This window comes from Salvelinus namaycush, chromosome 39 (genome assembly GCF_016432855.1).
Source record: "Salvelinus namaycush isolate Seneca chromosome 39, SaNama_1.0, whole genome shotgun sequence".
Lineage (NCBI taxonomy): Eukaryota > Metazoa > Chordata > Actinopteri > Salmoniformes > Salmonidae > Salvelinus > Salvelinus namaycush.
The window spans coordinates 19,806,485-19,878,573 of record NC_052345.1 but is presented as its reverse complement, the minus strand read 5'-3'; the positions used below and the strand labels follow the sequence as shown (position 1 = coordinate 19,878,573).

At 40.2% G+C, this 72,089-nt stretch overlaps 1 protein-coding gene across 1 annotated transcript; it reads right to left on the bottom strand.

Moving 5' to 3' along the window:
* Positions 1–57,600: 57,600 nt before the first annotated feature.
* On the bottom strand, positions 57,601–58,722 carry LOC120032550 (gastrula zinc finger protein XlCGF17.1-like; the record flags this gene model as incomplete). The annotated part of the gene is made up of 1 exon (XM_038978693.1): positions 57,601–58,722. A coding segment is annotated over one exon (1,122 nt), but the record flags the coding sequence as incomplete, so codon positions are not given.
* Between the last annotated feature and the right edge of the window lie 13,367 nt (positions 58,723–72,089).

Sequence of the window (72,089 nt, the reverse complement as noted above, 5' to 3'; positions counted from 1 at the left end):
GATTAGATTCTAGATTCTAGAACTAGATTCTGTTCTCTCCATTTAATTGATAGATTAGATTCTAGAATTAGATTCTGTTCTCTATTTAATTGATAGATTAGATTCTAGAACTAGATTCTGTTCTCTCCATTTAATTGATAGATTACATTCTAGAAGTAGATTCTGTTCTCTCCATTTAGTTGATAGATTAGATTCTAGATTCTAGAACTAGATTCTGTTCTCTCCATTTAATTGATAGATTAGATTCTAGAATTAGATTCTGTTCTCTATTTAATTGATAGATTAGATTCTAGAACTAGATTCTGTTCTCTCCATTTAATTGATAGATTAGATTCTAGAACTAGATTCTGTTCTCTCCATTTAGTTGATAGATTAGATTCTAGATTCTAGAACTAGATTCTGTTCTCTCCATTTAGTTGATAGATTAGATTCTAGAACTAGATTCTGTTCTCTCCATGTAATTGATAGATTACATTCTAGAAGTAGATTCTGTTCTCTCCATGTATTCCATAGACTCTGTTGACAACATTCTAATTAAAAGGTATTTAACCGTATTTAAAAGGCTTAAGATGAAATGTACTCTAAACCCTACTGAATGAAAACTCCATGACAAAATCTGTTGGCCAACAATTGTGAGGGTTTTCAACAAGGTATTAACACATGTAGAGTGTGCGTAAGCAAGGCATACATTCCTAAATCGAGATCGGCCCCGGTCTCCTGGTAAAACACAGACCCCTCCTCTTATAGCATTTATGTTCATTTTGAGAAAGTGGCACTACAGTCTCCGGGTAAAAAACTCCTTGTGGGTAAAAAAACCACATCTGTGTATGAATTTGAGAGGTTGCATTGCTCCAGATACTCAGCTAGTCTAAAGAAGACCAGTTTTATTGCTTCTTTAATCAGAAAAACAGTTAACAGCTGTGCTAACATAATTGCAAAAGGGTTTTCTAATGATCAATTAGCCTTTTTAAAATGATAAACTTGGATTAGCTAACACAACGTGTCATTGGAACACAGGAGTGATGGTTGCTGATAATGGGCCTCTGTACGCCTATGCAGATATTCCATAAAAAAGCTGCCGTTTCCAGCTACAATAGTCATTTACAACATTAACAACGTCTATACTGTATTTCTGATCAATTTTATGTTATTTTAATGGACAAAAAATGGCTTTCTTTTAAAAACAAGGTCATTTCTAAGTGAGCCCAACCTGTTGAACGGTAGTGAACCTCTACATCCTCCCATGTCGCTAAACCATTGGTCAATAATTCCCTATTACAGAAAAAACACTATTTCCATTAATCAATAATTCCCTATTACAGATAAAACACTATTTCCATTGATCAATAATTCCCTATTACAGGAAAACACTATTTCCATTGATCAATAATTCCCTATTACAGGAAAACACTATTTCCATTGATCAATAATTCCCTATTACAGGAAAACACTATTTCCATTAATCAATAATTCCCTATTACAGATAAAACACTATTTCCATTGATCAATAATTCCCTATTACAGGAAAACACTATTTCCATTGATCAATAATTCCCTATTACAGGAAAACACTATTTCCATTGATCAATAATTCACTATTACAGAAAAAACACTATTTTCATTGATCAATAATTCCCTATTACAGGAAAACACTATTTCCATTGATCAATAATTCCCTATTACAGAAAAAACACTATTTCCATTAATCAATAATTCCCTCTTACAGAAAAAACACTATTTCCATTGATCAATAATTCCCTATTACAGAAAAAACACTATTTCCATTGATTACTGTATTGACCTCTCGTCCTCTGTCTCTCTCGTACTCTGCCTTGTGTATTTATCTTCTAAATATTATTATAGTCCCAACTTAGAATCAAATAGACTTCCCAAAGATAATATGGCATTTACTTTATTTCACCTTTATTTAATCAGATATGTCAACTGAGAACCAATTCACATTTACAATGACAATCTGAATGAAGAAATACTAATATTAATCTATTTAATAATTACATTTTTTGAAATATCCCAATTATATAGTGAACAACATGTAGAGGTTTACACTTGCATTCAATCAATCTGAAATTCATAATCAAAACATAATATTTTTAAAACTATTTTAATCTTATTTTCGACATGTCTTGAGCTGAACCCAAAAAAATGTAGACCTATTTTTTCAGTATGATTTCATTCATACAATATGATTTAATGTAGCATGAACAAAAACACAATTTCTCAATCAAAAACATAAGTCAGAACACAGCCTCTCTATTCTCTCGTGTGATTTCAGGTCCTCTGACTGGGAAAATGTCTTTTCACAATGAGAGCAGTGGTATGTCTTCTCCTCCTGTGTTTTAGTATGTTGGAAAGGCTATTCTCCTGTGTGTGTTCTTTCATGCCTTTTCAAGCTCCCTAACCGAGAAACTCTTTTCACAATGGGAACATTGGTAAGGTTTTTTCTCCTGAGTGTATTCTCTCATGCGTTTTCAGGCTCCCTTGATGGGTAAACCTCTTTTCACAATTGGAACAGTGGTAAGGCTTTTCTCCTGTGTGTATTCTCTCATGCTCCTTCAGGCTCGCATACCACCTAAAATTCCTTCCACAGTGGGGACAGTGGTAAGGCTTCTCTCCGGAGTGTATTCTCATATGTATTTTCAGGTTCCCTGACCCAGTAAATATCTTTCCACCCTGAGAGCAGTGGTAGGTCTTCCTATCTTCTGTGTGTATTTCTTCATGTTGTTTCAGGTACCGTAACTGGGTAAACATCTTTCCACACTGGGAACATTGGAAATGCTTTTTTCTTGTGTGTGTCCTCTCATGCTCTTTTAGGTTCCCTAACTTGGTAAAACTCTTTCCACAGCGGGAGCAATTGTAAGGGTTTTCTCCTGTGTGCGTTCTCTCATGTACTTTCAGGTTCCTTAAAACTCTTTCCACACTGGGAACAGAGGTGTTGTCTTGCTGGTTTGGGCGTCTCAGGGTCTGGTTCCCCTGAAGGAGTCTCCCCGCTGTCAGAGTGAGAGTCTGGTCCCTCTCCTACCAAAGACAGAGTATTTAGTTAAATACTAAACAGAGAACTGAATTAATCCTCCATAAAATAAAACTGTCTTCCTGTGAGGCTAGATTCCTCAAAAACCTGAAGTCAGTTTTCAGAACATTCCATCATTAAAAATAATAATAATAATGTAGAACATAAAATCGAATCTTTCTCTCATGTTTATAGCAGAGCTCTATAATAGGGAATGGGAAAGGTCAGTTGTACAACTGAATGGATTCAACTGATATGTGTGTCCCGTATTTTACCCAACCCCTCTGAATCAGAGAGGTGAGGGGAGCTGCCTTAATCGACATCCATGTCATCGGCGCCCAGGGAACAGTGGGTTAACTGCCTTGCTCAGGGGCAGAATGACAGCTTTTTACCTTGTCAGCTCGGGGATTTGATCCAGCATCCCTTTGGTTACTGGCCCAACACTCCTACCTGCCAGGCTACATGTCGTATTTTAGACTGAGCAGAGTTCTATAATAGATAATGTCATGTTTCTAGGCTGAACAGAGCTCTATAATAAGATAATGTCATGTTTATAGGCTGAGCAGAGCTCTATAATAATAGATAATGTCATGTTTATGGGCTGAGCAGAGCTCAATAATAATAGATAGTCATGTTTTAGGCTGAGCTCTATCTATAGCTTGACAACATTCATCTGTTTTCGTGATATGTATTATCTAACACTCACAATTTCTTTCCTTTTTGGTTACTAAGCAGTTATATCAACATTTAGCAACTACGTTAAACTAGCAACATTAGCAAACCCGTTAGCTATATTTCAGAGGATAAAAGTTGGATATTAAATTAAATGTGGTCTGTCACGCAGTCGAATTTTATAATAAAACTCTCATAACCTAATTTAACTTACATGAATTGCAATGAAAATCGGTGGTCAGAAGGATGTATGTAGTCTAGGTTTATTTTATTTTTTGTTGACTATTTTAATTGAAATCATTCACGGTAAGGTAGTTATGTTGGATAAATAAAACACATAAGAAGCCGTATGTATCTTACATTAAAGGGCCAATGCAGCCGTTTTTAATCTCAACATCAAATCCTTTCTGGGTAACGATGAAGTAGCTTCCTGGTTTTGTTTTCAAAAATGTTCGCTGTCTGGGTGTTCACTTCCCCAACGGGTTACTATAGCAGCACACATCACCCCCCACGGGTTACTATAGCAACACACATCCCGTGTCATTTATATCTTGTTTGTCAATTCTGAGTGACATTAAAGTTGTGAATTTGATAATCCATTGTTAAGGTTTTGTTGGTGACCCGCTCTTTGATGGTATACACATCTTACAGTGTAGTTATCAATTCCTACATTAAATAATAACATATTCAAGCATAAACATTCAGTAGAACGCTGCTTTAAAACCACGCATCAGCTTCTGTTTTTAAGACAGTACTTACTGGTCTTAATCAGATCGCCTGTCTCCTCCTCCTGTTCTTGTTCTTTCTTCTCCTCCTTTACTCCAAAAACTGCATCCTCCTCTTTCTCTTCCTCCTCTTCTTTCACTCTGAACTCATCTTCCTCTTCTTTCACTGTAACAGCCTCACCCTCTACTTCATCGTTTACTGTGACATCCTCCTCTTCCTCCTCTTGAACGCGTCTTTCTCTTCTTCTTTCACTGTAACAGCCTCACCCTCTACTTGTTTTACTGTAATATCCTCCTCTTCCTTCTCCTCTTTCACGACAATGTTCAGCCACAGGCCCTCTTTCTCCGTCCAGCAGACCTCTTTATTAGCAGAAGGAGAGTAGCTTAGTGAATTCATGGTCAGGGATGTTAGCCAGCTAACCTAGCTAGTTAGCGACTAGCCTAGTGATAGGCTAATTTATCAAGCCAGCTACCGTTACCTGACTAAACGGAAATATGACATTAAATGGGAAACTAGTTACATGACAGAATTATGTTTCAAATACAGAGGCAAATATACACCGAAGCGGTCTGAACAGCTTGGATGTTTCGGCTAGGAAGCTACGGAGGTGGCTGACTAGATGTTGTCGAAGAAGTGTTCCGTCCACTAGATTATACGTCACTCTGATAGCGTCGACTGAAAGATATACAGGTTTGGTCATTATCAGGTACTGGAGCGTTGAAAGATGATGCACAACAACGGTTTCTTCCAGGAAACCACGACTCCAATAACCACCGCGGTCTAAATAACTGTAAAGTACGTCACCATCGAAACGACTACCGCTACAGTCGATCTGTTCGCAATATATGGGTATGGGGATAAGACCTCATTGATCTGCCAGTAAGCTATGTTTACATGGGGTCTAACCTCATTGATCTGTCAGTAAGCTATGTTTGCATGGGTATTGGGATCTGACCTCATTGATCTGTCAGTAAGCTATGTTTGCATGGGTATTGGGATCTGACCTCATTGATCTGTCAGTAAGCTATGTTTGCATGGGTATTGGGATCTCACCTCATTGATCTGTCAGTAAGCTATATTTACATGGGTATTTGAATCTGACCTCATTGATCTGTCAGTAAGCTATGTTTACATGGGATCTGAGCTTATAGATCTGTCAGTAAGCTATGTTTGCATGGGTATTGGGATCTAACCTCATTGATCTGTCAGTAAGCTATGTTTACATGGGTATTTGGATCTGACCTCATTGGTCTGTCAGTAAGCTATGTTTACATGGGATCTGACCTTATAGATCTGTCAGTAAGCTATGTTTGCATGGGTATTGGGATCTAACCTCATTGATCTGTCAGTAAGCTATGTTTACATGGGTATTTGGATCTGACCTCATTGGTCTGTCAGTAAGCTATGTTTACATGGGATCTGACCTTATAGATCTGTCAGTAAGCTATGTTTGCATGGGTATTGGGATCTAACCTCATTGATCTGTCAGTAAGCTATGTTTACATGGGTATTGGGATCTGACCTCATTGATCTGTCAGTAAGCTATGTCTACATGGGTATTCTACACCTGCATTGCTTGCTGTTTGGGGTTTTAGGCAGGGTTTCTGTACAGCACTTCGAGATATTAGCTGATGTACTAAGGGCTATATAAAATGAACTTGATTGATTGATTGATATTGGGATTTCAGCTATAGTATAATCCAGCAAAGCAGTCCTACCAGCTAGAAGTGTAATGAACCTTGTCTGATAGCCAATCAACCGTGTCCTGAGCCTGTCGCTTGCAATCTGCGGAGAAAAGATGGTCTTTTTTTTCTCGTAAAGTTACACTGGATACATGAGCCACATAAATAATTACCATCCAGCACATTGTCTAGGAAGGTAGTGTTCCTAGTGGTGCTAGAATGGATGGTTAGGGCTGACAATCACATTGTTCCTAGGCTGTCATTGAAAATAAGAATTTGTTCTGAACTGACAATTTAACTGACTTGTCAAATTAAATAAAGGAAGAAAAAAAGGGAATATGTTCCATCATCCACTGCGTGTCTACTTGTCTTGTCTGTTTACTTTACACCTGCTATGTAAAAGAGACAGAAGAATGCACAATGGTCAATGCTATCTGGAATCCTTGGGACATTCCTACCCTAAACCCTACCTTAACCATTTTAAATGTCAACTTCAACGGGCTAAGGACATCCCAAGGATGTATCTCTACCTGAAAATACATGATCTAAGTGATTGATAGTTGGTATTCAGCAGTCATAAAGCCTAATTTACTTTAACGAACTACTAAAATAGTGATTTTGTCAGACAGCAAAAACAGGACCTCTACACTTTATTGACTGACTGATCCATTCATCCTACCATCCCTCCTCAGCCTTCCTCTCCTCTGAAGACCCAGTGAGGGTGGAGCTCAGTCAGAGAGCTATTGAGGAACTGGTTAGGAAGAACACTTCTACAGCCAGAGAGGTCACATGCTTAAGATGGTAAATATTTATGTCCCTTTAGCGGTTCATCACGTCAGCAAAAGGGAATATGTTCCATAATCCATGTTTATTTACATTACTGCAAATTGTCAACTGATATTGGTGCAATTTCTCACCCCTTTTGGCTGTATGAAAGTTAATTTCCTCTCAGACACACATTTGTTCTTTGTTATTATGAAGGTCATTTATGTCAAAATGTACTTTTTCCCCACTCATTCACCCCATCTCTTTACATTGCTGATGCATATTTGGTGGCCTGACTGCGTCCAGACTATGTCAAAGGTCCATCCTGGTAGATCTGAACCTAATGCAGCTTGGAGTGATCAGATGACAGATGTCACATTCAGGTGCCAGGTGTAACTGAGGCCATAGATGCTCCATATCCATTACTTTGAGTGTTTTATATAATATGACTAAATGTGGTTCTTTCTGTGTTGCAGGTGTAACAGTTTAACTTTACGTCCGTCCCCTCGCGCGAACCAGGGACCCTCTGCACACAACAACAGCCACCCACGAAGCATCGTTACCCATCGCTCCACAAAGGCCGCGGCCCTTACAGAGCAAGGGGAACCACTACTTCAAGGTCTCAAAGCGAGTGACGTCACTGATTGAAAGGCTATTAGCGCGCACCACCGCTAACTAGCTAGCCGTTTCACATCGGTTACACAGGGGCAGTCATGAAATGGAACGGCAAGGCCACAGAACATGACATAAGCAGAGCTGTTTGATAATTGTTTGTTTTTAATAGTTTAATCCTTTGACTTTGATTTAATAAAAGTGAGAGAGGGGGGGGGGGGGGGGGGGTGGGGGGGGATTATACACTGCTCAAAAAAATAAAGGGAACACTTAAACAACACAATGTAACTCCAAGTCAATCACACTTCTGTGAAATCAAACTGTCCACTTAGGAAGCAACACTGATTGACAATAAAGAAGTGGTCTGTGGTCACCACCTGCAGAATCACTCCTGTTTTGGGGGGTGTCTTGCTAATTGCCTATAATTTCCACCTTTTGTCTATTCCATTTGCACAACAGCATGTGAAATTTATTGTCAATCAGTGTTGCTTCCTAAGTGGACAGTTTGATTTCACAGAAGTGTGATTGACTTGGAGTTACATTGTGTTGTTTAAGTGTTCCCTTTATTTTTTTGAGCAGTGTATTTACCACAACAAACATAAGAGGGAAAAAAAGATTAACAACTGAAAGACTAATGAGTATTGTCACACGCCGGCTCATAGCCTGTGACAAAAATGAGGGGACACGAACAACAAGTATAGGCCAATTTAAAAGTGTTCTTTATTATAAACAAACTATTAACTTAAACTAAGAAAAAGGAATGAGGTGTGGAAGTATCATGATGTAAGGTGTATGTAAAGTGCATGGATGCGTGAATATGTGTTTGTGAACATGACTGAGTGAAAACTATGCAAAACTACAAAGGAACAAACAAAATCATGAGCATACCTGGAGGAGCAGAGAGAGAGAGACAGAGCAAGAGAGAGAGAGAGAGGTGATTAGTAAGCAGTTTTATACCCTGAGCCCAGGTGGCTCCAATCACTAACGACCCTCTGCCTGCAGGAGGAACCGCCCCCTGCACTGCCGAGGAGGAGCCGTGACACCCCCCCTCCTTAAAATGAGGGTCCCACCCTCAACCCAACATATTCAAAATAATTCAAATTTCCCCAAAACCCAAATAAACAAAAAAAAAAAAATACCAATCCCGGCTCCTAGCAGTAGCCCCGTGTCCCCCAGCTGACTGTCCGCCCCTCAAACTCAGCAGCCTTGGTACCTGAGGAGCAATTTAAGAGGAAAGAGGCGCAGACAGCCCGTAGGGGTCAGCAGAGAAAAGATACAAGCTAGGTTAAAGGAGCACGGGACAGAGCATCAGCAATGATATTATCCTTACCACTAATGTGCCTAATATCAAGGTTGAATGGTTGCAAGTACAAAGCCCAACGCATTAGGCGCTGGTTGGGATTTTGCAGGGACCTCAGAAAAACAAGTGGGTTGTGGTCAGTGAACACAGTTAAAGGGGTCAAACCAGAACCAACATAGACCTCGAAGTGCTGTAAAGCCCAAATGAGACCTAAAGCCTCCTTTTCAATTACAGAATAGTTTCTGATACTTATTAAATTTTCGGGAGAAGAAACTGACTGGACACTCAACCTTGTCGTCATTCTCCTGGAGAAGCACAGCCCCAGCACCGATTTGACTGGCGTCTACCTGCAATTTGAAAGGTTTCCCAAAATTTGGTGCTGCCAACACAGGTGCCAAACACAAAAGAGTCTTAACTGCATCAAATGCCTCTTGACACTGGGTGGACCAGATAAACTCAGCCTTGGCCTTCAACAGATTGGTCAGGGGGGACACTACTCCCGAAAAGTAGTTAAAAAAAGCACGGTAGTACCCCGCCATTCCCAGGAAGCGCATCAGTTCTTTCTTTGTGGAGGGCTGTGGGAACTGCTTCACAGCCTGAACCTTGGCTTCCACAGGACAGACACATCCCTGACCAACAACCTTGCCTAGGTATGCGACTGTAGCTTTGGCAAACTCACATTTTGCCAAATCAATACCATTGTCCAACATATACTGCATCTCTGTTTCCAATTGCAGTCTCTTCTCCTCAGATGCACGATGAAATCTCTGTTTGATAGGCTTAGCATCTCCGATGTCTATGTCATGCTCAATTAAGTGGGTTTGTGATGGAGTGTCTTGTAAGACCTGGTTTGGCTTACTTGTGCGCTGACACGTATGACAAGTTTTAATAAACTGAGCTACATCCCGCTTTAAACGTGGCCAGAAAAAATAATGAAGTATGCGATCATAAGTTTTACGAACACCCATATGACCTGCCACATCACCATGTGAAGTTTGCAACACTTTATTTCGCAAAGTAGTAGGTACAACTATTTGAAAGACTGGTTCTCCTAGACCCTGATCATAGTGTGGAACCCATTTCCTGACCAACAGCCCATCAAGAAGAAAATAACACTGAGCACTATTCCTCACCACTGAATCAGGAACCACTTTATCAAACAGATCAGCCAAAGTAGTATCAGCCTTTTGCTCAGCCATCAATGAATCTCTAGAACTAGTCAACTGTTCTGTCTGGAGTTTGACTGGCAACTCAAGACTTTCTGGCTTACTCTCAATCTCCTTACGAGAGGCTGCGCGGGTAACCGCACAGACTGGAAATATCTCAGGAGACACACAATTTTGATCCGGAGATTCCCTTGCAGGTGACACTGAAGGTTGCTTCTTACAGATGTTTAGTTTGCCATCTGCCCACACCTTACTACCTGCCAAGTCATTCCCCAAAATCATGTGGACTCCCTCTACTGGCAACTGGGGTCTAACCAAAACATCTACATCACCCTCTACTAGACCACAATTTAGGGTAACTTCATGTAAAGGACAAGAGAATGGAACTAAACCCATACCACATACCATTACACAACGGCCAGTATCAGACTCTTTAGAGAACGGCAAAACAGATTCCAGAATAAAAGAATCTAAAGCTCCAGTGTCTCTTAGGATCTTGATTTTAACATTCTGGTTGCCATCTATCAGGGACACTACACCATCTGAAATAAAGGCTGAAAAATCACAGTGGGAAGACTGAGAATCAAACTCAACTAGTGGCTGAAACAGCTCACCCTGGTGGTCAGAGGCTGTAACAGGAGCTGCCATCATAGCAGGTTTAGCTTGACCTGACTGTTTTGAATGAAGCCGAGGACAATCTTTCTTCCAATGTCCTTCAACTAAACAGTAGCGACAGGTATTAGCATTAACCGGTCCTTTAAGTCCTCCAGACTTAAACTTCTGCCGAGGCCTTTGGAAAGAAGCCCCCAAAAAAGGTGACCTACTATTCCTAGGAGTAAAGTTATTTTCATGGTACATGTCACTGTTTGACTCAAAATGGCTTTTATGTGTTAGCCTATACTCATCTGCAAGGATTGCTGCATCACTTGGAGACTTAACTTTATGTTCATTCATGTATGTAGCAACCTGGTCAGACACAGAATTTTTGAACTGTTCTAACACAATCAAATTAGACAGACCCTCAAAAGTACTAACTTCAGAAGCTGTACACCAACGATTAAATGCAGAAGTCAAATCACAAACAAACTCAGAATAGGTTTGTGAATCTAACTTTTTCCTGTAACGAAAACGTTGACGATATGACTCTGGCACAAGCTCGTAGACCTTCAGAACTGCTGATTTAACTTTAGCATAAACTTTACTGTCAGCTACACTCAGTGCTGCAAAAGCCTCACGTGCTTTACCTGTAAGTACACATTGCAACAACATAGTCATGTCCAAATCTGACCAAGCTCTAGCTTCCGCAATACGCTCAAATAAAGTAAAGTATGTGTCTGGATCTGACTCATCAAATTTAGGCAACAAATGAAGATTCTGTGAAACATCAAACTGTGATAGTCTTTCCGGTCTATTAGCATTTCTCAATCGCTCTATCTCTAATTGCATTTGCAACAGTTCCCTCTGCTGCTCAAAAGTTAATGAAGGGCTAGACTGACCGCCAAAAACACCCATTTCCCTAAGACCCTGCTTTAAACTAGTTTTAACAGTCTCTTTAATTTTTTTATCAACAATCTCAATCTGATAATGTTCAGCAATTTCAATTAACTGCTCCTTAGTACACAACTCTTAGGCTACCTCTGAAGGAGCTTGAACAAAACTACTCAAAATGGAAGACATTTTCCCCAACCAATACAACTATTACAAATGCTCAAAAAAAACACAACTCACCTGCTGTCAGTCTGGGTTCAAGGACAGGAGCCACACCCCACTATCCTCCAAAAACTACTAACTAACTGGCCCTGGTCTTCGTGCAGTCACATGTGGTGGGGTTTTATGCACACAAAACCAGTGGAGTGGAAAAGACAACCAGAAACTGGCGGCCCTCCCATAACCACGGAGGTGCTCCCGAGCCGATGTAGGGGAAAAGGGAAAGGGATGCTCTACCCACGTTCACTGCCACCTAAAACAAAAACACCACAAGCCTCCTATGGACACTTGCTGATATGCCTGAACAGGAGAGGACTCCCACCTGAACAAAACCCAGAAAAACACAAAGTGAATTGCTTAGCTACCAAGCTAACTGAACCAAAAGAACACATGGCTCTCAACGCTCTCTTCAACAAAATTGGCCCAACCAAAACATCCCCTCAAACAAAAAACATTTGGCAAACTAACCCAAGTTAACTACTATCCCGGACGAGTCCCCACTTGTCACAAGCCGGCTCATAGCCTGTGACAAAAATGAGGGGACACGAAACAACAAGTATAGGCCAATTTAAGTGTACTTTATTATAAACAAACTATTAACTTAAACTAAGAAAAAGGAATGAGGTGTGGAAGTATCATGATGTAAGGTGTATGTAAAGTGCATGGATGCGTGAATATGTGTGTGTGAACATGACTGAGTGAAAACTATGCAAAACTACAAAGGAACAAACAAAATCATGAGCATACCTGGAGGAGCAGAGAGAGAGAGACAGAGCAAGAGAGAGAGAGAGAGAGGTGATTAGTAAGCAGTTTTATACCCTGAGCCCAGGTGGCTCCAATCACTAACGACCCTCCTCTGCCTGCAGGAGGAACCGCCCCCTGCACTGCAGAGGAGGAGCCGTGACAGTATTAAGAAAAGGCCATTTTTTAAAATACTAAGAATTGGATGCAACATCCAACCCAAAATATCAGCTTGTTTTACTACATTGTTTGTTATTACGTTCCCCAGCAAGAAAAGTCCCTTAAATATAAGAGGGAACTAACAAATAGTCACTGACAACAACCACAACTAAACAGGTGGGGTTTTAGGAGGGGTTCTGAAAGACACTATGGGGGTGTCCACTGAAAGTTGACTAGTAACAACAACTGGGACCTAAAAGACACCCATCTTGACACCCACTAAATATGCCCAAGAAGAGGCAAACAAAAGAAAAACCCACACCAAACTTAAAGACAGGAAGCAAACCAAAAAGGTGTTGACTCTCCACATCTATCAAGACAACTTACTTTGAGTGTTTTATATAATATTACAATGTGTTTCTTTCTGTGTTGCAGGGGCAGTCAAGAAATGGAACGGCAAGGCCACAGAACATGACATAAGCAGAGCTGTGGGAGACCACCTCAAGCCCCTGGTAGAGCCGGGGGTGGTGTTTACCACTCCACCACGCCTTCAGCAGGCTGGAAAAGTGGGATTGATACTGTTTTTCATACTAAGATGGCCCAAGAGTCTGTTGATTGGTCAGTCATTGGGTTAATTTGTTTTGCAATATTTTCAAATCAAATCAAGCTTTATTTATACAGCACATTTCAGACATGGATGCAACACAAAGGCTTCACAGGAAAAAACAATGAAAATTAAACAGATATTTAGTACACAAACACAAGAGGATAAATAAACAATAAAAACAACTTAAAGACTAATGAGCATCCTAAGGAAATGCCATTGATTAATATGTTAAAATATCCAACCCAAAATATAAGCTTGTTTTTTAGGATGGACTCTGAAAGACAAATCAAATCAAATGTATTATTTTTTTCAAATCAAATTTATTTATATAGACCTTCGTACATCAGCTAATATCTCGAAGTGTTGTACAGAAACCCAGCCTAAACCCACAAACAGCAAACAATGCAGGTGTAAAAGCACGGTGGCTATGGACACTATGGGGGTGTCCAATGAAAGTTGACTAGTAACAACAACTGGGACCTAAAAGACACCCACCATGAGACCCACTAAATCTGACCAAGAAGAAGAAAACAAAAGAAAAACCCACACCAAACTTACAGACAGGACGCAAACCAAAAAGGTGGAGCAACTAAAGGTGTTGACTCTCCACATCTATCAAGACAACTGGAGCACTGGGCCAGACACTCTTAAATAGAACCTGGACCAGCTCAGGTGAAACACCTTCCCACTAACGAGATGGACAAGCCAGCACAGGTGTAACACATACTGACTAACGAGGTGACACCAATCAGTGCACCCTACGTGCTAACGAGCTAGACGGGCTAACGAGCTAGCCGTGCTAACGTATCTAGGTATCCCCCTTTCCTACGTGCTAAAGTCCAACCTCAAAACATAAATGGAAAAACCAAAGCCTGTAACACCTTCCCCCTTGAGACAACAAATATATCCTATATTTCTGTTTGACAAGTTCTCACCACCAACAGAAAACAATTTCCATTTTACATTATAATCAACTACAATGCTTCACCTTCTACAATATAAACATGGTGCCTACCGGCTGTCAACAATTAAAAACAAGAAAAACTAATTTAAAAAAAATTACATATAAATATCTTTCCTAATTTTTCTTTCTATAGAATCCTAAAACTCACTAGCTTCTAGAACTGTCGTCCCCTTGGAACGAGCCCAAACAAAACTCATCTCCAATACGGAAAAACATGCAGTCAAAATAAATTGTGATCCATGGTAACGCACTGGCTAAACTCAAAACTTTTTGACTGCACACCCTTGAGACAATCAGCAACCAAGTTGTCCTTACCACGGACATGTCTGATTTCAAGAGGAAACTCCTGCAATATCCGTAGTAACTTTCCACCTCACTGCGGAGCTTCTCTCTCTTTTCAGGGTTCACTCGATAGGCATGTTGTTGGATTTGGGCCCAGTCCCCAATGTCATGCTCTAGTACATTTGGGTTGGCACATCTGAGAATGAACCCTGATATTCTAAAAGCAGGGCAACAATGTCAATATAATTGTACCCAAAAATTGTCAGTTGGTTGCATAAATAATTATGATTACTAAATATTACATGAATTGCAAACATGAAATATCAAAACCAAATGTACACCCATTTGTTAATATATATTGGCAATAATTCACTTAATGGTGAGGCATGGAATATTAAAACATGTATCTTTTGTCAGGCTGGATGTTTGAAATATGAGGTGATTTGAGTCATGCTTCTTCAGTAGTGGATTAAAGACAATTAGCATTTGAATGTTGTAAAGAAATACTGGAGTGATGTCAGATTGTTAATAAAATTAATTATAGACCAATTTATTATACTGTGTTCATGTGTATAGGCTGCAAGTACATTGAAATTAAATCACTGATATCAATTAGGGGGGAAATCAGATAGTTTCAACAGCACTTACAAACACAACTAAAAAAAACACATGGAAATGGGAGATATCTTTTACCTCACTGGTTAGAGGACAACCTGGAGAAGACAGTCAGCTACATTTTGAGTTTATGGGTCCCCAACACTAAGAGAAACGCAACACTTATTTGTCATCACTCATATTGCGCGATAGAGGGGGGACATCCTGTTAAAATTAACAGCTCAAAAACCACACAGAATCTGGGAATAATGTGTACATCAGTGGTTAGAGCACAATTTCTAGAAAACAGCTCGCTATATTTAAGTGCTGCATTTTGATTCAAGTGGGTCACCAACGTGGTAAGTATAACCCAACTCTTTTTGTTAGTCACTTTTTCTTAAATCACATAAATAGTACTCATTCAATTCAGGGCCTGGATTTTCCCTCTGAGGCTAATATCCATGTCATGTTGAAATCAATAGAACAGGGGACAAACGTTTAGGTTTCTACATTATGACATCATTAAAATACTCCTTCTACAATGTTTAAACATTCTACATTGTGACATCATTAAAATACTCCTACTACAATGTTAAAACATTCTACATTGTGACATCGTTAAAATACTCCTACTACAATGTTAAAACATTCTACATTGTGACATCATTTCATTGATATCATGAAACAACTCCTTCATGTATGTATTTTCTGATGTTTGATCAGAGATCTTTTATCAGAGTATCTCTTCCCACATTGATCACAGCTATGAGGTTTCTCTCCTGTGTGTGTTCTCAGATGTACTATCAGAATGTTTGGCTGAGTAAAACTCTTCCCACATTGATTACAGCCGTAAGATTTCTCTGTGTGTGTTCTCTGATGTGTCGTCAGATAGTTAGATGCAACAAACCTCTTCCCACATTGATCACAGCCATAAGGTTTCTCTCCGGTGTGTGCTCTCTGGTGCACTATCAGGCTGCCTGACTGAGTAAAACTCTTCCCACATTGATCACAGCCATAAGGTTTCTCTCCAGTGTGTATTCTCTGGTGCACTATCAGGCTGCCTGACTGAGTAAAACTCTTCCCACATTGATCACAGCCATAAGGTTTCTCTCCAGTGTGTGTTCTCTGGTGCACTAGCAGATTGCCTGACTGAGCAAAACTCTTCTCACATTGATCACAGCTATAAGATTTCTCTCCCGTGTGAATTCTCAGGTGTCCTTGTAGTGAATTTAATCTTGAGTAATGTTTCCCACAGTAAGAGCAGCAGAAAGGTTTCTCTCCTGTGTGAATTCTTTGGTGTACTTTTAGTGAATCTGATCTTGAGAAACTTTTCCCACAGTCAAAACAGTGGTTAGATTTTTCTCCTGTGTGTGTTCTCTGGTGCACTATCAGACAGCCTGACTGAGTAAAACTCTTCCCACATTGATCACAGCTATAAGGCTTCTCTCCTGTGTGAATTCTCTGGTGTACTTTTAGTGAATCTGAACATGAGTAACTCTTCCCACAGTAAACACAGTGGTTAGATTTCTCTCCTTTGGATCTTTCCGGGTGTTTCTTGAGGTGTTCTGATGTGGAGAGACTTTTCTCTGCATCATGATGTTGTTGAGGCTCCCCAGAGGACCCACGGTAGTCCCGTCTCTCTCCTGTGTGAACAACAAAGTCAGACAGATGGTTAAAGGCCCACAAATGCAGGAATCCACTGTAAAAGGTGATGCCAACAGCGTAGCCATGACGTTGTACAACAATTGACGTCTGTAATGAAAGTTAAAATTATTTAACAAATGTCTTAAAATGAGAAAGAAAAGTCATATTTTCATCTTGTTTTCACAGTAGTAGTAACATCGATGATTGTAGGCTAGAAGAAAGTTATTAAAGTTGTTGAAATCCTAAGCAGTGTGCCAGATAACTTTTGGTTTCCAATATTGGCCCCTTTCTGTGTTTGCTAAAATTGCGCCACGAGGGCGATGAAAATACAATTTGGTTGCAGAAACCCCTCCATGCTAATGAGGAAACCGCTAATTATGGATGTAGCATATCTGCCTGGAGCAAAAATGGTGAGCGAAGATGTGTTTTTCACAATGTATTCTGAATATTACAGCGCACTATCAGTGCAAGATCAGGAGTGCTACTCAAGGAAACTGACATGAGCTTCTTCAGTCTATTTAAACTCACATTCTTAAGCCTAGGGGTCCCGTTAGCGTGAAACTTCCAGTGAAACTGGAGGGCGCGCAATTCAAATTTATAATCATAAAAATGATGGATATAAAAAATTTAGGTACATATACCGTTTAAGTCGATAGTTTACATACACATTTAAGCTCAGTTTTTTCACAATTCCTGATATTTAACCCTAGTAAAAATTCCCTGTCTTAGGTCAGTTAGGGTCACCACTTTATTTTAAGAATAAGAAATGTCAGAATAATAGCAAAGAGAATGATTTATTTCAGCTTTTATTTATTTCATCACATTCCCAGTGGGTCAGAAGTTTACATACACTCAATTAGTATTTGGTAGCATGGCCTTTAAACTGTTTAACTTCGGTCAAACATTTTGTGTAGCCTTCCACAAGCTTCCCACAATAAGTTGGGTGAATTTTGGCCCATTCCTCCTGACAGAGCTGGTGTAACTGAGTCAGGTTTGTAGGCCTCCTTGCTCGCACACGCTTTTTCAGTTCTGCCCACACATTTTCTATAAGATTAAGGTCAGGGCTTTGTGATGGCCACTCCAATAGCTCGACTTTGTTGTCCTTAAGCCATTTTGCCTCATCTTATGGAAGTATGGTTGCAGTCATTGTCCATTTAGAAAACTCATTTGCGAACAAGCTTTAACTTCCTGACTGATGTCTTGAGGTGTTGCTTCAATATATCCATATACTTTTACTTCCTTCCCCCTTTTCCCTCCAAACATAACGATGGTCATTATGGCCAAGCAGTTCTGTTTTAGTTTCATCAGACCAGAGGACATTTCTCCACAAAGAACAATCTTTGTCCCCATGTGCAGTTCCAAACCGTAATCTGGCTTTTTTATGGCGCTTTTGGAGCAGTGGCTTCTTCCTTGCCGAGCGGCCTTTCAGGTTACGTCGATATAGGACTCGTTTTACTGTGGATATAGATACTTTTGTACTTGTTTCCTCCAGCATCTTCACAAGGTCCTTTGCTGTTGTTCTGGGATTGATTTGCACTTTTCGAAACCAAAGTACGTTCATCTCTAGGAGACAGAACGCGTCTCCATCCTGAGTGGTATGACGGCTGCGTGGTCCCATGGTGTTTATACTTGCGAACTATAGTTTGTACAGATGAACGTGGTACCCTCAGGCATTTGGATATTGCTCCCAAGGATGAACCAGACTTGTGGAGGTCTACAATTGTTTTCTGAGGTCTTGGCTGATTTCTTTAGATTTTCCCATGATGTCAAGCAAAGAGGCACTGAGTTTGAAGGTAGGCCATGAAATACATCCCCAGGTACACCTCCAATTGACTCAAATGATGTCAATTAGCCTATCAGAAGATTCTAAAGCCATGACATCATTTTCTGGAATTTTCCAAGCTGTTTAAAGGCACAGACAACTTAGTGTATGTAAACTTTTGACCCACTGGAATTGTGATACAGTGAATTATAAGTGAAATAATCTGTCTGTAAACAATTGTTGAGTAATCCACTTGTTCAACATGCAGACAAAGGAATCCAAAAAGCTACCCCTAAACTTTGTTTCAACAAGTCAAAATATGTTTCTATTTACTTCTCAGATACTTTAAATGTAATCAAACTATAATATTTCTTACGGAAAGAATTATGTTCAATAGGAAACCAATTTTAGCAGGTGCGTCCTGTCTTCATGTCGCGCGTGCAAACACGAATTTCCAAGACTGTGTCCCTGTACTAAAACTGATATGAACAAAGACTGCTGACACCCTGTGAAGCCATAGGAACTGCATACTGGGAGCTAATATTCAGTATGCCCTTTCTCTTGCAATTCTAAGAGGATGGTCTCTCTCAAAAAGAAATCTGGTTGTTTTTTCTTTAGATTTTATCCTACCATATCTATTGTGTTATTCTCCTACATTATTTTTACATTTCTACAAACTTCAAAGTGTTTTCTTTCCAATGGTACCAATTAAATACATATCCTGGCTTCAGGGCCTGAGCAACAGGCAGTTTACTTTGGGCACGTCATTCAGACAGGAAGTGGAGAAAAAAGGGCCCTAAGAATTAAGCTCTGTCTATTCACTAGTTCACCAACGTGGGGGAAAACTCAGGGGAGTAACCTCCATTTCCAGGTTGCTTATGAGTGCATTTCACATTACTTTGGATTATAATTGTAAAGCTCGCTTGAATCTCCTGCTTAATATGTTTGTGTTATTGTCGCAAATCAACTGCTTTAAACTTAAAAAACACTTCAACAAGTAAAATGTACTTTGGCTAGCTTTGCCATCACCCTGACAATGAGGGTTTGTAAGTGTTTGCCAAATTGGCCCATAACTTCACCTAACAATAATATAGACCTACTGTAAGACCCATAACGTCACCTAACAATAACATAGACCTACTGTAGGACCCATAACGTCACCTAACAATAACATAGACCTACTGTAAGACCCATAACGTCACCTAACAATAACACAGATCTACTGTAGGACCCATAACGTCACCTAACAATAACATAGACCTACTGTAGGACCCATAACGTCACCTAACAATAACATAGATCTACTGTAGGACCCATAACGTCACCTAACAATAACATAGATCTACTGTAGGACCCATAACGTCACCTAACAATAACATAGACCTACTGTAAGACCCATACCGTCACCTAACAATAACATAGATCTACTATAGGACCCATAACGTCACCTAACAATAACATAGACCTACTGTAGGACCCATAAGGTCACCAAACAACAAATATACCTATGTCGTGATATTTGTCATTTGAAACCGATTCAGAAAGTGATTTCTTGAATCAGCTGATGATAGTTGAACATGTGACTAACTAAACAGCTACAGTATTAAGAATGATGTGTAATTATTGAAGAACCACGTTAATGACAGTATCCATTTGGCTGTTGTCAATCAACTTCAGATGACTCTCAGTTAAAACCATTGGATTTAGCAAACTCTGAAATGATGTAGGATTTCTGTGCCCATGAAAACTGTTTTCCCAGCGTAACATAAGGAGACACTAAATGTTAGGTAGTTAGAGAGCATTTCAGAGATCTGAATACAAAACACTGTCTGACAACAAGATCCCGTATCTAAGATGACCTCTTATACTTTGCAAAAATCGCCTAAAGCTGCGTCTGTCCCAAACTCACTGGAAGGGGAAACTGAGGGCCCAGAATATTTTATACAATTTCGCAAGCTTGCTATCGCGAGTTTCGGCTGACCCAGTTGATAGAATGTTTCAAGTTCGTGCAGCCAATGTGATTTATAGGATATTTATTTTTAAATCAGGATATTTTCTACCTGCAGGCTGCAATGTTTTTATTTGTAGGCTATTTTTACATAGTTGGCAATGGCAATAAAAGTTACTTTTAGATTTGTATAATTTTCTTCTTCTGGTTAGGTTATATTGATGACTGGCTCCCTCTAGTCATTTGTGTATCTGTAATTATTTAATCAAACAGCGTGCTTATAGCATCAGACAAGTTATGTACATATAGTTGATTTTATAAAAACACATGGGGCGATTGGTAGAAAGAACAGATGACTCTTGGTTGACCAAGATTTATTTTAGTTGGGGACAGCACAAGAATATGAATTTGGGGTTCCCGAGTGGCGCAGCGGTCTAAGACAATGCATCTCAGTGCTCGAGGCGTCACTACAGACACAGCCTGGATTCGAACCAGGCTATAACAACCGGACCGTGATTGGGAGTCCCATAGGGTGGCGCACAATTGGCCCAGTGTCGTCCGGGTTAGGCAGTCTGTCTATAAGAATTTGTTTTTAACTGACTTGCCTAGTTAAATAAAGGTTATATTTAAATAAAATTTAAAAAAATTGTTTTATGACAAACCGTTTTTTTTTTACAAATCCGTCAAGGCACCAACTTTGAGAAGGGTTTAAAGCAAAGGTTCCAAACCAATTCATGAATGTAATTGAATCTAGGTATGTTTCACCTTTAATGTAATTTAATCTAGGTATGTTTAATGTAATGGAATCTAGGTACGTTTTGCCTTTAATGTAATTGAATCTAGGTATGTTTTGCCTTTAATGTAATGGAATCTAGGTATGTTTTGCCTTTAATGTAATGGAATCTAGGTATGTTTAATGTAATAGAATCTAGGTATGTTTAATGGCATGGAATATAGGTATGTTTAATGTAATGGAATCTAGGTATGTTTAATGGCATGGAATGAGGTATGTTTAATGTAATGGAGTAAAAATAATTGTCTGAATATATATCTAAGACATCTCAGTGCTCAAAGCTTCACATGGAACCACAGTAACCATAGTAACACGTTGGATAACATTCACAACATGGAACAACAGTAAGCATAGTAACACATTGGATAACATTCACAACATGGAACAACAGTAACCATAGTAACGCATTGGATAACATTCACAACATGGAACAACAGTAACCATAGTAACACATTGGATAACATTCAAGGCGTCAGACTTACTTACAAGCCCTTAACCAAAAAGAAGTCAAGAAAAATAAGTGTTTAGTAAAAAAATACAAAATAAAAGTAACAAATAATTAAACAGCAGCAGTAAAATAACAATAGCAAGGCTATATACAGGGAGTTCCGGTATAGAGTCAATGTACGGGGGCACCGGTTAGTCGAGGTAATTGAGGTAATATGTACATGTAGGTAGAGTTATAAATGCCTATAAATGTTAAACTGTCGAACCCCATCAGAACCCAAAATATAAGCTTTTTTTACTCCGTATAAACACCCGAATAAAAGGAGCAAGCAGGTATGATTTTCTCTTTCATTTTGAGCCCACGGGAAGAAGGCACCAGAACCTACCGTGCTAACGCGTTTCCACTAGATAACACAACCACAAAGTGCATGAAAGCATGAGGTGTGGCTAACGTTTGCACACTTTCGCTAGCTACCAAGCTAGCATACAAACTCGGTTGCACAGAGTAGATCCTCCATATGATGTTGAGAAAAAGTGCATTGTGGGTAGTGTAGAAGACACCTCTTTTATGCTGCTGCTACTCTCTGTTTATTATCTATGAGTCACTTTAAGTGATTTCTTCAAGAAACAACTGCTGATTGCCCCGTTAAGACTACATATTGGGCTAATCTAATAGGAGATATTGAGGACTACAGTATTTCAGGAATTGTCATTGGATGCATTTGATCAATTGTTAACGTTTTGTTGATGGTCCACTCTTGATGTTCTACACGTTACAGTGTAGCTTCAGCCATTCCTACAGAACAACATTAAAGTGTAGAACCCCTTTACTGCATATTGGTTCAACGACTGCAGAGACGGTACTTACTGGTGTTAAACAGATCTCCAACCTCCTCTTCTTCCTCCAATGTGACAGTCATCTCTCCCTCCTCCTTCACTCCAAAAACGGCATCCTCCTCTTTCTCTTCCTCTTCTTTTACTGTAACATCTTCCTCTTCTTTCACTGTAACCTCTTTCTCTGCCTCCTCCTCTTTCACTCTGAACGCGTCTTCCTCTTCTTTCACTGAAACGTCTTTCTCTTCTTTTTTCACGGTAACAACCTCACCCTCTACTTGTTTTTGTATTGTAACAGCCTCCTCTTCGTCCTCCTCTTTCACGAAAGCTTCTTTCTCCGTCCAGCAGACCTCCCCTTCTTTAGCAGGAGGAGAGTAACTTAGTGAACTCATGGTCGGAGATGTTAGCTAGCTAGCATTAGCGACTAGCCTAGTTCTAAGCTAACTTAGCTAACCAGCTAGCTGACAAACAACGTACATATATAATTAAATGGGCCAACAAGTACATACGACAGAAGTGTGTTTAATACACAGCGACTAATATACACCAAAACAGTGTAAAGAGCGTGAATGTTGTAGCTATGTTTGCTCGAAAGCTACCGAGGTGTCTGACTAGCTGTTGTTGTTGAAGGAGCGTCCCGTCCACTAGATTATACGTCACACTGGCAGCGTCGCCTGAACCTAAAAGACGCACATCGCCATCTGCTGACTGGAGTGGGCAACGCAGTTGAGGAACCAAACGTTTATTTTTCATCTATTTCATGAAAGATTAATATTATATTAAGTCGTTCAAAGATAAACATGTGTTGATTGATTCGTTTTTAATGAGTGAGAATGTATAACAAACTTTACACCCACTACATATTTGCATTGAACCATACTTCTGACATGGATCATTTTGACCCCAGAGGCATATCTTTTATCATAGCCTAAATGTAGATTTTTCTATACCACGTATCACGTGACTGTGTACAAAACTGCCAATGGTAGAAAACTCTGCCTGCTAGCGGTAGAAACCTCAGCCAGCGGTAGAATACTCTGCCAGCGGTACACAGTGCATTCGGAAAGTATTCAGACCCCTTCACCTTTTCAACATGTTATGTTACAGCCTTATTCTAAAATTGAATTTTTCCCCCCTCATCAATCTACACACAATACCCCGTAATGACATCACAATACCCCATAATGACATCACAATACCCCATTATGACATCACAATACCCCATTATGACATCACAAACCAAAAACAGCTTTTTGAAAAAAAAGGGGCATATCCTTAAGAGGTTTTAATCATTGCTACATAAAGGCCTGATTGGTGGAGTGCTGCAGAGATGGTTGTCCTTCTGGAAGGTTCTCCCATCTCCACAGAGGAACTCTGGAGCCCTGTCAGAGTGACCATTGGGTTCTTGGTCACCTCCATGACGAAGACCCTTCTCCCCCAATTGCTCAGTTTGGCCAGGTGGCCAGCTCTGGGAAGAGTCTTTGTGGTTCCAAACTTCTTACATTAAAGAATGATGGTGGCCACTGTGTTCTTGGGGACCTCCAATGCTACAGACATTTTTTGGTACCCTTTCCCAGATCTGTGCCTCGACACAATCCTGTTTCGGAGCTCTATGGACAATTTCTTCGACCTCATTGCTTGGTATTTGCTCTAACATGCATTGTCAATTGTGGGACCTTAAATAGACAGGTATAATCATAAACAATATGATTTCATGTGACATAAACAAAAACACAAATTCTCAGTCAAAAATAAGTCAGAACACAGCGCCTTTATTGTCTCATGTGATTTCAGGTTATCTGACTGGAAAAATGTCCTTCCACACAGAGAGAGAGCAGTGATAGGGCTTTTTTAGTGTGTTTCTTCTCGTGCTCGTTCGGGCTCCTTAACCAGGTAAAACTCTTTTTACACTGGGAGCAGTGATAAGGCTTTTCCCCTGTGTGTAGTCTCTCATGCTTTTTTAGATGCCCTATCTGAGTAAATGGGAACATTGGAATGGTTGGGAACAATGGGAACATTGGAATGGTTTTTCTCCTGTGTGTGTCCTTTCATGCAGTTTTAGGTTCCTTAACAAGTAAAAACAGTGGGAGCAGTGGTGTTGTCTCACTGGTTTGGGCGTCTCTGGGTCTGGTTCCCCTGAAGGACTCTTCCCGCTGTCAGAGTGAGAGTCTGGTTTCTCTCCTGCCAAAGACAGAATATCTCGTTAAACAGAGACCTAAATGAAACCTCCACATGATAAAACTGTCTTCCTATGAGGTTTAATCTAGACTAGATCCCTCAATAAAAGAGCAGAACTGGTCATCACAGAGTGGCTGTAGTGCTTTGTAGTCTGGGTAAATCCATTTGAATTCAATACATTTTTGACAGCATCCCTTTTGATTAAAAAAATTATTTCCTTAAATGTTTGCCTATGGAAGAAGTGGTAAGAAAGTGACTTCATGTAACTGAATGTAAAAACATTCATGAGATATACAGTACCAGTCAACAGTTTGGACACACCTACTCATTCAAGGGTTATAATTATTTGTTTTACCATTTTCTACATTGTAGAATAATAGTGAAGACATGAAAACTATGAAATAACACATATGGAATCATGAAGTAACCAAAAAAGTGGTAAACAATTCAAAATATATTTGAGATTTTTCAAAGTAGCCACCTTTTGCCTTTGACAGCTTTGCACACTCTTGGCATTCTCTCAACCAGCTTCACCTGGAATGCTTTTCCAACAGTCTTGAAGGAGATCCCACATATGCTGAGCACTTGTTGGCTGCTTTTCCTTCACTCCGTCCAACTCATCCCACACCATCTCAATTAGGTTGAGGTTGAGTGATTGTGGAGGCCAGGTCATCTGATGCAGCACTCCATCACTCTCCTTCTTGGTCAAATAGCCTTTACACAGCCTGGAGGTTTGTTGGGTCATTGACCTGCTGAAAAACAAATGATCGTCCAACTAAGCGCAAACCAGATGGGATGGGGGAACCGCTTCAGAATGCTGTGGTAGCCAGACAGGTGTGTGCCTACCACAGTCTATACTGTGGTACTGTATAGACTAGAGTCCTGTCCAGGGGAAGTACTTGTACATCAAGCTACCTCACTACAGAAACAGCTACAAGCCAAAGCTACTTATTTACTTATATAATAATTTCCATTTAGCAATATCCAAATCATATTATGAACTACATCAGAGGGTTTATACTTGTTTACAACCAATCAAAGTTCATAATGAAAACGAAATACACATGTTAAAATATTTAATGTGATTTTAGATCAAGATGAATAAACAACAGAAACAGGCCTGTTGTTTTGGTCAGATTCTCATGTCTGATTTCATTTAAACAATATGATTTAAATGTGACAAACAAAAACACAAATTCTCAGTCAAAAACACAAGTCAGAACACAGTCTCTCTATTCTCTCATGTCCTTTCAGGTCCTCTGACTGGGAAAATGTCTTTCCACAATGAGAGCAGTGGTATGTCTTCTCCTCCTGTGTATGTATTCTTTCATGCTTATTCAGATGCCTTAACCAGTTAAATCTCTTTCCACACAGGGAGAAGTGGTAGGTCTCATCCCCTCCTGTGTGTGTCCTGTTATGCCTAGTCAGGCCCCCTAACTTGGTAAAACTCTTTCCACACAGGGAGCATTGGTAGAGCTTTTCTTGTGTGTGTCCCCTCTCATGCTTTTTCAGACTCGTTAACCACCTAAAACTATTTTCACACTGGGAACAGTGGAAGGGCTTTTCTCCTGTATGTGTTCTCTCATGTGCTTTTGTAGGAGTAAGTGCTTAAGAGACAGATATCACACTATTGAGCAAAAGATAGGTGTACATTAGACTACAAAAGGAGAAGGCAACTAGTGAGTGCATTTGCCATTCTGGTAAAAACAGGAAACTAAGACATAACAGACATAATGGCCAAAGCCATAAAAAGCATAAAGGCTTAGGGTAAAAAGGAAGAGGCGACACTTAAAGTACATTGTCTATTGTAGAGGTCAGGAAACTAAAGCAAGGCCATAAGTGCATAGAATGGCTGGACATACCGAGGTCAGAGGGACACACAAAGGAGGGGGCCAGCCAAATGACCAACAGATGGACTATAGGCATAATACATATTTATTTTAGGACACGAGAGGGTCCTGGCACCATTGTAATCTAATCAAGAACGGATACAGGCGTTATTGGGCATGAACAAGCAGGAAGTTTGAAATGAAAGATAATGGTGACAGACGGACTAAGGGAAGGAACTTCATTTGCATGTGGGATGGACTCATTTGATGTATGTGTATAAGAACAGAGCCAGTGCTTATGGAAGTTGGTCTTTTCCGCGGACTGACACGGCTTCTGATATTTTGTATTAAAAGCCTATATTGAATTCACAAGTTCTTGTAAGAGTGTTATATTTCTGAGACGATTATCCACGACACTTTCAGGTGTAGTAATCGGGTAAAACTATTTCCACAGTAGGAGCAGTGGTGTTGTCTCGCTGGTTTGGGCGTCTCTGTGTCTGGTTCCTCAGAAGGACTCTTTCTGCTGTCAGAGTGAGAGTCTCCTGCCAAAGACAGAGTAATTTGTTTAATAATAAAGAGAGACCTGAATGAAATCTCCACATAATAAAAACTGCTTTCCTATGAGGTTTAATCCAGACTAGATCCCTCAATAACCTGAGGTCAGTCTTCACAACATTACATCATTAAACATAAACTTGGTGATGGTGAGATTTAAAAACAAATGATGCAGAGCTCCAAATCTAATTTCATGATGTCATAATAATGTCATGAATGTCATAATAATAGATAATTTCATGTTTATAGGCTGAGCAGAGGTCTATAATAATAGATAATGTCGTGTTTATAGGCTGAGCAGAGGTCTATAATAATAGATAATGTCGTGTTTATAGGCTGAGCAGAGCTCTATAATAACAGATAATGTCGTGTTTACAGGCTGAGCAGAGCTCTATAATAATAGATAATGTCATGTTTTAGGCTGAGCAGAGCTCTATAATAATAGATAATGTTGTGTTTATAGGCTGATCAGAGCTCTATAATAATAGATAATGTCATGTTTATAGGCTGAGCAGAGCTCTATAATAATAGATCATGTCATGTTTATAGACTGAGCAGAGGTTTATAATAATAGATCAAGTCATGTTTATAGACTGAGCAAAGGTTTATAATAATAGATAATGTCATGTTTACAGGCTGAGCAGAGCTCTATAATAATAGATAATGTTGTGTTTATAGGCTGATCAGAGCTCTATAATAATAGATAATGTCATGTTTATAGGCTGAGCAGAGCTCTATAATAATAGATCATGTCATGTTTATAGACTGAGCAGAGGTTTATAATAATAGATAATGTCATGTTTACAGGCTGAGCAGAGCTCTATAATAATAGATAATGTCATGTTTACAGGCTGAGCAGAGCTCTATAATAATAGATAATGTCATGTTTATAGGCTGAGCAGAGGTCTAAAGTAATATATATTACTATTTCAGTCAATGTTATTGGCTGCATTTGATCCAATGTTAATAATGTTTTGTTGGTGGCCCACTTCATCTCTAAAGGAATCATTACTATCTTTTCTAAAGGATCATTCTGTAGTACAGCCTTTCCTTCAAATGGCTATTTTGCCCATGTTTTTTGTCGACTAACATGTTCAGTCTCCCATAAACACTTGTCCTTTTGCTAATATGTTCAGTCTCCCCAAAACACATGTCCTTTTGCTAATATGTTCAGTCTCCCCAAAACGCTTGTCCTTTTGCTAATATGTTCTGTCTCCCCAAAACGCTTGTCCTTTTGCTAATATGTTTAGTCTCCCCATAACACGTGTCCATTTCATGTCAATGTTTCTTATTTTCTGTATTTCTCCAACATTATTTAGAAATCTGCTTTTTGCGTGTATACACACTCCACGCAAGGTCTACAATAGACACACGTCAAACATTTCATTTATAACTTGTTTGCCATTCTGTGAGAAAATTAAGTTGTGATTTTGTGGTGGGGGGGACTCTGATGGTATACACATGTCACACCTCTAACACCTCCCAAACCCGGATCCGGGATCCCCCCCATCAAAAAAGCTGACTAGCATAGCCTAGCCTAAAGCCACAGGGATATCATATAATAAAATGTTCATGAAATCACAAGTCCAAGACACCAAATGAAAGATACACATCTTGTGAATCCAGCCATCATTTCTGATTTTTAAAATGTTTTACAGGGAAGACACAATATGTAAATCTATTAGCTAACCACGTTAGCAAAAGACACCACTTTTTTACTCCACCATTTTTTTTACTCCATCAGTAGCTATCACAAATTCGACCAAATAAAGATATAAATAGCCACTAACCAAGAAACAACTTCATCAGATGACAGTCTGATAACATATTTATTGTATAGCATATGTTTTGTTAGAAAAATGTGCATATTTCAGGTATAAATCATAGTTTACCATTGCAGCCACCATCACAACTCTCACCAAAGCGACTAGAATAACTACAGAGACCATCGTGTATTACCTAATTACTCATCATAAAACATTTCTTAAAAATACACAGCGTACAGCAGATGAAAGACACAGATCTTGTGAATCCAGCCAATATTTCAGATTTTCTAAGTGTTTTACAGCGAAAACACAATATAGCGTTATATTAGCTTACCACAATAGCAAACATCACAACAGCATTGATTCAAGGCAAAAATAGCGATAACGTATAAACCACCAAAATATATAAATTTTTTCACTATTTCACTAACCTTCTCAGAATTCTTCAGATGACAGTCCTATAACATCATATTACACAATGCATATAGAGTTTGTTCGAAAATGTGCATATTTAGCGGCACAAATCGTGCTTATACAATGAGAATAGTGTCCAAAACCTCAAGCAATCTGTCCGGCGCCATCTTGGAGAGGCACCTATTCTAATCGAAAACTATTCATAAACTTGACTAAAAAATACAAGTTGGACAGCAAATGAAAGATAAATTAGTTCTTAATGCAATCGCTGTGTTAGATTTTTAAAATTAACGTTACTGCGCAATACAGCGTGCGCCAAAGCGAGACCGCACCATAATTCATGGCGGAATTATTATTTTACATTTGTCAACATAAGTACGAATTAACAGCATAAAGACTGCTTACTATTAGCTGAGCTTCCATCAGAATCTTGGGCAAGGTGTCCTTTCTCCAGAACAATCGTCTTTGGGTTGAAAGATGTCCTCTTCTCCTGTCGAAATAGCAGCTAACGATAGCCACCCACTGGAGACGTGTCCAACTCGTGAAAGCGCATGACAAAGAAATCCCAGAAAATCGCAATAAACTGCTATAAACTGCTATAAGTCGGTTTAAATTAACTACCTTATGATGTCTTTAACACCTATAACGAATAAACACATGACCGGAGATATAGAACTACTAAAACGAAAGCGTTTGCAGGACGCCATTGTGATGTCTTCTTGCGCCAGGCGCACCGTTGAAAAGGACGGTACTTCCGTTCCACGGTCTTATATAGGGTCCCAGATTGCGCAATCCACTCCATTCAAATTCTCCCCGCTTACTGACATCTAGAGGAAGACGTATGCAGTGCATGTAGCCCGATGGCTTACATGGGGACTTATAAACTGACCTCAGAACAGGGACCTCGATTTCTGAAATCTCACTCCCTGACAGGAAATGTGCTGCAGAATGAGTTCTGTTTCACTCAGAGAAATAATTCAAACGGTTTTAGAAACTAGAGAGTGTTTTCTATCCAATAGTAATAATAATATGCATATTGTACGAGCAAGAATTGAGTACGAGGCAGTTTAATTTGGGAACTCATTTTTACAAAGTCGAAATGGCGCCCCCATAGGCTCAAGAAGTTAAGCAATAAGACCAGAGGAAGTGCTGTATATGGCCAATATAGCATGGTTAAAGACTGTCCTTACGCGCAACGCAGAGTGCGTTGAGGTGGATTATTGCTATTATAAACTGGTTACCAATGTAATTAGAACAGTAAAAATGCATGTTGTCATACCCATGGTATACGACCTGATATACCACGGCTGTCAGCCAATCAGGATTCAGGGCTTTAACCACCCATTTTAAAATGTAGCTTTAACATTATATTATAACATAAATTCCTATAGTACAGAACAACATTTTCAAGTATAGAATTTCAGTAGCATGCTGCTTTAAAACCAGACATTCGTTCTAAAACTTTGGACTGTTAGTGCCCGACAGTACTTACTGGTGGTAATCAGATCTCCTGACTCCTCTGTCAATATGACCGTTATCTCTCCCTCTTTCTCCTTCTTCACTCCAAAAACTGCATCCTCCTCTTTCTCTTCCTCCTCTTATTTCACTGTAACATCCTCCTCCTCTTTCACTCTGAACGCATCTTCCTCTTCTTTCACAGAAACGTCTTTCTCCTCTTCTTTCACTGTAACAGCCTCACCCTCTACTTCTTGTTTAACAGTGACATCCTCCTCTTCCTTCTCCTCTTTCACGACAAGGGTAGCCTATTGTATTTCCCCATAGTATGTTGTACCGAAGTTGACTGACTGAAAGGGAGTGTATGACTATAATTACTGTTCCCCGAAGGAGGGAAACGAGGTGCAACACCTGTTTATCCCCGCCCCTTCCTGGGTCGGTGAAGAGCGGTATTAAATTGAATATGACCTAAGGCTCGTATTTCTGTGTTTATTATATTATAATTAAGTCTATGATTTGATATTTGATAAAGCAGTTTGACTGAGCGGTGGTAGGCAGCAGCATGCTCGTAAGCATTCATTCAAACAACACTTTCCTGCGTTTGCCAGCAGCTCTTCGCAATTCTTGAAGCACAGCTCTGTTTATTGCTTCAAGCCTATCAACTCCCAAGATTAGGCTGGCAATACCAAAGTGCCTATAAGAACATTTGGGGCGGCAGGGCAGCCTAGTGGTTAGAGCGTTGGACTAGTAACCGAAAGGTTGCAAGTTCAAATCCCCGAGCTGACAAGGTACAAATCTGTCGTTCTACCCCAGAACAGGCAGTTAACCCACTGTTCCTAGGCTGCCATTGAAAATACGAATTTGTTCTTAACTGACTTGCCTAGTAAAATAAAGGTACAAAAATATATTAAATAAATAAAAATGTTAATGAAATACAAATGGTATAGAGAGAAATAGCTTTTTTTTACGTTAGCTTTTTTACATGGCTCATATTGCACTTTTACTTTCTTCTCCAACACTTTGTTTTTGCATAATTTAAACCAAATGGAACGTGTTTCATTATTTATTTGAGACTAAATTGATTTTATTTATGTATTATATTAAGTTAAATAAAGTGTTCATTCAGTATTGTTGTAATTGTCATTATTACAAATATATATATAAAATCGGCCGATTTAATCGGTATCGGGTTTTTTTGGTCCTCCAATAATCGGTATCGGCGTTGAAAAATCATAATCGGTCGACCTCTACTATGTTATTGTTTGGTGAAGTTATGGGCCAATTTGTTAAACACTTAGTGTACAAACCCTCATTGTCAGGCTGATGGCAAAGCTAGCCAAAGAGCATTTTACTGGTTGAAGTGTTTTTTAAGTATAAAGCAGTTAATTTGCGACAAAAACACAAACATATTAATCAGGACATTCAAGTGAGTCTTACAATTATAATCCAAAAGTAATGTGAAATGCACTCATAAGCAACCTGGAAATGGAGGCTAGTTTTGCTGTCAGCCTATGAGAACTCCCCTGAGTTTTCCCACACGGTGGTGAATTAGTGAATAGACACAGAGCTTAATGTTTCCTTGAGTAGCACTCCTCATCTTGTGCTGTAATATTCAGAATATATTGTGAAAAGCTAAAATCTTTGCTTACCATTTTTGCTCCAGGCAGATATACTACATCCTCATTAGCAGGGAGGAGTTTCTGCAATCAAATTGTGTGTGCATTGACCTCGTGCCACAATTTGATCAAACACCGAAAGGGGCCTATATTGGAGACCAAAAGTTGTCTGGCACACTGCTTAGAGTTTCAACAACATGAATAACGTATTTCTAGTTACCACTAATGTGAAAACAAGACAAAATATGACTTGTTACTAACTTGAATGTCTTAATTGTGAAATTTAACAGACGTCAGTTGTTGTACAACATCATGGGTACACTCTGGGCATCACCTTTTACCTCAAATAAACAGTGGATTTCTGCTGTTGTGGGCCTTTAACCATCTGTCTGACTTTGTCATTCACACAGGTGAGAGACGGGACATTCGTGGATCCTCTGGGGAGCCTCAACAACCTCATGATGCTGATGAGGCAGAGAAGAGTCTCTCCAGATCAGAAGACCTCAAGAAACATCTGCTGCTCTGACTATGGGAAAAGATTAAACTCTTCAGTAAAACTTCAAATACACCAGAGAACACACAAAGGAGAGAAATATTTTAGCTGTAATCAATGTGGGAAGAGTTTTACTACATCTGGCTCTCTGACTATACACCAGAGAATACACACAGGAGAGAAACCTTATAGCTGTAATCAATGTGGGAAGAGTTTTACAACATCTAGCCAGCTGACTATACACCAGAGAATACACACAGGAGAGAAACCTTATAGCTGTGATCAATGTGGGAAGAGTTTTACCACATCTGGTCATCTGACTTTACACCGGAGAACACACACAGGAGAGAAATCTTATAGCTGTGGTCAATGTGGGAAGAGTTTTGGTCAATCTAGCCAGCTGACATTACACCAGAGAACACACACAGGAGAGAAATGTTTTAGCTGTGGTCAATGTGGGAAGAGTTTTGGTCAATCTAGCCAGCTGACATTACACCAGAGAACACACACAGGAGAGAAACCTTATAGCTGTGGTCAATGTGGGAAGAGTTTTTGTCAATCTAGCAATCTGACTTTACACTAGAGAACACACACAGGACAGAAATCGTATAGCTGTGATCAGTGTGACAAGAGATACTCTAGTAAAAGATCTCTGATCAAACATCAGAAAATACATGAAGGAGTTTTTTCATGATATCAATTAAATCATGTCACAATGTAGATTATTTTAACATTGTAGTAGGAGTTTTTTAATGAATGTCAATGTAGAACCCTAAATGTTTGCCCCCTGTTCAATTGATTTTAGCCTCAGGGAAAAAATCCAGGCTCTGAATTGAAAGAGTTACTATTTATGTGATTTAACAAAAAGTGACTAACAAAAAAGAGTTGTGTTACACTTACCACGTTGGTGACCCACTTGAATCAAAATGCAACACTTCAAAATGTTTAGGTTTTTAATATATCCCAAACTGTTTCTGCATATGTGTTATTGATTTGGACACGTTAAAACTGTGTTTTGACATTGCACTATTCCCATTTCGCAAAATGTCATTCAAAAGACGTTGAAAATAAGACTATGCCCGACATCCAATATATGTTCGGTTGTAGTTGAAAGTGAAAGTTGAAAAGATGTATTTTCGGGTCATTTTTTTCAATGACTTGAAAACAACTTAATTTCAACGTACTTGCAGCCTATACACATGGACGCAGTATAATAAATTGGTCTATAATCAATTTTATTAACAATCCTACATCACTCCAGCATTTCTTTACAACATTCAAATGCTAATTGTCTTTATTCCACTACTGAAGAAGCATGTCTCAAATCACCTCATATTTCAAACATTCAGCCTGACAAAAGATACATGTTTTATTATTACATGTCTCACCATTAAGTTAATTATTGCCAATACATATTAACAAAGGGGTGTACATTTGGTTTTGATATTTCATATTTACAATTATGTAACATTTAGTAATCATAGTTATTCATGCAACCAACTTGACATTTTTGGGTACAATTATATTGACATTGTTACCCTGCTTTTATATCCAACAACATGCCTATCTAGTGAACCCTGAAAAGAGAGAGAAGCTCCGAGGTGGAAAGTTACTACGGATATCGCAGGAGTTTCCTCTTGAAATCAGACATGTCTGTGGTAAGGACAACTTGGTTGCTGATTATCTCAAGGGTTGGCAGTCAAATAGATTTGTGTTTTGCATTTAGCCAGTGAGTTACCATGATCACAATTTAATTTGACACGTTTTTCCCGTGTTGGAGATTAGTTTTATCTCTTATTCTTTTCTGTGTTTTTTTAAAACTGCACTGTTAGGGGCTCGTAAGTAAGAGTTCCAGTGTTGTATCCGGCGCATGTGACTAATACAATTTGATTTGAGTTTTGTTTGGGCTCGTTCCAAGGGGATGAGAGTTCTAGAAGCTAGTGGGTTTTAGGAAGACGAGAGTTCTAGAAGCTAGTGGGTTTTAGGAAGACGAGAGTTCTAGAAGCTAGTGAGTTTTAGGATTCTATGGAAAGAAAAAGGATAAAAAAATTATACGATTGCATATTATTATTTAGAAATACGTGTTTTTAATTGTTGACAACTAGTAGACAACATGTTTATATTGTAGAAGGTGAAGCATTGTAGATGATTATGTGAAATGGAAGTTGTAGAGATATTCTGAATGAGTGGCTATGAAAAGCCAACTGACATTTACTCCTGAGGTGCTGACCTGTTACACCCTCGACAACCACTGTGATTATTATTATTTGACCCTGCTGGTCATCTATGAACATTTGAGCATCTTGGCCATGTTCTGTTATAATCTCCACCAGGCACAGCCAGAAGAGGACTGGCCACCCCTCATAGCTTGGTTCCTCTCTAGGTTTCTTCCTAGGTTCCTGCCTTTCTAGGGAGTTTTTCCTAGCCACTGTTCTACACCTGCATTGCTTGCTGTTTGGGGTTTTAGGCTGGGTTTCTGTACAGCACTCTGTGACATCAGCTGATCTAAGGGCTTTATAAATACATTTGATTGATTGTACAACTGAAATGTGTATTGGGTGCACAGATTGGTGTCACCTCGTTAGTCAGTATGTGTTACACCTGTGCTGGCTTGTCCATCTCGTTAGTGGGAAGGTGTTTCACCTGAGCTGGTCCAGGTTCTATTTAAGAGTGTCTAGCCCAGTGCTCCAGTTGCTACACTTCTTTGGTTTGCTTCCTGTCTTTAAGTTTGGTGTGGGTTTTTCTTTTGTTTGCCTCTTCTTGGGCAGATTTAGTGGGTGTCAGTTGTTGTTACTAGTCAACTTTCATTGGACACCCCCATAGTGTCTTTCAGAACCCCTCCTAAAAAACAAGCTTATATTTTGGGTTGGATATTTTAACATTTTAATCAATGGCATTTCCTTGCAATGCTCATTAGTCTTTCAGTTGTTATTCTTTGTTTTTTTATCCTCAATATTTCTGTTAATTTTCATATTTTTTTTAATTTGTTCTTTCCATTGTGTTGCATCCATGTCTGAAATGTGCTGTATAAATAAAGCTTGATTTTATTTGAACATATTGCAAAACAAATTAACCCAATGACTGACCAATCAACAGACTCTTGGTCCATCCTAGTATGAAAAACAGTATCAAGCCCACTTTTCCGGCCTGCTGAAGGCGTGGTGGAGTGGTAAACACCACCCCCGGCTCTACCAGGGGCTTGAGGTGGTCTCCCACAGCTCTGCTTATGTCATGTTCTGTGGCCTTGCCGTTCCATTTCTTGACTGCCCCTGCAACACAGAAAGAAACACATTTAGTCATATTATATAAAACACTCAAAGTAATGGATATGGAGCACCTATGGCCTCAGTTACACCTGGCACCTAAATGTGACTTCTGTCATCTGATCACTCCAAGCTGCATTATATTCAGATCTACCAGGATGGGCCTTTGACATTGTCTGGAAGCAGCCAGGCCACTGAATATGCATAAGCAATGTCAAAAGATCAGTGGGGAAAAGTGCCTTTTACACAAGTGACCTTCATAATAAATCAAATCAAATGTTATTTGTCACATACATATGTAATTGCGTGTCTAGCGAATTGCTTGTGTTCCTATGCTCCAACAGTGCAGTAATATCTAACAATTTCACAACAAATACCTAATACACACAAATCTAAGTAATGGAATAAGAATATATAAATATATGGACGAGCGATGTCAGAGCGGCATAGACTGATACAATAGCATAGGATGGAATACAGTATATACATATGAGATGAGTAATACATATACTAAGATACAGTAGAATAGGATAGAATACAGTATATACATATGAGATGAGTAATGTCAGATATGTAAACATTATTAAAGTGACTAGTGTTCCATTCCTTAAAGTGACCAATGATTTCAAGTCTGTATGTAGGCAGCAGCCTCTCTGTGTTAGTGATGGAAAAACAGCTTCTGTCTCTCGGTCCCAGCTTTGATGCACCTGTACTGACCTCGCCTTCTAGATGATAGTGGCAGTGGCTCGGGTAATAACAAAGAACAAATGTGTGTGCCTGAGGGGAAATTCACTTTCATACAGCCAAAAGGGGTGAGAAATTACATCAATATCAGTGGACAATTTGCACTAATGTAAATAAACATAGATGATGGAACATATTCCCTTTAGCTGACGTGATGAACCACTAAGGGGACATAAATATTTACCATCTAAACCATGTGTGACCTCTCACCTCTCTGGCTGTAGAAGTGTTCTTCCTAACCAGTCTCTCAACAGCTCTCTGACTGAGCTCCACCCTCACTGGGTCTTCAGAGGAGAGGAAAGCTGAGGAGGGATGGAAGGATGAATGGATCAGTCAGTCAATAAAGTGTAGAGCTGCTGTCTGACAAAATCACAATTTTAGTCGTTCATTAAAGTAAATTAGGCTTTATGACTGCTGAATACCAACTATCAACCACTTAGATCATCTATTTTCAGGTAGAGATTCATCCTTGGGACGTCGCTAGCCCATTGAAGTTGACATTTAAAATGGTTAAGGTAGGGGTTAAGGTTAGGGTTTAGGGTAGGGATGTCCCAAGGAACCCGGATAGCATTGACCATTGTGCCTTCTTCTGTCTCTTTTACATAGCAGGTGATGAGTTCTGACTTCTGAACCTGAAAATATTAAATATCCTTATTATGTGAAATTGAATGAAACAATAATGTATGTTGATGCTAATATGATGTACAATATTCCATGATGTTTCTATATGATAACAATAGAGTAATATATTTAATATGATGTACAATATTCCATGATGATTGGTTGCACTAATTGCACTGTTTGTCTACATAACCTGGTTCAAGTATTCATGACATCACCCTGAGGAAGGCACAGTGATGCCGTAACGTTGGTAAAAACACATTAAATTGCTGGGAGTTTATACATGGATTGTGCGACTTTATTTATTTTGATAGTTTATAGTTTATTCGCAGTTAGTCAGCACCTCCACACAAACTATTTTTCGGGGTGTGCGCCAGCTCATGTTTTTTAAGGGTAGGTAACAACACATCCGCCCCGCTGATCCTCAACACAGGGGCCCCTCAGGGGTGCGTGTTCAGTCCCCTCCTGTACTCACACCCCTCCCTGTTCACTCATGACTGCATGGCCAGGCACGACTCCAACACCATCATTAAGTTTGCCGATGCCACAACAGCCTGATCACCAACAACGACTAGACAGCCTATATGGAGGAGGTCAGAGACCTGGCCGTGTGGTGCCAGGATAACAACCTCTCCCTCAAAGTGATCAAGACAAAGGAGATGATTGTGGACTACAGGAAAAGAAAGACCGAACATGCCCCATTCTCATCAAAGGGGCTGTAGTGGAGCAGGTTGAGAGCTTCAAGTTCCTTGGTGTCCACATCACTAACAAACTATCATGGTCTAAGGACACCAAGACAGTCGTGAAGAGGGCACGACAAAACCTATTCCCCCTCAGGAGACTGAAAAGATTTAGCATGGGTCCTCAGATCCTCAAAAGGTTCTACAGCTGCACCATCGAGAGCATCCTGACTGGTTGCATCCCTGCCTGGTATGGCAACTGCTCTGGCTCCGACCGCAAGGCACTACAGAGGGTAGTGTGTACAGCCCAGTACATCACTGGGGCCAAGCGTCCTGCCATCCAAGACCTCTATACCAGGCGGTGTCAGAGGAAGGCTCCGCCCCACTCTCTGTTATCATCTATGCATAGTCACTTTAATAACTCTACCTACATGTACATATTACCTCAATTACCTCGACTAACCGGTGCACCCGCACATTGACTCTGTACCGGTACCCCCTGTATATAGTCTCCACATTGACTCTGTACCGGTACCCCCTGTATATAGCCTCCACATTGACTCTGTACCGGTACCCCCTGTATATAGTCTCCACATTGACTCTGTACCAGTACCCCCTGTATATAGTCTAGATATTGATATTTAACTTCTGCTCTTTAATGACTTGTTCCTTTTATTTCTTATTCTTATTTGTACCTTTTTAAAACTGCATTGTTGGTTAGGGGCTTGTAAGTCAGCATACTGTAAGGTAAAATTCACTTTGATTTGATAGACTCATAGTACAGAATGAATGACTGACTGCCCAGTTCAACATCAGTTCACCGTCTCACCTCATACTGTATTGCAGTATGATGAATAATAATAATGATAATAATAATAATGAATGAATAACGAAGACAATGATGGTTTTCTCCGAATATTTTCCTTAACGTTACTATAGTTAATTACCGTAAATATTAGAAAGCTGGGTATGACCGTCGGCGTAGTATGAGCTACAGTACAGTACCGTTATCTGGCTAGATAACGTTGTCCTAACTAGGCACAACTAGGTTTGGATTATTTCCCTGAACTATATTCTTTCCCATTTATTGTATATCGTTTCCATAAAGCCAATATGGCTTTACACTCATTAACGTAAGTTTCCAATCTAGAGCAGTTTTTACTTTTGTGATAATGAACTAGCTAACGTTAACTAACTAAGGACGGTGACCTGTCCGGATGAGATGTTACAACGAACTGAATCGTCAATGGAGGTCTTCCTCTTTATATAGCCTGCTACAGCATGCAATACTAATAACTCACAAGGGGGCATAACGTTACATGTACAATACTATCCCATTTTGGAAACGTTACATGTACAATACTTTCCCATTTTGTAAACGTTACATGTACAATACTTTCCCATTTTGGAAACGTAACATGTATAATACTATCCCATTTTGGAACGTTACATGTACAATACTATCTCATTTTGGAAACGTTACATGGACAATACTATCCCATTTTGGAAACTTTACATGTACAATACTATCCCATTTTGGAAACTTTACATGTACAATACTATCCCATTTTGGAAACGTTACATGGACAATACTATCCCATTTTGGAAACGTTACATGGACAATACTATCCCATTTTGGAAACGTTACATGGACAATACTATCCCATTTTGGAAACGTTACATGTACAATACTATCCCATTTTGGAAATGTTACATGTACAATACTCTCCCTGTAACGGCAGTCTAAGTCGTTGTTAGTGGAATTAAATAATTCCTACAATATACTCATTAATTAAATTCAATCTGTCTATTTATAAGAATTTGTAAGATACTTATTAACATAAAATAGACAGGATACAGTCTTATCAAAATTAAATAATAGTAGTGTTTATTCTCGGAGCAAGCTCCCATTTGATCATAAACACAGGTTTATATACAAGATATGACATCATAGATTACAGAATTAAGTCTCATTGTCCTGACAAATAGAAAACAGGTTCAAAAGTTCATTCTAACCTCACAGGGCACTCACATGAAACACCATATAATCATTTATCCTTAAGGCTCACTATAATTGATTACCACTTTAGCAGACAACTCAAGATAATGGAAAACCTAAAAAGTTATCTAAACACCTCAGGGCTAAGTTGGGTCAGTTCAACCATAGTTTAACGACCCTTTCTGCTTATTTTATGACCCACAACACAAATCTCTTTTCCCCAGGCATGCAGAGTTCAATTAGTTATAGTTTTATCTAAAGCTAGAATTTGTTTTAACTATTTATTAACAAAATTCCTAACAGTCGTCCTCCTCATCGGACGAGGAGAGGCGAGACGGATCAGAGGACCAATGTGCAGCGTGGTAAGTTTCCATGATTTAATATAAACAAAGACAAGACACTATACAAAATAACAAAAACGAACTAACCGTCACAGTCCCGTGTGGCACAAACACTGACACAGGAAACAACCACCCACAAAAACCCAACACAAAACAAGCCACCTATATATGATTCTCAATCAGGGACAACGATTGACAGCTGCCTCTGATTGAGAACCATATTAGGCTGAACATAGAAACAGACAAACTAGACACACAACATAGAATTCCCACCCAGCTCACGTCCTGACCAACACTAAACAAGCAAAACACATAAGAACTATGGTCAGGACGTGACACTCCCATTTTTTTGTTGTTGCTTGAAATGTGATATTAGGCCTGTATGGCAGTACTGTTACTGTATGGCAGTACTGTATTGGCTAGTGCTTTCTCCAATATGTTCTTCTATTTTGCATTCAAATGTATGTATATGCCATTTATCTTTCAATATTTATTTAATATATATATTTAAATGCTTGACACATTTTCTCTTCCTTTGAAATTCTTATAGGACAGAACATGGACACAATGCAATTGGGATCAAGAAGAAGGTACAGATATGTTGTAGGACAGCTGCATTTGACGTGTACATTTAACCTACATAGCAGTTAATACAAACTGAAATCTATTAGCATACAAATGTGTGCAAATCATCTTTTCAGATCTTCTCAGAAATGAATCAAGTCCAGGGAATGGATATGAGAGTGAAATCCCGCTGGCCTTTGATGGCGAGAACATCCACGCCCTCGAGGACGTCCCTATGGGACTTGGGGCTCCGCTAGGGTTGTATTTTTTATTTCAGTGTCAGGATGGCTCTAGGTTGCCCGCAACCGACCAATGATAGATGTCTTTGAGTCGACTGACTCTCAGATCATCCTCCACTGACACGGCCCTGTCTACACCTCCAAGGTGTCCCCCTCACACAGGAATACACACTCAGAGCCTACGAGACTTTTATAAAAACTACACTTTGCGTGTTTCGCTCACCTCTTTTTTAAAACTACGTTCGAGATGTGGTATCCACTCGGCTCGCTGCCTCTCAGATCAAAGGTGGGTCCATCTGCTCCATTCCCCAAGTGTCTCCCTGAGATCCCAAGTTAGAGGGATCCCTTGTGCACCATTTACCCAGGTCGTCAGGAGCGGTCACCAAGTGAAGGATAACATCCCCATCGCCAAATGTGGTGGTTAATTTCTTTATATCAAATGAGCAGACAAACTTATCACACAAGTCACAGTTAATCTTAAACTAAATCTTTATTCACTTATTAATAAGGGAGCAGGTCAATACAACACACCCATATAAAGTGAATCAATTGAGTGCTCTATGATAATGATGGCTGGTCGACAAATCACCCCCAGATGATTCGTTGAGAGCCACGAGACAAAAGTACAAATGTCTTTTATAGCCAAGATGCACCCCTTTCAACCTACATGACGAACAACAGATGTATAGAACGGGTCACAAGGTTAAGATTTGTATGAAAGATAATTATAATTCTCAGCAGACAGTATCTGCTGTAAAAACAGTACTCTTTGTGTAGAGACCAGGGTCTGGCCCTGGGGTCATCTCTCCCTGGTACCATATAGAACAGAAACATTAACTCATGCTCTGGAATGTGGTCTCTTTAGGTTTTAACTTCTTGTGAATAGGGGGGCGCTGTTTTCACTTTGGAAAAAATCGTGCCCAAATTAAACGGCCTCGTACTCTGTTCTAGATCATACAATATGCATATTATTATTACTATTGGATAGAAAACACTCCGAAGTTTCTAAAACTGTTTGAATTATATCTGTGAGTAAAACAGAACTCATTTGGCAGCAAACTTCCTTATAGGAAGTGAAAAATCTGAAAACGAGGCTCTGTGTCAGGGCCTGCCTATTCAACTGGCTTTTATTTATCGATCTGTATGCACTTCATACGCCTTCCACTAGATGTCAACAGGCAGTGGAAGGTTGAATGGGGTGTCTAGCTTGATCTGAGGCCGAATAAGAGCTTTTGGAGTGGCAGGTCTGCCCTTTTGTCAGTTTTCCGCGGTGCGCGAGGGAGCTCCACATTGTCTTCTGAAAAGCGTTCGGTATACACGGCGAATTGCTCCGGCTCTGATTTTATTTGATACATATGAGAAAAACATCATAAAGTAGGATTTTGACCAGTTTATTCGAGTTTATTGGGAATTTTGGAATTTTTCGTTCCATGCGCTAAGAGATGATGGGCATGTTCGCGCCACACGGCTAGCCAAAGTTGCTAATTCGACAGAAGAAATGGACATTCTAAAACCAAACAACGATTTATTCTGGACCTAGGACTCCTTGCACAACATTCTGATGGAACAGCAAAAGTAAGACAACATTTATGATGTTATTTCGTATTTCTGTGTAATATGTTGACTGCAACACGGCGGAGAATACGTGAGCGCTGTCTCACAATAACGCATGCTGTATGTACCTGTAAAAGTACCTGCCCTATCCAGAATAGCCTCCTCTCTCACTGACAGTTGGGGCTGCTATCCTTTCACCCTCCTCCATGGCTGTTAGCTAGCTACCTACAAATTCATTTGGAGTTTTTTTTTACAGTGATAAATACATCAAGATAGCTAGCTAACATGAAGTTGGGTAGCTGGTGATATTTAATTCACTTAGCTAGCTATCTATACAGAATGTGAAGTTGGCTACATAGCTAGCTAGCCAACTAGCTAGCTCATTTAGCAGCTCATTTGAGTTAGCCTACACTGTAGCTAGTTAGCTAATAATACATTGTTTAAAAAAAAAAAAAAAAGTCTATTTAGTTACTTACTTGAATAGGTTCTCCCAGCCATGTGGACAATTGGAAACAGGGCAGCAAAGTTTGTCACCAGAGCGTTTTAGAGGATATTACTATTGAACTATGCACCCATTAAATAACCAGACCTTGATACAAACTTGCTCTGCTGAATTCTTGACTGAGTCACAATGGGCGGCCTAAGCGGCATCTAGTCCATCTGCTGACTGGACGCAGTTGAGTAAAATGTAGATTTTATTTTCAGACAACAAGTTAAAGTGTAGGAAGCATGAGTTTTTACTCACCAGTGTAACAACACAGTGTGGTTAAAGACTTAGTAACTTAGTTGTAGCCACGATTTGGTTACCTATAAGTACAAACATTTCTGTTTCTGTTATAAATTTAATTTTGTAAATTTAAATTTTTAATGTTTTCTTTACTCAAGTATGACAATTGGGTACTTTTTCCATCGCTGTATTTATATAACGATTCCTTGCGTCAAGCAGCCATTCCTCTGGGTAACCCCGCTGTCTGAAACACTCATCCAGCCATTCCTCTGGGTAACCCCGCTGTCCGAAACTCTCATCCAGCCATTCCTCTGGGTAACCCTGCTGTCTGAAACGCTCATCCAGCCATTCCTCTGGGTAACCCCGCTGTCCGAAACTCTCATCCAGCCATTCCTCTGGGTAACCCTGCTGTCTGAAACGCTCATCCAGCCATTCCTCTGGGTAACCCCGCTGTCCGAAACTCTCATCCAGCCATTCCTCTGGGTAACCCTGCTGTCTGAAACGCTCATCCAGTCGGCTTGTTTGTCATAGTCACTATGTGTACTACAAATCCTGTGTATGCAACTTTATTGGCTGATGGGGAGGCTCTTTTTTAGGGGTGTGGGGTGGAAGCTGTCTCCGTGTAACAGGGAATTCCTGTCCGTCGGCTTCCTGTATAGGTCTGTGCTAAAGCCACTCTTCTCCCTCTAAATCAAAATGTCCAGATAACTTGTTTCATGTGCATCAAAGGTGAGGGTGAATTTCAGATGTTCACTGCTTGTATTGATGAAGGAGTGGAATCGATGAAGTTCCTCTGCTGTGCCCTGGAATAGAAGGAACACGTCATCAATGAAGCCTTTTTCAAAGCCTGATGAGGTACAAGAATGGATTGTTAGGGCTGACAATCACGTTCTTCTCTAACAACCCCACATACAGATTGGCATAATTAGATGCTATTTTTTAAACTACAATGACCATAATGCACTGCGTGTCTACTTGTCTTGTCTGTTTATTTTACACCTGCTATGTAAGAGACAGAAGAATGCACGATGGTCAATGCTATCCGGGATCCTTGGGACATCCCTACCCTAAACCCTAACCCTAACCCCTACCGTTACCATTTTAAATGTCAACTTCAATGGGCTAGGGACGTCCCAAGGATGTATCTCTACCTGAAAATACATGATCTAAGTGATTAATCGTTTGTATTCAGCAGTCAGAAAGCCTTATTTACTTTAATGAACTACTAAAATTGTGATTTTGTCAGACAGCAGCTCTACACTTTATTGACTGACTGATCCATTCATCCTTCCATCCCTCAGCCTTCCTCTCCTCTGAAGACCCAGTGAGGGTGGAGCTCAGTCAGAGAGCTGTTGAGAGACTGGTTAGGAAGAACACTTCTACAGCCAGAGAGGTGAGAGGTCACACATGGTTCAGATGATAAATATTTATGTCCCCTTAGCGTTTCATCACGTCAGCAAAATGGAATATGTTCCATCATCTATGTTAATTTACATTAGTGCAAATTGTCCCCTGATATTGGTGTAATTTCTCACCCCTTTTGGCTGTATAAAAGTTAATTTCATCCAGAAGTCGAGGTCAGGACAGGTGCATCAAAGCTGAGACCAAGAGACAGAATCTGTTTTTCAATCTCAAGGCCATCAGATTGTTAAATAGCCACCAATAACACAGAGAGGCTGCTGCCTACATACACAGACTTGAAATCATTGGCCACTTTAAGGAATGGAACACTAGTCACTTTAATAATGTTTACATATCTGGCATTACTCATCTCATATGTATATACTGTATTCTATCCTATTCTACTGTATCTTAGTCCATGTATTACTCATCTCATATGTATATACTGTATTCTATCCTATTCTACTGTATCTTAGTCTATGCCGCTCTGACATCACTCGTCCAAATATTTATATATTCTTAATTCCATTCCTTTAGATTGTGTGTATTATTAGATATTACTTGTTAGATATTACTGGACTGTTGGAGCTAGAAACACAAGCATTTTGCTACACCCACAATAACATATGCTAAACAAGTGTATGTGACAAATAAAATGTGATTTGATGTATATAGGTCTGGTGTTGGAGATCATTCCCACACTCTGTGGATCTCCTGCATGTATTTTCTGATGTTTAATCAGACCACTTGAATGAGAGTATCTCCTGTCACATTGCTCTCAGCTATATGACTGCTCTCCTGTGTGTGTTCTCTGGTGTGATACCAGGTTGCTTGACTGAGTAAAACTCTTCCCACACTGATTACAGCTATAAGGCTTCTCTCCTGTGTGTGTTCTCTGGTGTCTATCCAGGCTGTTTGACTGAGAAAAACTCCTCCCACATTGCTTACAGCTATATGGCTGCTCGCCTGTGTGTGTTCTCTGGTGTGATACCAGGTTGTTTGACTTAGTAAAACTCTTGCCACACTGATCACAACTATAAGGTTTCTCTCCTGTGTGTACTCGCTGGTGTATTTTAAGTTTTGATGAAGATTTGCAATGTTTCCCGCAGTCAGAGCAGCAGATAGATTTCTTCCCTGTGGGTTTCTGCTGGTGTTTCTTGAGGAGTTCTGATCTGGAGAGACTCTTCTCTGCCTCGTCAGCATCATGATGTTGTTGAGACTCCCCAGAGGATCCACAATAGTCCGGTCTCTCTCCTGTGTGAATGACAACGTCAGACAGACGGTTAAAGGCCCACAACAGCAGAAATCCACTGTTTATTTGAGGTAAAAGGTGATGCCCAGGGGGTACCCATGAAGTTGTACAACAATTGACATCTGTTGAATTATTTGACAATTGTCTTAAGACAGTCAATTGAGCAACAATAATCATATTGTGTCTTGTTTTCACATTAGTAGTAACATGGATGATTGTAGACTAGAAATAAGTTAAAGTTGTTGAAACTCTAAGCAGTGTGCCAGATGACTTTTGGTCTCCAATATAGACCCATTTCTGTGTTTGTTAAAATTGCGGCACGAGGGAAATTTGGTTGTAGAAACTCCTCCATGCTAATGAGGAAACCCCCTCTAGCACCAGGGTCAGCGCACTCTCAAGTGTTGTTTTTTTGCCATTATTGTTAGCCTGCCACACACACACTATACAATACATTCATTAAACATAAGTTTGTCACAACCCGGCTGGTGGAAATTGACAGAAGACCAGGGCACAAATAATAATATAAATCAATCATTTTGCTCTTTATTTAACCATCTTACAAATAAAACCTTCTTTGTTCTTTGAAAATGGTGAATAACTCACCACAGGTTAATGAGAAGGGTGTGCTTGAAAGGATGCACATAACTCTGCAATGTTGGGTTGTATTGGAGAGTCTCAGTCTTAAATCATTTTCCACACACAGTCTGTGCCTGTATTTAGTTTCATGCTAGTGAGGGCCGAGAATCCACTCTCACATAGGTACGTAGTTGCAAAGGGCATCAGTGTCTTAACAGTGCGAGTTGCCAAGGCAGGATACTCTCAGCGCAGCCCAATCCTTCTGATTAAATAACATTTTCACAAAACCGCTTGTTGCAATTTCGATGAGGTTCTCTTGTTAAGATATCGGTAAGTGGACTGGAGGCAGAGCATGAAAGGGATAACGAATCCAGTTGTTTGTGTCATCCGTTTCGGGAAAGGTCCTGCGTAATTGCGCACCCAACTAAGGTGCTTCGCTTTATCACATTTGACATAGTCAGTAAGCTTGAGTTCATTTGCACACAAGAAATCATACAATGATGGAAAGACCTGTGTGTTGTCCTTGGTAATGCAGACAGAGAAGAGCTCCTACTTCTTAATCATAGCCTCAATTTTGTCCCGCACATTGAATATAGTTGCGGAGAGTCCCTGTAATCCTAGATTCAGATCCTTCAGGCGAGAAAAAACATCACCCAGATAGGCCAGTCGTGTGAGAAACTCGTCATCATGCAAGCGGTCAGACAAGTGAAAATTATGGTCAGTAAAGAAAATGTTAAGCTCGTCTCTCAATTTAAAAAAAAAAGGTGTCAATACTTTGCCCCTTGATAACCATCGCACACCTGTATGTTGTAAAAGCGTTACATGGTTGCTGCCCATATCATTGCATAGTGCAGAAAATACACGAGAGTTCAGGGGCCTTGCTTTAACAAAGTTAACCATTTTCACTGTAGTGTCCAAAACGTTTTCCAAACTGTCAGGCAATCCCTTGGCAGCAAGAGCCTGTCGGTAGATGCTGCAGTGTACCCAAGTGGCGTCGGGAGCAACTGCTTGCACGCACTCTACTATGTCTCCCTGCGCCATCAGTACAGATACCAACATGAGCAGCAGCTACGTTTGGCTACATATATTAGTGGAATTCCCACGAGAGAGTAACGGTTAATGTGATTGGAAGTTAATTATTTGACTAAGCTACCTGTATTTGACATTGTGTTGCGATTTCGCTGAACACTAGATGTTTTTTTTGGCAATGAAACAAGGCTACTCAGGTGAGAAAAAAACCTCACCCAAATGTATAGCCCCGTTGGAAAATATAAATTGACTGTTTGAAAATGTGAAGAAAATGTATTATTTGTACATTTTTAAAAATGTGAATCACATTATTACTTGGTGTACCCCTGTCGGCATACTCCAGTTTGGGAATACCTGCCATAGACCTACTGTAGGACCCATAACTTCACCTAACAACAACATAGACCTACTGTAGGACCCATAACTTCACCTAACATAGACCTACTGTAGAACCCATAACTTCACCTAACAACAACATAGATCTACTGTAGGACCCATAACTTCACCTAACAACAACATAGATCTACTGTAGGACCCATAACTTCACGTAACAACAACATAGACCTACTGTAGGACCCATAACTTCACCTAACAACAACATAGACCTACTGTAGGACCGATAACTTCACCTAACATAGACCTACTGTAGGACCCATACTGTAGGACCCATAACTTCACCTAACAACAACATAGACCTACTGTAGGACCCATAACTTCACCTAACAACAACATAGATCTACTGTAGGACCGATAACTTCACCTAACAACATAGACCTACTGTAGGACCCATAACTTCACCTAACAATAACATAGACCTACTGTAGGACCCATAACTTCACCTAACAACAACATAGACCTAGGACTATAAATCATTTAATATTTCAGGTGAAACATGGAAACTAAAATGTCTTTGTCATGGCATTTCATAACCTGATCACCAGATAATTTTGTGAATAATCCCACTATGCTACTCTGTAATGTGTTGTCATTCTAAATGTCCTGAATAAAGAAAAATAGCTCTGTGTGTTGTACAATAAATAGCCTATCAATCAAGGAACAGTTCTCTACACATTATGAGCTAAGTATCTCTGTGTCCAAACAGACTAACGAGACCCTACTGTAAAACAACCAGACAATAACACAATATAAACATAAATTTGTTAGGGATGTTGGATCCAACGTGGAACACGGCATAACTGTCTTTACCGGTGTAATGACCGAAGAAGCACTTTGGTTGTTGTTGCATCTAGTGATGTTTGTCATTTGACTGGCATGCAGAAAATAATTTCCTGGATCAGCTGATGATAGTTGAACATGTGAATAACTAAAGAGCTACAGTATTAAGTATTATGTGTAATTACTGAAGAACCGCGTTAATGACCGTATCAATTTGGGTGTTGTGAATCAACTTAAGGTGACTCTCGGTCAGAACCATTGGATTTAGCAATTTCTGTGCCCATGAAAACTGTTTTCCCAGCGTAACATAAGGAGACACTAAATGTTACGTAGTTAGAGAGCATTTCAGAGATCTGAATACAAAAAACTGTCCGACAGCAAGATCCAGTATTTAAGTTGGAGTTCATCATATGACAAGCTTAACGTTATGACTATAACTACTGTTCCCTGAAGGAGGGAAACTAGGTACAACATACTATTAACCTTTTGTCAATATGGGGGTGCTGTTTCCACTTTGGAAAAAATCGTGCCCAAATTAAACTGCCTCGTACTCTATTCTAGATCGTACAATATGCATATTATTGTTTGAATTATATCTGTGAGTGAAACAGAACTCATTTGGCAGCAAACTTCCAGACAGGAAGTGAAAAATCTGAAAACGATGCTCTGTTCCAGGGCCTGCCTATTGAATTGCTTTATATTTATGGATTTGCATGCACTGCATACGCCTTCCACTAGATGTCAACAGGGAGTGGAAGGTGGAATGGGGTGTCTAGCTTGATCTGAGGTCGAACAAGAGCTCTTGTAATGACGTGTCCACAATTTCCTTTCTCTACCTAGGCGCGGGAAGGACCTTCCTATTGTCTTCTGATAAGCGTTCGGTATACACGGCTAATATCTCCGGATTTGTTTTTATTTGATACATATTAGAAAAACATCATAAAGTAGGTTTTTTCAACCGAGTTTCATCAGTTTATTTAACGTTTAATGGGTCTTTTGGAGTTTTCCGTTCTATGCGTCGAGAGGAGATGGACATGTTCGCGCCACATGGCTAGCTAAGGTTGCTAATTCGACAGGAGAGAAGGACATTCTAAAACCAAACAACGATTTATTCTGGACCTAGGACTCCTTGTACAAGATTCTGATGGAAGCTCAGCAAAAGTAAGAACAATTTATGATGTTATTTCGTATTTCTGTGGAAAATGTTTAGTCCTATTATCTGCACTTTTTGCGGGTGCTGTCTCGCTATAACGTAAGCTGTTGGTTATGGTAAAGTTATTTTTTAAAATCTAACACGGCGGTTGCATTAAGAACTAGTGTATCTTTCATTTGCTATCCAACATGTATTTTTTAGTAAAGTTTATGATGAGTTCTTTGGTCAGATTAGGTGAGTGTCCTAAATATCTCCGGACAATTTGGTGAATCGATGCTACATATTCACAATGTATAACCACGGTTTGCAGCTCTAAATATGCACATTTTCGAACAAAACATAAGTGTATTGTATAACCTGATGTTATAAGACTGTCATCTGATGAAGTTGGTCAAGGTTAGTGATTAATTTTATATATTTTGCTGTTTTTTGCGATCGCTACCTTTTGCTGCTAATAAATGCATTTGTGTGTTTGGCTATTGTGGTAAGCTAATATAATGCTATATTGTGTTTTCGCTGTAAAACACTTAAAAAAAATCGGAAATATTGGCTGGATTCACAAGATGTTTATCTTTCGTTTGCTGGACACCATGTATTTTTCATAAATGTTTTATGATGAGTATTTATGTATTTCACGTTGCTCTCTGTAATTATTCTGGCTGCTTTGGTGATATTTTTGATTGTAGCTGCAATGTAAAACTATGATTTATACCTCAAATATGCAGATTTTCAAACAAAACATACATTTATTGTATAACATGTTATAAGACTGTCATCTGATGAAGTTGTTTCTTGGTTAATGACTAATTATATCTCTATTTGGTCGGTTTTGTGAAAGCTACCTATGCGGTAGAAAAATGGTGAAAATATGTGGTTGAGTCTTTTGCTATTGTGGTTAGCTAATAGAAATACATATTGTGTTTTCGCTGTAAAACATTTTAAAAATCGGAAATGATGGCTGGATTCACAAGATGTTTATCTTTCATTTGCTTTATTGGACTTGTGATTTCATGAAAATTATATTATATGATATCCCTGTCGCGTTAGGCTAGGCTATGCTAGTCAGCTTTTTTGATGAGGAGGATCCCGGATCCGGGTTGGTGACTCATTAGAGGTTAAATCCACACGTTATGACTATAACTACTGTTCCATGAAGGAGGGAAATGAGGTACAACATACTATTAAATCTACATGTTATGACTATAACTACTGTTCCCTGAAGGAGGGAAACTAGGTACAACATACTACTATATCCACACCTCGCTGGAAGCCCCGCCTTCCACAGGTGATGAGCGTGAGAGTCGGATTTATTCCTTAAATTTAATACCGCACTTCACCGACCCAGGAAGTAGCGGGGCCAAACAGGTGTTGTAACTCGTTCATAACTGGCACGCAGATCGGTAGAAATGGTCACATAAATTGGCACTCTAAATGGAAATGGAAAAAGTTTGCCGATTTTACCTGAAACTTCATGAGCATAACGTCAGAATTTACGAAGGCCAGCAGCAGGTCGGTTGGTTATTTTCTTCTGGTTATATTGATCTCTGGCTTCCTCAAGTAATTTGTGTTAATTATTTAATCAAACGCTTGAAGCATCAGTTCAGTTCAAGTTCCGCACAAACAGTTGATTTGATTAAACACATACAGTTGATTTGATTCAACACATACAGTTGATTTGATTCAACACATACAGTTGATTTGATTAAACACATGGGGTGTGTCTATATGGAAAAATACACGTCATAACATTTCAACTAAACAATTGGTAGAAAGAAAATACAATATTTCTTTGTTGCCTGGGACACCCCTAGAACATACAACATACATGCATTCAGACCCCTTCCCTTTTTACACATTTTGTTACGTTACAGCCTTACTCTAAAATGGATTACATTTTTTTATTTTTATTATCAATCTTCAGACAATACCTCATAATGACATCACAATACCCCATAAAAGTGAGAAAAAGTTTAGAAACGCTTGCATACCAGTGGTTGTATCTCTGTAGGACATGTCAGTAGGTTACAGTAGGTTGTAACTCTCTAGGTCATGCCAGTAGGTTACAGTAGGTTGTATCTCTCTAGGTCATGCCAGTACGCTACAGTAGGTTGTATCTCTTTAGGTCATGCCAGTAGGTTACAGTAGGTTGTATCTCTCTAGGTCATGCCAGTACGCTACAGTAGGTTTTATCTCTTTAGGTCATGCCAGTACCCGACAGTAGGTTTTATCTCTTTAGGTCATGCCAGTAGGCTACAGTAGGTTGTATCTCTCTAGGTCATGCCAGTAGGTTACAGTAGGTTGTATCCAAGTGGAAACAATGATCAACCCAATGTGGAAAGTGTCGAATTTGGTCAACAACAAAATGAATGGCTTATTTGCTACGTGAGGTTTACTTGATCCAACAGAAGTTTCGGAATGATTAAGTTATGTGGACACGTGACATACCGACAACTTTGATAAAAACACTATAGTTGTCTCCAGATCGCTATGCATATTCATGCTAGTAGCTTAGCATCTCCATTGAATACAGGCGGTGTATATTCATGCTAGTAGCTTAGCATCTCTCTCCATTGAATACAGGCGGTGCACATTCATGCTAGTAGATTAGCATCTCTCTCCATTGAATACAGGCGGTGCATATTCATGCTAGTAGCTTAGCATCTCTCTCCATTGAATACAGGCGTTACATATTCATGCTAGTAGATTAGCATCTCTCTCCATTGAATACAGGCGGTGCAAAATCATGCTAGTAGCTTAGCATCTCTCTCCATTGAATACAGGCGGTTGACGTCAGCAAACCTCAATGAATATAAACAATAGATTACAAAAATAAGATGTTTCCACCAATCCAAAGAAAGAGTAGGCGGGAGCTAGACAACCCACAGTTCCGCTTTGTGGACAACAACTCCCCTTGTTAGGGCGGAGAGACATCTTGTCACTATATCCATAATCTTTGGTATAGCCAACCCAACTCTCACATGGCACTATTGGGGGGGAACGGTGTGTAGTAAATCATCACTACATGAAAATCACTACATGCCGTGCACCCCAGTCTGCGGTCAGCAGATAGACCCTTCTCAAACATATATGTTAAACAAGAGGTATCTTGCTCTCTACGTCGTCTGATTCTAAACATATCAGTCATCATCCTAGGGCCCTCCGTTGAAGAGGTATTGACGAGCCAACTCCGAATATCCAAAGTTAAAAACAATTTTAAGGTGGTACTTACTGGTGTTAATCAGATCTCCTTCCTCCAATGTGACAGTAATCTCTCCTTCCTTCTTCACTCCAAAAACGGCATCCTCCTCTTCCTCTTCTTTCACTGTAACAGCCGCATCCTCTACTTCTTGTTTAACTGTGACATCCTCCTCTTCCTTCTCCTCTTTCACAACAATGTTCAGCCCCAGAGCTTCTTTCTCCGTCCAGCAGACTTCCTCTTCTTTTACTGGAGGGAAGAAGTTTAGGGAGCTCATGTTCGGGGATGTTAGCTAGCTAGCTATCATTAGCGACTAGGCTAGTGCTAATTTAACCAGCCAGCTAATATAACTGACTAATACAAAATAACGTAATATTAAATTAAATAGGTTAACAAGTAGATACGACAGACGTGTGTCTAAATCACGGTAGCTAATATAGACCGAAATCGTATAAATAGCTTGAATCATTCGGCTATGTTGGCTAGCAAGCTACCGAGGTGGTTGACGAGCAGATTATGAAGAACCGTCCACTAGATTATACGTCACGCTGGCAGCATCGCCTGAAAGACGCACATCGCCGTCTGCTGACTGGAGTGGGAAACGCAGTTGAGGAAATATCTTATTTTTAGACAAAGTTCATTTTAAATGTACTTAATAATTAAAAAAAAAATACTTTAGTTTACAGCGCATTCGGAAAGTATTCAGACCCCTTGGCTTTTTACACATTTTGTTACCTTAGCCTTATTCTAAAATTGATTAAATTGAAAATGTTCCTCATCAATCTACACACAATACCCCGTAATGACAAGCGAAAGCAGGTTATAGAAATTATCGGAAATGTATTACAAATAAAAAACAGAAATACCTTAATTTACATAAGTATTCAGACCCGTTGCTATGAGACATATTACGGACATATTCAATCTCTCCCTATCCCAGTCTACTGTCCCCACATGCTTCAAGTTGTCCACCATTGTTCCTGTACCCAATATATATATAAACCCCAATCTCTCCCTATCCCTGTCTACTGTCCCCACATGCTTCAAGACGTCCACCATTGTTCCTGTACCCAATATATATTTTTATTTAACTAGGCAAGTCAGTTATGAACAAATTCTTATTTACAATGACGGCCTACCCCGGCCAAACCCGGACGATGCTGGGCCAATTGTGCGTCCCTATGGGACTCCCAATCACGGCCAGATGTGATTCAGCCTGGATTCGAACCAGGGATGCCTCTTGTGACACCTCTTGCACTGAGATGCAGTGCCTTAGACCGTAGCGCCACTCGGGAGCTGGTAAAGCAAAGGTAACTGAACTAAATGACTATCGCCCCGTAGCACTCACTTCCGTCATCATGAAGTGCTTTGAGAGACTAGTCAAGGATCATATCACCTCTACCTTACCTGATACCCTAGACCCACTTCACATTTTCTCGCCCAACGTCAACAAAACAAAGGAGATGATCGTGGAATTCAGGAAACCGCAGCGGGAGCACCCCCCTATCCACATCGATGGGACCGCAGTGGAGAAGGTGGAAAGTTCCTCGTCGTACACATCACTGAGAAACTGAAATGGTCCACCCACACAGAAACGTGGTGCAGAAGGCGCAACAGCAACTCTTCAACCTCAGGAGGCTGAAGAAATTTGGCTAGGCACCTAAAACCCTCACGAACGTTTACAGGTGTACAATTGAGAGCATCCTGTCAGGCTGTATCTCCGCCTGGTACGGCAACTGCACTGCCCGCAACTGCACCCCCCCCCCCCCCCGGTGATGCGGTCTGCCCAACACATCACCGGGGGCAAACTACCTGCCCTCCAGGACATCTACAGCACCCGATGTCACAGGAAGGCCAAAAAGATCATCAAGGACAACAACCACCCGAGCCGCTGCCTGTTCACCCCGTTATCATCCAGAAGGCGAGGTCAGTACAGGTGCATCAAAGCTGGAACCGAGAGACAGAAAAACAGCTTCTATCTCAAGGCCATCAGACTGTTAAATACTGTTAAATAGCCATCACTAGCACATTAGAGGCTGCTGCCTATATACATAGACTTGGAATTACTGGCCACTTTAAAAATGGAACACTAGTCACTTTAATAATGTTGACATATTTTGCATTACTCATCTCATATGTATATACTGTATTCTATCCTATTCTACTGTATCTTAGTCTATGTATAACTCATCTCACATGCATATACTGTATTCTATTCATTAACAAATACTAAAAGGGACCAAGAGTCTGTTGATTGGTCAGTCATTGGGTTCATTTGTTGAAATCAAATCAAGCTTTATTTATACAGCACATTTCAGACATGGATGCAACACAATGGCTTTACAGGAAAAAACAAATAATTTTTAAAAATATTTAGTACACAACAAACAGAAGACTAACAACTGAAAGACTAATGAGCACCCTAAGGAAATGCCATTGATTAAAATATTAATTGGATGCAATATCCATCCCAAAATTCAAGCTTTTTTTTTTTTTTTAGGCGGGGCTCTGAAAGTCACTGTGGGGGTGTCCACTGAAAATTGACTAGTAACAACAACTGGGACCTAAAAGACACCCACCATGAGAACCACTAAATCTGCCCAAGAAGAGGCAAACAAGAGAAAAACTAACACCAAACTTAAAGACAGGAAGCAAACCAAAAAGGTAGAGCAACTAAAGGTGTTGACTCTCCACATCTATCAAGACAACTGGAGCACTGGGCCAGACACTCTTAAATAGAACCTGGACCAGCTCAGGTGAAACACCTCACTAACGAGATGGACAAACCAGCACAGGTGTAACACATACTGACTAACGAGGTGACACCAATCAGTGCATCCTACTCACTAAAGAACAACCTCAAAACATAACTGGAAAAACCAAAGACTAACACCTTAAGAGAATGCTCACCACCAACAGAAAACAACTTCCATTTCACATTATAATCAACTACAATGCTTCACCTTCTACAATATAAACATGGTGTCTGTCTAACAACAATTAAAAACATTTATTTTTCCCACAAAGAAACCGAAACCTCACTAGCTTCTAGAACTCTTGTCCCCTTGAAACGAGCCCAAACAAAATGAATCTCCAATACGGAAAAACGTGCAGTCAAAATAAATTGTGATCCATGGCAACGCACTGGCTAAACGCAAAACACAAAGCATTCTGACTGCCCACCCTTGAGACAATCAGCAACCAAGTTGTCCTTACCACAGACATGTCTGATTTCAAGAGGAAACTCCTGCAATATCCATAGTAACTTTCAACCTAACTGCAGAGCTTCTCTCCCTTATCAGGGTTCACTCGAAAGGCATGTTGTTGGATCGGGGCCCAATCCCCAATGTCATGCTCTAGTACATTTGGTTTGGCACATGTGAGAATTAACCTTAAAATTCTAAAAGCAGGGTAACAATGTCAATATAATTGTACCCCAAAAATTGTCAGTTGCTTGCATGAATAAATATCACTACTAAATGTTACATGAAATGTAAATATGAAATATTTGATTGCATAGTTGCTAGGTGGGATAGCCCAATGTCAAAACACAGTTTTAACATGTCCAAATCAATAACCAATATGCAGAAACAGTTTGGGATAAATTGAAAACCTAACATGTGGTATATACACAAACATCTGCCACAATAATTGTATTTTTTAAAACAAGCTCCTTATAAACTGCACAAGCACTAAAAACGCTGTTGTTTTGACAAGTAGCAATAAATCACTGATATCGATTAGGGTGGAAATTAGTTTGTACATGCTGTTGAAACTAACACAACTAAACAAAACACATGGAAATGAGAGATATCTTTAACCTCACTGGTTAGAGGACAACCTGCAGAAGACAGTCAGCTACATGTTGGAGTGATGCATTTAAATGTAGGGGTCGCTAAACAAAGGAACGCTACACTTATTTGTCATCACTCATCGATATCACGTTGAAATCAATTGTGCGACAGGAGGGAGATGAGGTTGCACTTGTAGAAAACAGCTAGCTACATTTTGAAGTGTTGCAGTTTGATTCAAGTGGGTCACCAACGTGGTAAGTGTAACACAACTCTTTTTTTGTTTGCCACCTTTTGCTTAATCACATAAATAATACTCCCAAATCAGAGCCTGGATTTCCCCCTGAGGCTAATATCCATATCATGCTGAAATCAATAGAACAGGGGACAAACGTTTAGGCTTCTACATTGTGAGATTCCTTAAAATACTCCTACTACAATGTTAAAACATTCTACATTGTGACATCATTAAAATACTCCTACTACAATGTTAAAACATTCTACATTGTGACATTAATTCATTGATGTCATGAAACAACTCCTTCATGTATGTATTTTCTGATGTTTGATCAGATAACTTTTATCAGAGTATCTCTTCCCACATTGAACACAGCTATAAGGTTTCTCTCCTGTGTGTCTCCGCTGGTGTATAGTCAGATAGCTAGATGTAGTAAAACTCTTCCCACATTGATCACAGCTAAAAGATTTCTCTCCTGTGTGTAGTTTATGGTGGGATTTCAGGGAGCTTGACTGAGTAAAACTCTTCCCACATTGATCACAGCTATAAGATTTCTGTCCTGTGTGTGTTTTCTGGTGCATCTTCAAAGTATGTGAAGTTGAAAAGCTTTTTCCACAATCTGAACAGTGGTGAAGTTTCTCTCCTGTGTGTCTCCGCTGGTGTATAGTCAGATGGCTAGATGTAATATAACTTTTCCCACACTGATCACAGCTATAAGGTTTCTCTCCTGTGTGTTTTCTCTGGTGTACTGTCAGATTGCTAGAATTAATAAATCTCTTCCCACATTGATCACAGATAAAAGGTTTCTCTCCTGTGTGTAGTTTACGGTGTGATTTCAGGGAGCTTGACTGAGTAAATCTCTTCCCACATTGAGCACAGCTATACGATTTCTCTCCTGTGTGTGTTTTCTGGTGCATCTTCAAAATGTGTGAAGTTGAGAATCTTTTTCCACAATCTGAACAGTGGAATGGTTTCTCTCCTGTGTGTACTCGCTGGTGTCTAGTCAGATGGCTAGATGTAATAAAACTCTTCCCACACTGATCACAGCTATAAGGTTTCTCTCCTGTGTGTGTTCTCTGGTGTACAGTCAGATCTCTAGATGTAATAAAACTTTTCACACATTGATTACAACTAAAATATTTCTTTCCTGTGTGTTTTCTCTGGTGTACTGTCAGATTGCTAGACTTAATAAATCTCTTCCCACATTGATCACAGCTAAAAGGTTTCTCTCCTGTGTGTAGTTTTAGGTGGGATTTCAGGGCGCTTGACTGAGTAAAACTCTTCCCACATTGATCACAGCTATAAGGTTTCTCTCCTGTGTGTACTCGCTGGTGTATTTTAAGGTATGATGAATATTTGCAACGTTTCCCACAGTCAGAGCAGCAATGAGATTTCTTCCCTGTGGGTCTCCGCTGGTGTTTCTTGAGGTGTTCTGATCCGGAGAGACTCTTCTCTGCCTTGTCAGCATCATGAGGTTGTTGAGGCTCCCCAGAGGATCCACGATAGTCACATCTCTCTCCTGTGTGAACCACAATGACAGATGGTTAAAAGGCCCATAACAGCAGAAATCCACTGTTTATTTGAGGTAAAAGGTGATACCCATGAAGTTGTACAACAAATGACGTCTGTTAAATTATATGACAATTGTCTTGTTTTCACATTAGTAGTAACATCGATGATTGTAGGCTAGAAATAAGTTATTCAAGTTGTTGAATTCCTAAGCACTGTGTCAGACGACTTTTGGTCTCCAATATAGGCCCCTTTCTGTGTTTGTAAAATTGCGGCAGGAGGGCGATGCACACAATTTGGTTGCAGAATCACCACCCTGCTAATGAGGAAACCGCTAGTTATGGATGTAGTATAGCTGGTAATGAGGAAACCACTAGTTATGGATGTAGTATATCTGCTAATGAGGAAACCACTAGTTATGAATGTAGTATATCTGCTAATGAGGAAACCACTAGTTATGGATGTAGTATATCTGCTAATGAGGAAACCACTAGTTATGGATGTAGTATATCTAGTAATGACGAAACCACTAGTTATGGATGTAGTATATCTAGTAATGACGAAACCACTAGTTATGGATGTAGTATATCTAGTAATGAGGAAACCACTAGTTATGGATGTAGTGTATCTGGTAATGACGAAACCACTAGTTATGGATGTAGTGTATCTGGTAATGACAAAACCACTAGTTATGGATGTAGTATATCTGCTAATGAGGAAACCACTAGTTATGGATGTAGTATATCTGGTAATGAGGAAACCACTAGTTATGGATGTAGTATATCTGGTAATGAGGAAACCACTAGTTATGGATGTAGTATATCTGCTAACGAGGAAACCACTAGTTATGGATGTAGTATATCTGGTAATGAGGAAACCACTAGTTATGGATGTAGTATATCTGGTAATGAGGAAACCACTAGTTATGGATGTAGTGTATCTGGTAATGAGGAAACCACTAGTTATGGATGTAGTGTATCTGCTAATGAGGAAACCACTAGTTATGGATGTAGTATATCTGCTAATGAGGAAACCACTAGTTATGGATATAGTATATCTGGTAATGAGGAAACCACTAGTTATGGATGTAGTATATCTGGTAATGAGGAAACCACTAGTTATGGATGTAGTATATCTGGTAATGAGGAAACCACTAGTTATGGATGTAGTATATCTGCTAACGAGGAAACCACTAGTTATGGATGTAGTATATCTGGTAATGAGGAAACCACTAGTTATGGATGTAGTGTATCTGGTAATGAGGAAACCACTAGTTATGGATGTAGTGTATCTGGTAATGAGGAAACCACTAGTTATGGATGTAGTGTATCTGGTAATGAGGAAACCACTAGTTATGGATGTAGTATATCTGCTAATGAGGAAACCACTAGTTATAGATGTAGTATATCTGCTAATGAGGAAACCACTATTTATGGATATAGTATATCTGCTAATGAGGAAACCACTAGTTATGGATGTAGTATATCTGGTAATGGGGAAACCGCTAGTTATGGATGTAGTATAGCTGGTAATGAGGAAACCACTAGTTATGGATGTAGTATATCTGCTAATGAGGAAACCACTAGTTATGAATGTAGTATATCTGCTAATGAGGAAACCACTAGTTATGGATGTAGTATATCTGCTAATGAGGAAACCACTAGTTATGGATGTAGTATATCTAGTAATGACGAAACCACTAGTTATGGATGTAGTATATCTAGTAATGACGAAACCACTAGTTATGGATGTAGTATATCTAGTAATGAGGAAACCACTAGTTATGGATGTAGTGTATCTGGTAATGACGAAACCACTAGTTATGGATGTAGTGTATCTGGTAATGACAAAACCACTAGTTATGGATGTAGTATATCTGCTAATGAGGAAACCACTAGTTATGGATGTAGTATATCTGGTAATGAGGAAACCACTAGTTATGGATGTAGTATATCTGGTAATGAGGAAACCACTAGTTATGGATGTAGTATATCTGGTAATGAGGAAACCACTAGTTATGGATGTAGTATATCTGGTAATGAGGAAACCACTAGTTATGGATGTAGTATATCTGGTAATGAGGAAACCACTAGTTATGGATGTAGTATATCTGCTAACGAGGAAACCACTAGTTATGGATGTAGTATATCTGGTAATGAGGAAACCACTAGTTATGGATGTAGTATATCTGGTAACGAGGAAACCACTAGTTATGGATGTAGTGTATCTGGTAATGAGGAAACCACTAGTTATGGATGTAGTGTATCTGCTAATGAGGAAACCACTAGTTATGGATGTAGTATATCTGCTAATGAGGAAACCACTAGTTATGGATATAGTATATCTGGTAATGAGGAAACCACTAGTTATGGATGTAGTATATCTGGTAATGAGGAAACCACTAGTTATGGATGTAGTATATCTGGTAATGAGGAAACCACTAGTTATGGATGTAGTATATCTGCTAACGAGGAAACCACTAGTTATGGATGTAGTATATCTGGTAATGAGGAAACCACTAGTTATGGATGTAGTGTATCTGGTAATGAGGAAACCACTAGTTATGGATGTAGTGTATCTGGTAATGAGGAAACCACTAGTTATGGATGTAGTGTATCTGGTAATGAGGAAACCACTAGTTATGGATGTAGTATATCTGCTAATGAGGAAACCACTAGTTATAGATGTAGTATATCTGCTAATGAGGAAACCACTAGTTATGGATATAGTATATCTGCTAATGAGGAAACCACTAGTTATGGATGTAGTATATCTGGTAATGGGGAAACCACTAGTTATGGATGTAGTATATTTGGTAATGAGGAAACCGCTAGTTATGGATGTAGTATATCTGGTAATGAGGAAACCACTAGTTATGGATGTAGTATATCTGGTAATGGGGAAACCACTAGTTATGGATGTAGTATATTTGGTAATGAGGAAACCACTAGTTATGGATGTAGTATATCTGCTAACGAGGAAACCACTAGTTATGGATGTAGTATATCTGGTAACGAGGAAACCACTAGTTATGGATGTAGTATATCTGCTAATGAGGAAACCACTAGTTATGGATGTAGTATATCTGGTAATGATGAAACCACTAGTTATGGATGTAGTATATCTGCTAACGAGAAAACCACTAGTTATGGATGTAGTTTATCTGGTAATGAGGAAACCACTAGTTATGGATGTAGTGTATCTGGTAATGAGGAAACCACTAGTTATGGATGTAGTGTATCTGGTAATGAGGAAACCACTAGTTATGGATGTAGTGTATCTGGTAATGAGGAAACCACTAGTTATGGATGTAGTATATCTGCTAATGAGGAAACCACTAGTTATAGATGTAGTATATCTGCTAATGAGGAAACCACTAGTTATGGATATAGTATATCTGCTAATGAGGAAACCACTAGTTATGGATGTAGTATATCTGGTAATGGGGAAACCACTAGTTATGGATGTAGTATATTTGGTAATGAGGAAACCGCTAGTTATGGATGTAGTATATCTGGTAATGAGGAAACCACTAGTTATGGATGTAGTATATCTGGTAATGGGGAAACCACTAGTTATGGATGTAGTATATTTGGTAATGAGGAAACCACTAGTTATGGATGTAGTATATCTGCTAACGAGGAAACCACTAGTTATGGATGTAGTATATCTGGTAACGAGGAAACCACTAGTTATGGATGTAGTATATCTGCTAATGAGGAAACCACTAGTTATGGATGTAGTATATCTGGTAATGATGAAACCACTAGTTATGGATGTAGTATATCTGCTAACGAGAAAACCACTAGTTATGGATGTAGTTTATCTGGTAATGAGGAAACCACTAGTTATGGATGTAGTTTATCTGGTAATGAGGAAACCACTAGTTATGGATGTAGTGTATCTGGTAATGAGGAAACCACTAGTTATGGATGTAGTGTATCTGGTAATGAGGAAACCACTAGTTATGGATGTAGTTTATCTGCTAATGAGGAAACCACTAGTTATGGATGTAGTATATCTGCTAATGAGGAAACCACTAGTTATGGATGTAGTATATCTGGTAATGAGGAAACCACTAGTTATAGATGTAGTATATCTGCTAATGAGGAAACCACTAGTTATGGATGTAGTATATCTGCTAATGAGGAAACCACTAGTTATGGATGTAGTATATCTGCTAATGAGGAAACCACTAGTTATAGATGTAGTATATCTGGTAATGAGGATACCACTAGTTATGGATGATGTATATCTGGTCATGAGGAAACCACTAGTTATGGATGTAGTATATCTGGTAATGAGGAAACCGCTAGTTATGGATGTAGTATATCTGCTAATGAGGAAAAAAATAGTTATGGATGTAGTACGCAGCCACTGCTAGCTAGCCTACTTCACCAGCCAGCAGTACTGTATCATTTTAATCATTTTAGTCAATAAGATTTTTGCAACGTAAGCTTAACTTTCTGAACATTCGAGACGTGTAGTCCACTTGTCATTCCAATCTCCTTTGCATTAGCGTAGCCTCTTCTGTAGCCTGTCAACTATGTGTCTGTCTATCCCTGTTCTCTCCTCTCTGCACAGACCATACAAACGCTTCACACCGCGTGGCCGCTGCCACTCTAACCTGGTGGTCCCAGCGCGCACGACCCACGTGGAGTTCCAGGTCTCCGGCAGCCTCTGGAACTGCCGATCTGCGGCCAACAAGGCAGAGTTCATCCCAGCCTATGCTTCCCTCCAGTCCCTCGACTTCTTGGCACTGACGGAAACATGGATTACCACAGATAACACTGCTACTCCTACTGCTCTCTCCTCGTCTGCCCATGTGTTCTCGCACACCCCGAGAGCTTCTGGTCAGCGGGGTGGTGGCACTGGGATCCTCATCTCTCCCAAGTGGACATTCTCTCTTTCTCCCCTGACCCATCTGTCTATCGCCTCCTTTGAATTCCATGCTGTCACAGTTACCAGCCCTTTCAAGCTTAACATCCTTATCATTTATCGCCCTCCAGGTTCCCTTGGAGAGTTCATCAATGAGCTTGACGCCTTGATAAGTTCCTTTCCTGAGGATGGCTCACCTCTCACAGTTCTGGGTGACTTTAACCTCCCCACGTCTACCTTTGACTCATTCCTCTCTGCCTCCTTCTTTCCACTCCTCTCCTCTTTTGACCTCACCCTCTCACCTTCCCCCCCTACTCACAAGGCAGGCAATACGCTTGACCTCATCTTTACTAGATGCTGTTCTTCCACTAATCTCATTGCAACTCCCCTCCAAGTCTCCGACCACTACCTTGTATCCTTTTCCCTCTCGCTCTCATCCAACACTTCCCACTCTGCCCCTACTCGGATGGTATCGCGCCGTCCCAACCTTCGCTCTCTCTCCCCCGCTACTCTCTCCTCTTCCATCCTATCATCTTTTCCCTCTGCTCAAACCTTCTCCAACCTATCTCCTGATTCTGCCTCCTCAACCCTCCTCTCCTCCCTTTCTGCATCCTTTGACTCTCTATGTCCCCTATCCTCCAGGCCGGCTCGGTCCTCCCCTCCTGCTCCGTGGCTCGACGACTCATTGCGAGCTCACAGAACAGGGCTCCGGGCAGCCGAGCGGAAATGGAGGAGAACTCGCCTCCCTGCGGACCTGGCATCCTTTCACTCCCTCCTCTCTACATTTTCCTCTTCTGTCTCTGCTGCTAAAGCCACTTTCTACCACTCTAAATTCCAAGCATCTGCCTCTAACCCTAGGAAGCTCTTTGCCACCTTCTCCTCCCTTCTGAATCCTCCCCCCCCCCCCCCTCCTCCCTCTCTGCGGATGACTTCGTCAACCATTTTGAAAAGAAGGTCGACGACATCCGATCCTCGTTTGCTAAGTCAAACGACACCGCTGGTTCTGCTCACACTGCCCTACCCTGTGCTTTGACCTCTTTCTCCCCTCTCTCCCCAGATGAAATCTCGCGTCTTGTGACGGCCGGCCGCCCAACAACCTGCCCGCTTGACCCTATCCCCTCCTCTCTTCTCCAGACCATTTCCGGAGACCTTCTCCCTTACCTCACCTCGCTCATCAACTCATCCTTGACCGCTGGCTACGTCCCTTCCGTCTTCAAGAGAGCGAGAGTTGCACCCCTTCTGAAAAAACCTACACTCGATCCCTCCGATGTCAACAACTACAGACCAGTATCCCTTCTTTCTTTTCTCTCCAAAACTCTTGAACGTGCCGTCCTTGGCCAGCTCTCCTGCTATCTCTCTCAGAATGACCTTCTTGATCCAAATCAGTCAGGTTTCAAGACTAGTCATTCAACTGAGACTGCTCTTCTCTGTGTCACGGAGGCGCTCCGCACTGCTAAAGCTAAATCTCTCTCCTCTGCTCTCATCCTTCTAGACCTATCGGCTGCCTTTGATACTGTGAACCATCAGATCCTCCTCTCCACCCTCTCCGAGTTGGGCATCTCCGGCGCGGCCCACGCTTGGATTGCGTCCTACCTGACAGGTCGCTCCTACCAGGTGGCGTGGCGAGAATCTGTCTCCGCACCACGTGCTCTCACCACTGGTGTCCCCCAGGGCTCTGTTCTAGGCCCTCTCCTATTCTCGCTATACACCAAGTCACTTGGCTCTGTCATATCCTCACATGGTCTCTCCTATCATTGCTATGCAGACGACACACAATTAATCTTCTCCTTTCCCCCTTCTGATAACCAGGTGGCGAATCGCATCTCTGCATGTCTGGCAGACATATCAGTGTGGATGACGGATCACCACCTCAAGCTGAACCTCGACAAGACGGAGCTGCTCTTCCTCCCGGGGAAGGACTGCCCGTTCCATGATCTCGCCATCACGGTTGACAACTCCATTGTGTCCTCCTCCCAGAGCGCTAAGAACCTTGGCGTGATCCTGGACAACACCCTGTCGTTCTCAACTAACATCAAGGCGGTGGCCCGTTCCTGTAGGTTCATGCTCTACAACATTCGCAGAGTACGACCCTGCCTCACACAGGAAGCGGCGCAGGTCCTAATCCAGGCACTTGTCATCTCCCGTCTGGATTACTGCAACTCGCTGTTTGCTGGGCTCCCTGCCTGTGCCATTAAACCCCTACAACTCATCCAGAACGCCGCAGCCCGTCTGGTGTTCAACCTTCCCAAGTTCTCTCACGTCACCCCGCTCCTCCGCTGTCTCCACTGGCTTCCAGTTGAAGCTCGCATCCGCTACAAGACCATGGTGCTTGCCTACGGAGCTGTGAGGGGAACGGCACCTCCGTACCTTCAGGCTCTGATCAGGCCCTACACCCAAACAAGGGCACTGCGTTCATCCACCTCTGGCCTGCTCGCCTCCCTACCTCTGAGGAAGTACAGTTCCCGCTCAGCCCAGTCAAAACTGTTCGCTGCTCTGGCACCCCAATGGTGGAACAAACTCCCTCACGACGCCAGGTCAGCGGAGTCAATCACCACCTTCCGGAGACACCTGAAACCCCACCTCTTTAAGGAATACCTAGGATAGGATAAAGTAATCCTTCTACCCCCCCCCCCCCCCCCCCCCCCCCCTCAAAAGATTTAGATGCACTATTGTAAAGTGGTTGTTCCACTGGATATCATAAGGTGAATGCACTAATTTGTAAGTCGCTCTGGATAAGAGCGTCTGCTAAATGACTTAAATGTAAATGTAGTATATCTGCTAATGAGGAAACCACTAGTTATGGATGTAGTATATCTTATTGGAGCAAAAATGGTCAGTTAAGATTTTAGTTTTCCACAAAGTATTCTGAATATTACAGCGCACTATCAGCGCAAGATCAGGAGTGCTACTCATGGAAACTCACATTAAGCTCTGTGTCTATTCACTAATTCACCACCATGGGGGAAAACTCAGGGGAATTCTCATAGGCTGACAGCAAATATAGCCTCCATTTACAGGTTGCTTATGAGTGCATTTCACATTACTTTTGGATTATAATTGTAAGCCTCGTTTGAATGTCCTGCTTAACATAATGTTTGTGTTATTGTTGCAAATCAACTGCTTTATACCTTTTTTTAAAACACTTAAAATGCTATTTGGCTAGCTTTGCCATCAGCCTGACAATGAGGGTTTGTCCACTAAGTGTTTAACAAAACTTCACCGAACAATAACATAGACCTACTGTAGGATCCATAACTTCACCTAACTATAACATAGACCTACTGTAGGACCCATAACTTCACCTAACTATAACATAGACCTACTGTAGGATCCATAACTTCACCTAACTATAACATAGACCTACTGTAGGACCCATAACTTCACCTAACAACAACATAGACCTACTGTAGGACCCTTAACTATAACATAGACCTACTGTAGGACCCATAATTTCACCTAGCAACAACATAGACCTACTGTTGGACCCATAACTTCACCTAACAACAACATAGACCTACTGTAGGACCCATAACTTCACCTAACAACAACATAGACCTACTGTAGGACCCATAACTTCACCTAACAACAACATAGACCTACTGTAGGACCCATAACTATAACACAGACCTCCTGTAGGACCCAAAACTTCACCTAACAACAACATAGACCTAGGACTATAAATCGTTTAATATTTCAGGTGAAACATGGAAACTAAAATGTCTTTGTCATGACATTTCATAACCTGATCACCAGATAATTTAGTGAATAATCTCACTAGGCTACTCTGTAATGTGTTTTCATTCTAAATGTCCTGAATAAAGGAAAATAGCTGTGTGTGTTGTACAATAGCCTATCCATCAAGGAACAGTTCTCTACACATTATGAGCTAAGTATCTCCGTGTCCAAACAGACTAACGAGACCCTACTGGAAATCAAGCAGACAATAACACATTATAAACATCAATTTGTTAGGGATGTTGGATCCAACGTGGAGCACGGCATAACTGTCTTTACCAGAGTAATGAATGAAGAAGCACTTTGGTTGTTGTTGCATGTTGTGATGTTTGTCATGATACTGTCATTCAGAAAATGATTTCCTGGATCAGCTGATGATAGTTGAACATGTGACTGTAACTAAACAGCTACAGTATTAAGTATTATGTGTAATTATTGAAGAACCACGTCAATGACAGTATCCATTTGGCTGTTGTCAGTAAAGTTAAGGTGACTCTCGGTTAGAACCATTGGATTTAGCAAACTCTGAAATTATTTAGGATTTCTGTGCACATAAACTGTTTTCCCAGCATAACATAAGGAGCCACTAAATGATACGTAGTTCGAGTGCATTTTTTAAACTTAGACTTGCACTGTTGGTTAGAGCCTGTAAGTCAGCATTTCACTGTAAGGGCTACTACACCTGTTGTATTTGGCGCACGTGACAAATACATTTTGATTTGATAGAAGTAGGACTAGTCTACCTGTCCTGCGCGCAAATGTAGGCCTATAAATGTGCCAATTTAGGGATGTCTGATAGTATTTCTGATTGTCTTAACACACCACCACTACTGAGCTGTGGAGCTTCTCAAAGTATTTTCTTCTTCACCTCAAACAGCAAGTAAACAAAGTCTAATCAAAATCAATTGCGAATGACAATAGTTCCTCAAAGTATTTTCGTAAAATATTTCCAGCTCTCGCCCTTTCGATAACCACTCAGCATAAAAGGGAAAGATGTAATGCTCTGATCCAGTGGAAATGTTATAAAATACCTGATTACTTCTTATTCTTTGCACAAACAGCCAACAGCTGTGTCTGTCCCGAACTCACTGGCGCAGGAAACTCTGAGGGCCAAGAATATTTTATACCATGTTGCAAGCTTGCTATCTCGAGTTTTGGGCCGACCCAGTTGATACAATGTTTCAAGTTTGTTGTAGACATGCCATGTGCAGCAAATGTGAATTATTAGATATTTATTTTTATCAGGATATTTTCTACCTGCAGGCTGTGATGTTTTTATTTGTTGGCTTTATGTAGACTATTTTTAGATAGTTGGCAATGGCAATAAAAGTTACTTTAAGATTTGCATAATTTTCATTTAGATTTAGATAGAATGTACAGATAATACTTTTGAGATACTATTATAAATTAAATGAGTCTGGTCAAGTAAAATGTGAATATGAAAATCAGAACTGGCACCAGATCAGTAGAAATGGTCAGATAAATTAGCACCAAATGGAAAAGGGTTGCTGTTACCAGAAACTATAGGAGCATAACGACTGCTGGTGTAGCCTATTACCAGGAACTATAGTAGCATAACGACTGCTGGTGTAGCCTATTACCAGAAACTATAGGAGCATAACGACTGCTGGTGTAGTCTATTACCAGAAACTATAGAAGCATAACGACTGCTGGTGTAGCCTATTATCAGAAACTATAGGAGCATAACGACTGCTGGTGTAGCCTATTACCAGAAACTATAGTAGCATAACGACTGCTGGTGTAGCCTTACCAGAAACTATCGGAGCATAACGACTGCTGGTGTAGCCTATTACCAGAAACTATAGGAGCATAACGACTGCTGGTGTAGACTATTACCAGAAACTATAGGAGCATAACGACTGCTGGTGTAGTCTATTACCAGAAACTATAGGAGCATAACGACTGCTGGTGTAGCCTATTATCAGAAACTTTAGGAGCATAACATCAGAATTTACGAAGGCAAGCAGCAGCGGGAGGAGTAGGCGAAGGAAGATGTTTTTCTGATGGTTAGGCTATCTTGTTTCAGAGGGGTGTCATCAATAGCCCATAATGACAAAGTGAAAACAGGTAAAAAAACAGAAATACCTTACTTACATAAGTATTCAGACCCTTTTCTATGAGACTCAAAATTGCTTTCAGGTGCATCTTGTTTCCATTAATAATCATTGAGATGTATCTACAACTTGTTCGTAGTCCACCTGTGGTAAATTCAATTGATTGGACATTATTTGGAAGGCACACACACCCCTGTCTATATATGGTCCCACAGTTGACAGTGCACGTCAGAGCAAAAACCAAGCCATGAGGTCGAAGGAACTGTCCGTAGAGCTCCAAGACAGGATTATTTCGAGGCACAGATCTGGGGAAGGGTACCAAAAAAATTCTGCAGCATTGAAGGTCCCCAAGAACACAGTGACCTCCATCATTTTTAAATGGAATACTCTTCCTAGAGCTGGTCACCCAGCCAAACTGAGCGATTGGGGGAGAAGGGCCTTGGTCAGGGAGGTGACCAAAAACCTGATGGTCACTCTGACAGAGCTCCAAAGTTCCTCTGTGGAGATGTGAGAACCTTCCAGAAGGACAACCATCTCTGCAGCACTCCACCAATCAGGCCTTTATGAAGCAATGATTAAATTGTCAACATTTATTTCAATGGACAATTCAGTGAACTGTTCTGTGAAAGGTGTCGGCTAGAGATGAAAAGTGTAGAACCCCTTTACTGCAGTTCAAGAAGAAGAAAACGTTTACCAAGTAGACTAAAATAAAAAGTAATAATAAAAAGTAACACAATGAGAATAACAATAACGAGGTTATATACAGGGGGCACCGGTACCGAGTCAGTGTGCGGGGGTACAGGCTAGTTGAGGTAATCTGTACATGAAGGTGGGGGCTTAGTGACTATGCATAGGTAACAGCAGAGGTAACAAACAACCAGTGAGTAGCAGCAGTACACAAAAGGGAGGGGGGTGGGGGGGGCAATGTAAATTGTCCGGTGGTGAAACAGTCTATGACTTGGGTGACTGGAGTCTCTGACAATTTTGTGGGCTTTCCTCTGACACCGCCCACTATATAGGTCCTGGATGGCAGGAAGCTTGGCCACAATGATATACTGGGTCGTTCGCACTACCCTCTGTAGCACCTTACGGTCAAATGCCGAGCAGTTGCCATACCAGGCGGTGATGCAACCGGTCAGGATGCTCTCGGTGGTGCAGCTGTATTACCTTTTGAGGATCTGGGGACCCATGCCAAATCATTTCAGTCTCCTGAGGGGGAAAAGGTTTTGTTGTGCCCTCTTCGTGACTGTCTTGGTATATACCAACGTGCGTGATTAAAAGATGAACTGAGGTCCACACTCCAGTCCAGTTGATGGTGGTAATGCAGCTTAAAGTTGGTTGCCAACCGCCATATAAAGTCATATAAAGAAAAAGAAGCCCGAAGGAAGGTGAAATTACGAGAAACGAATTTGGTTTACCGTTTGGGGCGTCGCGACTGGTTACTTATTTTGATGTGATATGAAAGTTTTGTGTGAAGTTATTTTGATGTGATATGAAAGTACAGCGATTTATGTTTCTAGAAATGTATCGCAATTGAGAATCGATTCACATTTAGATGGAATATTTGACTATTTTAGCTGCCAGAGCCAGTCTACCTCTGAAAATAACATACAGTCCTTGGACCTTGAGGAGTAGCGGAGGCAGCAATTAGCAGTAGAAACAATAACAAAGCATAGTCCCTGCCCGTTTCGGTAAAAAGCTGAGGGATGGGGCTGGAGAAATGCAACCATCCATGATATCAACATTATAGTTTTAACCATGTTTTGAGGATATACAGTGTTTGTTTATATTTACTGACAAACATTGGAGTAAAAAAAAGCTTATATTTTGGGTTCTGATGGGGTACGACAGACAACTGCTGATTGCCCTTTTAAGAGTACATCTTGGGCTAAGATAATAGGAGATATTGAGGACTACAGTATTTCAGGTATTGTCACTGGATGCATTTGATCAATTGTTAACGTTTTGTTGATGGTCCACTCTTGATGTTCTACACGTTACAAGTGTAGCTTCAGCCATTCCTACAGAACAACATTAAAGTGTAGAACCCCTTTACTGCATATTGGTTCAACGACTGCAGAGACGGTACTTACTGGTGTTAAACAGATCTCCAACCTCCTCCTCTTCCTCCAATGTGACAGTCATCTCCCCCTCCTCCTCTTTCACTCCAGAAACTGCATCCCCCTCTTTCTCCTCCTCCTCTTCTTTTACTGTAACATCCTCCTCTTTCACTCTGAACGCGTCTTCCTCTTCTTTCACTGTAACGTCTTTCTCTTCTTCTTTCACGGTAACAACCTCACCCTCTACTTGTTTTTGTATTGTAACAGCCTCCTCTTCGTCCTCCTCTTTCACGAGAGCTTCTTTCTCCGTCCAGCAGACCACCTCTTCTTTAGCAGGAGGAGAGTAACTTAGTGAACTCATGGTCGGAAATGTTAGCTGGCTAGCATTAGTGACTAGCCTAGTTCTAAGCTAACTTAGCAAACCAGCTAGCTGACAAACAACGTAAATATATAATTAAATGGGCCAACAAGTACATACGACAGAAGTGTGTTTAATACACAGCGACTAATATACACCAAAACATTGTAAAGAGCGTGAATGTTGTAGCT